This window comes from Nannobrachium achirus (assembly GCF_963921795.1).
Source record: "Nannobrachium achirus genome assembly, chromosome: 23".
Lineage (NCBI taxonomy): Eukaryota > Metazoa > Chordata > Actinopteri > Myctophiformes > Myctophidae > Nannobrachium > Nannobrachium achirus.
The window spans coordinates 39468148-39540236 of NC_137830.1; the positions used below are offsets into that span (position 1 = coordinate 39468148).

A 72089-nucleotide genomic window follows, 5' to 3' on the forward strand; every position below is an offset into this window, starting at 1 on the left:
GGGGGGGGGGGGGTATTGACTCTTTCCCTCGTGCCCGTGTCTGTATTAGAGTTCTCAAATTCTGCCCGAACCAACGCGACGCCGGGCTGGGCCTGCCCAGTTAGGGCCTGTTTTTTATCACCTAAAAAGACACTTTATATGCCACTTCATGGTCTCGACAGAGAACACGATGCAAGAGGTGCAGTATTATTTCAGAAGAGTGGGCTTGCAAGGATCAAAACAACAGACACTGTAAGGTAAGGTTATAGTGTTCCTAGCCACCTGGCTGAGAGAGGTGGATTTATGTTCAGTTGATTTGGGTATCACACAGTATAAACGTAAAGCACAGCCTGCTTACTCCATACATCCTGCTTGCCTTATAATAGAGAGCCGAGAAACATCAATATCACAAAGTTGTAAACACTTGAATTAAGAGAATGCAAAATGCTTTTCTTGCGGGAATAAAAATATTTCTGCATACAGTATACTACAAATGGGTTTTATCCTATATCATGTCACCAGCAATAACTAATAATAGCCTACTCAGTTAATTAACAATGAAATGGCTGAAGAACAGAATATACATAATAATCCTACACGCTTTGCTTGCGATTTATAATGCGGCTATATCCTATTCAGCCTAAGTTATGCTGTAGTTCTTCGTATGACAGATTCACAAGCCAAAAATAACAGATCCACCAGCTCACAACACGCCACAACGCAATCACTAGATCTGCCATTGCGCATGATTCCGCCATATGAACTCCATGACGGGATTCAAATGTACCAAACATCACTGGAAGCAGAGAGTAAAGCCTCATCGCTCAACAAAGTTTAAATTAGGCTTAAAACTGGCACTGGAAGAAAAAAAAAGCACCAGGCTTTAGCGTTTCCTTCAAGGAAATTACTCTAATCTAAAACGGTATTTGAAGATTTAAAAAAAAAGTGTCACATGCGTTGGAAGGTATTTGGTGCTGTGCTGAATTTGGACCGACTACCACATCACAGGCTCCATCGCACAAAAGTCTGACCTTCCAGGCCAAGATGACTGAAAGAGATGTCAGACGTCACTGAGGAGAGATGGAGATGTCATTTCAAAATGACCCGGGTGAGTAATGTGTGTACAATAGTGGACCGATAGCGACTCAAAAGGACAGATGTTGTTTTTCCAACTTAAAAAGACCTTATGTGCTTTGTTGAGGCAAATCATACATTCATTTTACTTTTATTTATTATTTTACTTTTTTTTAAACTAATAAACTTAAAAATGAACACATCTAAATGGCCTATATACTGTACAACACATTTACATTAAATATATATCATCGCAAAGCTCCCCGTTCCCTAGAAAATAACTATAGGCCATTAACAAGTGAAAAAGATCCTCTCCAGAAGATGTGTTTAAGGCTGTGAGGCTCTGACCACCACTACTTTACAGTTTGTCTTTCCACAAAGCAACAGTAAATAGTAAGACAGAATCAAAATAGACAAATATAAACCATGCTCATGGATTCTGCGTTTGTGCAGCGTTTAACCCATTATAAGAAGCATCTTACACATTATTACTTTAACCATTATTTTATGCTTTAACTATAAAAAAAAATAGCAGATATACAAGCTCACAGCGTGGCACAGAGTGCCGTGCTGCAAGCTTGTAGATCTGTTGTTTTTGAAGTATTTGAATATTTGAATATTTTTGACCCGATTCTATAAATGTCTTCTAAATCTCCTTCTTCTAAATCAGTGGTTCTCAAACTTTTTCATATCAAGGACCCCCATAAAATAATGGTTAAAGTGGTTCCAGGTCTTAATGGGTTGAATCAGGGAGAGGTGGAGATGCTTCATTCAGGAAGATACTGGGTTTGTAGGCTCTGGTACTGGGTTCCTGGTCCACAGCGAGAGAGCAGGGCAAGAAGAGAAGCAGGGCTTCTACCTCGTCAGCTGGCCCACCACCTTCAGCAGAGTCTTGTTCTCCTGTTTGAGCTGCTCGTTCTCGTCCTCAATGTCATCGATGTCCTGCGAAATGGGAGGGGGGATGAAAGTAAGAGTAGGAGCAGGTTATTTACTGGGAATTATACTTTTCACCCAGTAGATGACTGCTTACAGACATCCTAAAGTCACAACTGCTGCAACAACTGAACATTTGTTCAAAGATAGTTGGACAACCACTTCAGAGGCTATATACGACTACGTATGACAACAGCATTCTAAGGTTGGCAAGAAATATTACCTCTAACAGTAGCCATGTGTTGCATAGAGAATATAGGTTGCTGCCTTCAGGAAGGAGATACGGTGTTCCAGCATACAATAAGATTAGACTAAAAAGGTCCTTTGTCCATCAGTCGACTTTAAGGCTTAATCAGGAGCTTAGCCATAGGTACAGTAGGCTAAGCGGTGGACATTGCTCTTGTCTGTATTATCCTTATGTATGTAATCCTGTTTTTCTGTGGTTCCCTTGTGTCAAATGTTTGTATATGTTTCGCATACATGGCTGCTGTGTCGCAAGACAAATTTCAGTGTGAACTGACAATAAAGTACTATATCATATCATATCATATCAAGTCTCTCGGATCTTGTGGGAGTCTCCTCCCGGCCACCCGCAAGTGGCACTAAAACTCACAGAATTTTTTTAACCATTTGCAACATAAACAAATTAATAATTTACCGGGAAAAACCCAGATTTTTTTCCTGTGCACAAACTGGTGCACCGCCTGGACCTCCCGGGAATTAAAATCTCCAAGTTGGGATGTCGGCTGCTTATTAGTGCACAGGGACAGCTGCTTGGGGTTTAACTCATTGCCTGCCAAAACCAAGTTTCCATTTTTTATTTATTTTTTTATTCCCATTGCAAACATCTGCTGTAAAAAAAATCGGATCCAAACCGGATAATATTTTTTTTAGGCATTATTAAAAGAAAAACTGATCTCTGTCTGCTCCCATGTTAAATGTGTTAGGAAAACAATTATTTTCCTGTTTCCTGTTTTCGGGAGCTTTATGCTAACTAGTCTCGTAGCCAGACAACTATTCCACAATCTCTGAAAGCTACAGTATATAGAGTCTGGAACTACACCTCCCAAAATCCCAGTAACAGAAGCCGGCATTTCCGTTCTAAAAAATATCATTTCTGCAAAGCAGCAAGCTAAATATACTTAGATTATTTTGATTTAAATTAGGATAAATGTGCACAACTGTAAAAACTAAACGGAAGTGGAGAGGAGGCCTCACATCCGCATTATTAATTCTCATGCCGGATATTCATCATCAGACTTCCGTTGCCCCAGATTGTATGACGGGAGCATTTGCAAAACAGTCTGACCACGCGAGACTATGCTAACAAAAACTATAGTAGCTCACATCTTTGGAACGGTTTGACCATTTAGCACACTTTTTTTTCCTGCGACGGCACATGTTTGAGATCAGACTGGATCTTACTTGAGATAAATATGCTCTGACTACTTTTAAAAGGTAAGAAAAACAAAAAAATGCTGGCAGTTTTGGCAGTAGTTTGGTTAGGATTTGGTTGGGAGTTTGGTTGCTCGACACACTTGTGTGCAAAATGTCAAAGTTGGAATCAAGTTCTGCTCGCTGCCAGGTCTCCCACTTGACCACGCAGCCTTGATTGCAACAAATTAAACATTAAGAGCTTCAATTAGCTGCAAATGAGAGAGCCTCCGGGTGTCTACAGTGCTCTTGAGTTGAATGACACTTGATTTTTGGTTTCTCTGGGCAGATTCACACCCTTAATTCAGTAGTAGGGATGGGACGATACGCAATATTATCCTCGTATCGTGGAGATTTAATTTAGCGTGATATCGTCCTCCGTCATGCACTGGTATCAATTCACCTTTTATTTGCAGACTTATAATATACGTACTTGATACAGTCTTTTTTTCGCTCTCTAACAAATCTCTTTGCCAAAAAATAGCCGATCTACAAGCTCACAACGTGTCGCGCTGGGATGTGTTGTGAGCTTGTAGATCTGCTATTTTTCGGCAAGGATAAAGGATAATGGATTTTGATTATTGTGATAATATCGTAAATCGTAAAATTTATTTTGTCACAATAATCGTGATATGACATTTTCATATCGTCCCATCCCTATTCGGTAGACTCGATTCTATTGGGGTCAACCGTTGACACCTTCCTGTTGTGTAATGCCTCCTCCTTCTCCTCCTTCTACAAATTCTTCAACCCACAATGTAGAGCCATGCATGGGAAGCAGGTACCCGCAGGACCCAACGCAAACTTTGCGGCGCAGTCGGGAACGGGCGGTCAAAATAAAACCAGCAGTACTCGCAAAATCACGAAACACACATTCACGAAAATAGGCTCCAGGATTATTTTTTAATCGCAGCAAATAGGGAAATAAAAGTGCAGCTTATTTCAGATCTGACAAGATTCACTGTGTGGATATTATATGATTTTAACCTGGCAACTGGTAGCTTTAACGTTTTTACAAAATATCACAATACCCATCGTCAGATAAAGTCAAACTTTCCTCTGTGCCCATAGCTTGTATGCACCTGTTATCAGTGCTCTGTGCTCCATAGCCTTACTGTCTTCAAAGTATATCCAGAGGCTGATATTGGTCCAACAGATCAGCTTTATCTATGCTTTCACTCCCAAATAAACTTCTACATTGAGTCAGGATTCAATCTTGCTCTGCCGAGAGCAGGGAGACGCCAGACTGGATCAGCTGTTATCTACAGCCTTCCCATCAGGCCGCAAGGCTCTCGTAGGGACATTTTTGATGGCTATCGCCGCGTCGACTGTTCTTACATAAAGGCTTACTCTTATGACCAACTTCCTGCCCATGTGATGCTATCAGGCCTCTCCTGACCTCACAATGTTATTGCCTCCTTTGTGTGCAGATTGATTGCATGGACGCTGTGTACAGCCAGACCGATATATTGGCCATTATTTGCCTTTTTGTGATGACGTCACTATCTGCAATTATGCAGCAGATGCGTCAGGATTTAAAAAAATGTGTTGCATTGGGAAACAATGTGACATGTTGTGAGCTTGTAGATCAGTTAAGTTCACAACTTTGTCTTGCATGTACATTGTATAATTAAGTCAAAATGTATTTTTCATATATTGGTTTAATATACATTTTTAAGGCAGTGGGTAACGCTAAATATCGGTCAAAACATCATGACAAACAAGTAAAATAATACAAAATATCTTTGACTGCGATTGGTTGACTCCTTTCTTCTTTCTTTTTTTTCCCCATTACTTTTGTGTATCTTTTTCTTTTTAGATATTTTTTATTATTATCAACACTGACACTGTTTATTATCAGTGATGTCAGAATGCAGACAGATGGCGGACATCATTTCCAAATTTGGGCATCGTTTCAGCTTGCGGCTGTTACCATGGTGGATGTCACCATGCTCATCTCCAAATTTGGGCATTGTTTCAGCATGCGGCTGTTACCATGGTGGCGACACTGTGTAGTATCAGCGATGTCAGCATGCAGACAGACGGTCAGATGGTGGACGGACAGACATTCGGTAGATGAATAGTTAGATAATAAAAAGCGGCCCAGTGAAATGGACACTCCACCGGCCTGTGAAGCCTACACAATAACCTGGACCGATGTCTTTGTGGCGCCGGGGGCTGCTCTCTTGTTTGGATTGGAATGTCTCCTCAGTGGGAAGGGCTGTGATCTGACTTCTCAAAATATTTGAGACATGAAAGGCGTTCAGTTCTTTTAGCCCCCTGCTGAGTTCCCCTTCTGAGATGCTGAAAAAATAACTGCATTTTTTTTATACCACCAACCTCTATATGACCAAGAATTCAGGGGGCAGTGGTTGTGAGATGAGGAGGAGCTTGTTGACAGTCTGAGAAATAAGGTACGGGGGTCCTCGGTTCAAGTCCCAGGACCGGCTGCAAAGAATCTGGGTGGGGAAGTGAATGGCTACCACTTACCCCACACTCAACATGAGTGATATAACTAGATTCTTAAGTCCCGGAAAAGACGCGCTGTGATTAGCCAGTAATCACTTTGAGCGGCAGCAGAGGTGTCGCACCAAATTCTGGGCCCTGGGTACAAGGATTCACAGCGGGCCCCTCATGAATGTTCTTCATAGGGGGAGGGGGTTTAACCCATTTAGACTGGGAACGCATTATTACGCATTATTTTGTGCTTCAACTATTGAAAAATAGCAGATATACAAACGCACAGTGCGGCTGCGAGCTTGTAGATCTTCTATTTTTGAAAAATCGTGACATTTTTTCCAAAGGTTTTTTGAAAAAACTATGTTTCTATGTCAGTGGTGCTCAAACATTTTCATGTGAAGGACCCCCAAAATGATATGTATTTGGCCACAGACCCCCATGTCAAAATATTTAGTTCCAGGGACCCCCCAGAAGCAAAACCTGAGTTACAAATGTTCACCTTAAAAATACATATTATATTCAAAGATTTGCACACATTTTCACAACGTTTCAAAAAATGGCAGATCTACAAGCTCGCAACATGGCACTCGGTGGCCTAGTAACTCAGTCCCACTTTAAAGTTGAAAGTTTGTTTTATTTGACAGGGACCGTGCTCATTAATGGACATGTCAGTTTTCACTTCAATGTAAATGAGCCAGAGTTAGCCAGCCGTAGGCTAATTTTCATCTGTGGTCCCTGGACCCCCCTTGGTGGTGATCAACCCCCCAATCCAACCCTTGATGCTGAGTGCCAAGCAGGGAGGCATTGGGTCCCATTTTTATAGTCTTTGGTATGACCCGGCTGGGGAATGACCCGGCTTTACCCCCCCTTGTGACGGTCGGCACAGCGACTCGCTCACCTGAGCTCGTAGCTCAAGTTCAATTGAGACGGCGCGGCTCCGTCGCAGTCAAAAACTATACTTTATTCACAAAAAAAAACATTAAGTTGTTGGAAAGAATGTGGCAGCAGCAGCGGGATTCGATCCCAGGGGGTTGGGGTAGGCAATCTTTTTCTTTTTAAAAAAAAAACCTTTTTCTTTAACCCATTCACCCAGTGCCAATTGTCTGATGCAGGGGCCAGGGACCCCCAAACAAATGGGGAGAGATGGAGCAGGGACCCCCTACCACCAGATAGGATGGGGGGGCGGGGTAAATCATATAATGTATATTTATGTGTAAAATTTTGTTTTATGTATAAATATATTCATGCTTTTATTTTAAACATTAAACATTATTTTAAACACAAGGTACAGTGAGTATAGGGTGGCTGTACCACTACCATTTTTAAACATGCCTTAACTGAGAACCAGTCAATTCTATCAACAATCTGTCAATTGCACAGTAGACTAGCCTGGTTCCAGACCCTGAATCTCTAGCCATGCCCCTTTAAAATTTTGTTTCAGCGTTTCAGGTCTGGTGACGCTCTCATTGAAGAGGTTTTCCTCGGGTGAAATCGATGAAGTCGGGGCTTGTGAGCAGCGTGGGTTGGGTTTTCCCAGAACTCATTTGCGATTCTAAGTAACCCAGCGCCGCCGCCGGACCGTACCGCACACTCCCAAACATAAACATTGCGTCCCCCGCCGCAGTAACATGCGATCGTATCGACTGAAACATCAGTAGCAGACATGTTTTGTTGTGTTTGATTACTAGTTCGTAGCGCTCCTATTCTGCCTGTTTCTTTGGTTAGCAAGTAGCAAGCAACAGGCTAGCCAGACATAACAACACCAATAACAACTATGTCATCTGCTTTGCTACTGTTGTGATTGGTCAGGCGGTGAACCAATCGCAGAAGACTGCCTCTTTGGCAACGCCCATACCAGAAACTGCTGCAGATGGAAGCGATTTCAGACTGAATAATGGAGTGAAACGAAATGTAAATTCAGGCTGAGTGTCAGGCTGACAGTAGACCTAATCATGTATACAAGCTATTCAGAATGGACAGAAGCATGATTTATTTTTAACATTAATGTGGAAAATGTTTTAAAAATATTTAAAGACAAATAGATTTTCTTTTAAATCAAGCAACAATTTCGCAGACTGGCTGTCAGGATGCGATGGGGGGGAAGCGAAGGTCACTTCACTTGGATTTTCCCAACTGGGGGCGAAGATACCGAAGTGACCACTCGCGCCGCGTCGTGCGTCGTCCCGTCTTTGCATTCACTTTGCATGTAATCGCGCCGCTTGAACTATCCAGGTTTGAACGCAACATCAGACTGTGGTTGTACTGTACTAGGCAGCTACTAGCTCTTAAAGGACAACTCCGCCCTAAATCACTTCTAGGCTCATTTTCCTACTTATATTGATCCAAAAAGACTGTCCATGGGGTCTATTAGGCAGAAATGCCCTTGTTGTCCAGTTTCCCCAGCAGAACCCAGCAGCTCAAATTTGTTGTGGTCAAAAGTGTTTTTATTTTTCATGAATGTGTTACTAGATGTCATTACAAACACATCCATGTCATCATTGTCCCACACAAGCCATCACACTCTGCTAAACAGATGTTATGCTTTTATGTGTTTTGCCAAGTCCCGGAAAAGATGCCCTGTGATTGGCCAGTGCAGTCACTTTGATTGGCACTTGTGCCGAATGATCACCCCAAAACATTATTTATGAGATTGTGGTGGCTTGTGTAGGACAACCAAGGCATGGATGTGTTTGTAATGACAACTAGTAACACATTCATGAAAAAGAAAATCACTTTTGAACACAACAAATAGTGTAAAAGCGATAGCTGCTGGGTTCTGCTGGGGAAACTGGACAACAAGGGCATTTCTGCCTAATAGACCCCATGGACAGTCTTTTTGGATCAATATAAGTAGGAAAATTAGCCTAGAAGTGATTTAGGGCGGAGTTGTCCTTTAATGTCTGTGGCGTTCCAGCCAGAGACACATACATGTACTGTAATTCCGGTAGAAAGGAGAAATTATGTCACAAATATCAGCATGACTGACACTAAAACAATTAAATAATATGAGGCACAGGAACAACATAACCAGGGACATGCAGAGAATCTTAGAGGCAGGGGCTGAAATTCCAAAAAAAAGTGTCTTTGGTGAATATATTGAAAACAGCAGACCTCTAAGCTCACAATGCGTCGCGCTGTGACTATCTTCGGTGCTTGATACCACACTGAACTAAGCATAATCAAGTGAATACTGGAGGTGTGGCGTAAGGGCTTGGATTTCTACACAGAGAGGGCAATTCTTTCAACTTAAGATGCTGCATTCAAGTTCAGGAGAGTTTGGACAAGGCGATTATCTTGAATGCTGCCTTCAGGTATGGCATGGAAAGAGAGCATTTGCATTTCTTTCACCATAGTAAAAACTGCATTCATGGTCTGGAGAGGGCACTTTTTACAGACGGATAAAAGGGCAGGGGCTCAAGTCCCCTTTGATGTATATGTGTGCACGTGCCTGAGTGCTAGCATTATAAAACAAGTGAAAGCAGGACTACTCACTCTGTTCAGCAAGTCAATTTCCTCCTTCAGTTTCCCAATGAGGTCATCTTTGTCCTCGTGAGCTTTGAGAAGCCGGGCATTCTCTTGACGCTCTCTGGCCAGCTCCTGAAACACACACACGCACGCACACACGCACACACACACAACGTCAACGTTTTCAGGCCAAGGACCCCTTAGTTGAGAGAGAGATGAAGCAGGGACCCCCACAACCTGTTAACAGAATCCATATACTGTAGTTCTCGCAGCGCGAGGTGTTGAGAGCTTGTAGATCTGCTATTTTTGGCTAAAGTTCTCAGAATATGGACACTCGGGTTCAAGTGCATGCATATAAAAAAGGAGAAAAAAGTTTCTATCACACAAAGATTTGGAGGATCCCCTGTAGTAACTCTGAGGACCCCCTAGGGGTTCCCGGACCCCCCGTTAGGCTATGGTTATAGATGGCACCATCTTTTCCATATAAAGTGACTGACAATGATGGCACGCGCACACAAACACACACACACACACACACACACACACAACACACAACACACACACACACACACACACACACAGTCGCACACACACACACAGATTCAAGGATTAAGGTTTTATTGCTACCATCAGGTCGCAGTTACTAGCAAAACCTCCATCGCCTGTCTGTCTGTCTGTCTGTCTGTCTGTCTGTCCGTCAGTCAGTCAGTCTGTCACTTACAGGCCTCTTTGTGTATACTGTGACCTGACGGTCGCTTATCTCCCGATTAGGGAGTCTTACTGGTTTAAGTGAAGTTGGCTTACTCCTGATTTATGCTCAGTTTCACAAGGGTGTTGTGCCGATCTACAACCTCACAACGTGCCGCAGCAAGTTTTACCATTATGTTAATTGATGAAACATCAACAAACGTTATGTGGAATAAGTATAACTTGGCCTTAAATTAAGGCGGCGGTTCTGTTGATCGGTTCTGTTGATCTTGAAGATCTGTTTTTTTTCTCCCACACTATGCTTCTAATTCTTATTTCATGGACAACAAATCTAACTTACATTTGATTCAAAATGTTGAAATATTTAAGCAGTAGTTCTTTAAATTCTCTGTATTATCACATTATAATCTGTAGCCTATATAATGTGCCGGCTTCTCTTGCTTGCGGTTCATTGTTACGAATGTGCCTAAAATGAAGGTAAAACAAATATTTGACATTGAACACCTTAGCTTTGACACAAACATCAGTTGACTGTGAGTTGATGCAACAGACAGCCAGCTGTTCCATGACACTCCGTCTGTGAATTTGGCTCCTTTTGCCTTGGCTTCAGGCTACATTATTAAAATAAGTTTTGCTTATCTGAAGCATCCGATTCTAAACGTGTTCGTGGCAAGGTAATGAATGCTCTTGCAAAGATGCCAGTTATTACAGTTCTAGTGGTAGCTAATCAATACTCAATCAGCCCACCACCTTTAGCAGAATCGTGTTCTCCTATTCGAGTAGCTCGTTCTCTTCGATGTCATCGATGTCCTGCAAAGTGGGAGGGGGGATTAAACTGACATGGGTCCGTGGTGTCAGCTGTGTCAGATTGTGTGTGCGCCACAATCACGCACGTTAACATCTTCTAATGTTAACGTGCGTCTATATCTTTACAGTGCAAAATGTTAAAGTTGGAATCAAGTGTGGCTTGCTGCCAGGTCTCTAATTTGACTTGATGGCAACAAATTAAACATTAAGAGCCTCAATAATTGAGGCTCAATTAGCTGCAAATGAGAAAGCCTCCGAATGTCTACAGTGCTCGTGTCGAAGTGACACTTGATTTTTATTTTTATTCGACTACCGTGGCTGCTCTGAATGACAGTACATACTGTGTCACAATCTTAAAAAGGAAAGTGATGGCCTGGGCCGCTGGCGCAGCAGTCCAGGCACCTAGGCTCAGTGTAGCCTGACAGTGTGTCACAGGTTCGAGTCCCGATCCCGACGGCCTTTGCTGCATGTCACTCCCCATCTCTCTTCCTGTCAGCCTACTGTCTATACCTATCAATAAAGGCATGTTGTCTGTGTTGCAGGGAAACATAAATGGTCAGACATGATTTATTAGATATTATAAGATGTTAACCTGGCAACTGGTCTCTAGTTTTAATGTTTTACATGTCAAATTATCACAATAACAAATGATATTTCATGAGATAAATACCTGATTGATTGATTGATTGATTGATTGAATACTTTATTAGCAAAAGCATAGGAAAGTACATGGTCTGCAAAGAGGATTTAAACCCAAAAAAGCCTATGGCTTGTTTCCATTGGGGTCCTTTATAGTAAATTCGTCAAAAAACCTGTCATCAGATTAAAGTAAGTAAAGCAAATCAGTGTACTTGGGGTGTGTGCGTGCATGTGTGTGTGTGTGTGTGTGTGTGTGAGAAAGAGAGATACATGGCAACAACTACAACAGCACCACTTAAGGTTCAATATTTGTTTTAGTCGCCGTCCATACAAAAATGATCGCACAGTACTTGAATCCGCATACGTTTTTAATCGTTTAGACCTGTCTGCCACACGGAGCCGGCGTTTTGGGTGTCCGAATACGCACATCTTTGAAACTGGTTCCCAGAGTGAATAAATCTGAAGACACCAGCTTCGCGTCTCCGTCTGTACAACCCAAAACACATCCTAAACGATGACATTACAGCCCAAGATGTCCGTTAATCCGCATGCGCCAAGCTCCTCCAACAACAACAAACATGTCAGCGCCCGCCAGCGTTCCGTTCGTCCTACTGCTGAGCGCCATAGGTCTTTTACAGCAAAGTGTACGGCTCCCCTCCTATGGACATGATACTTTGTGGCAGCTTTACAGCGCCACTCAGAGGCCTGGCATATACTACAGTGGTTTCTGGAGACGTTTTCAGTGGTTTCGTGTGGGCACACACATTTCTTGAGACGATTCCGTCTGTACTGTAAACGTTTTGGATTCAGTGAATCGTCTTCGTGTATATGGGGCCTTAAAGGACCACCTCAACTCTGGGACAACCAGATCTTATTTTATTGTTGTTTTCAATCCTGATTATTTTTTGTGTTCAGTCTGTGTTTTAGATATTTTAGTATTTCAGCCTGCAACAACTGGTCATATGATGCTTTGTTGCATGATGTTGCATCATCTATTGCATCATATGATGCAAAATGCATCATATGACCAGTTGTAGCATGCTGAAATACTAAAATATCTAAAAACACAGATTGAACACAAAAAATAACTCAGAATTGTGTTGATCGTGTAGATCTGGTTGTCCCAGAGGTGAGGTAGTCCTTTAAAGCTCTGACTGACACGATGGATGCTAAGATGTCCACATTCCCAGCTTCACCTTGCTTCCACTCCACTGTACTGTAGATCAGCATGGAGCATGTAGTCCGCCAGGTTGTCTATCCAGGGCCTGCAAATTTTGGTCATGGCCACTTGGAATGGGATCTGAAAAAGTCTAACTTATACATCTTGATCACATGACCCCAAAGATAATGTGTACCGATAGGTCGGTACATATCTGTAAGAGTAGTAGCAAATAGTTTGTTTTTAAACGCCACAATGAGTAGAGGTAAAATCCTTGGCTTAGTGGGAATGTGCATGCACAGGTTGAGAACCACTGCTCTACAACGACAACAGTAGTTCATGTTGGTAAGGCTGAGTAAATGCAGAGGAAACACTGTGCAATACAATACCTTCTCCAGCTCCTCAGTCCTTCTATCCGGACCTCCAGCCTCTCTGCCATGACGACCCTGTCTGTTTCTGCTGTTTGCACCCAGCTCCTCCTCAGACCCAGGCCCTGCAGAACTGTAATGTGTGCCACACACACACACACACACACACACACACACACACACACACACACACACACACACACACACACACACACACACACACACACACACACACACACACACACACACACACACACACACACACACACACACACACACACACACACACACACACACACACACACACACACACACACAGACACGCGTAATGCCCACTCAAGGTTCAGGTAATTTAATAAGAAAATTCTACAAAAAAACACAACAACAATCAAAGTGTGATTCTTGAGAAGCTTTGCTGACATTCAACCTTGCATTCATCCCACGTAATGAGACTTTAATGGCATGGCAAGGTTTTCACTCCTTTCAGTTTAATAAAAAACAAAAAAGCCTTCAAGAGCCTCCCACACGATTAATGGCGAAAGACTGTCAAGGGTTTACAACATTCCTGCAAAAAGGATTTTGATTTAGAAACAATTCAAACTGTGCATGGCCATCGTGCATAAGAATGACACAAGTGGCACAGCTTCTCTACATGCAATTAGCAGCTTCTATTCAGCTGATGATAAAAGCGTGTGAGGCATTTGTATTCAGTTAGCGAGGCATATGATTACCCTCCACTTGCTGTCTGCCGAGAGGATTCTGGGGCGACCAGGAGGGAATATTCATGTGGACTTTATTTAAATAATTATTCATGTGGAAAACTTCAAATGAGTTTGTTTCTTTTTTCATTCTTGACTCAATGGATTGTGCCAAGTTTATATTTTCTCTAGGAATTATTACAGAAGCCTTGCATTTCTGTCAGCATATTTCTGAAAAGGACACGTCCAGGAAAGCTGCTGGCGTGACAATGGACTAACAGAACTGAATTGTTTGCCACCTGTGCTCTGATGCATTTCAGCATTTGACAGATATGCTAATCAAAAGTAGAGGGCAGCTACTTTTAAGAAGGAAATACTACTCAAACGAGGTCCAGTGCTTTTCAGAGCAAAAATATTTAGGGGTAAGGTTTATCTAAGATAGTCAGTGTCCTCCATTTTGTTTGTCTGAAAGGAGCGAGAAACCCCGCTGTTTTATCAGAATTCAGAATATGAAAAGAAATCTAAAATGTAGGAGTGGTTTCTAAAATGTAGGAGTGAATAGATAAGCCACCTCACGCCGAACTAGTGGTACGCTGAGAGCAAATATGTAATGAGTGGCGCCAAATATTTCTGTTCTACCCAGCAGAAAGTTCTGAATCCACAAGCCTATGGGCAAATTGAACCATATCATTGCTCCCTATCACAAGTGACTTGATATAATATATATATTTATAGAAAAAGTGATTTTGAAGAAACACAAGGGATGTATTTGTCACCGACTCATAAATGTACTGTACAAGCAGCGAAACGTTGGTTTAACATGGTCCGCAAGACTGTGCAACAGCAGCAACACGGAATACATAAGTGGTACATTTATATTGCACCTTTATCCAAGGCGCTTTACAGAGATTGTGCATTCCATTCACCCATTCACACACCGATGGTGGAGAAAACCATGCAAGGCACCAACGTGCTCATCGGAAGCAACGAGGGTTCAGAGTCTTGCTCAAGGACACTTCGACACTAACTCTTGGCGAGCCGGGGATCGAACTGGGAACACTTTGTGTTCTAAGGCGGCTACTCTACCCGAGCCATTGCCAGTCATAATGCAACTACATGCAGAACGTTATCGTGGAACTTGAAGTGAGCATATTCTCCCCTCACTCTGTGATGGGGCTAAACATTGCAGTGCCTGCTGCTTTTAGTTGTCTTTGCACTCTATTCATTTTACCTTTTACTCTGGAGTTTGTTGACTAGGATTCATGCTGTTTACTTCAGTCTTGCACTGTAAATCATGTAATGTAAATGTAAATCAGTATGGATGCTCCTGCCTGTTCAAATTGTTTTGAAAATTTAAAAAAAAAAAAGTTTTTGAAATGCTCTCCCGGGCAGTCAGCAATACAAAGATAGAGTGAGTTTTATTCGTTACTCCCACTGGTTCTTCAAGGCTAGGCTTTCATTACAGGCATGACATGGGGGCATGCGCCCACACATATACACACGCACGCAACTTAGGTGGGGGCAGGGCCGTCCGTTCTCTAGATACAGTATAACATTATAGCTCTATATAGCTCTGTGGTGTGGCAAACTGGGAATACATATTGTATATATATGTTTTGCTTTACAGCCACTTTAAACCCAGAACAAATACGTTTCCAATGTCGTCCTGCTCCCCCCCTCTCTCTCTCACATACACACACGCCCACACAAGCTCTCTTAGTAACCTTACTATGAAACTATCCAGTTTTGTTTTTAAACATTACAAAAAAAGTGAAAATAGCAGATCTACAAGCTCACAAATGTTTTGCTAGCTTGTAAACCGTCTATTTTAGCAATTTCTTTTAAAATAGAGCTTATGTGGCTAAAAGCCCAGTGTAAACACCAAGTTCTTCAATGCTAAACAGCACACTGTGGCCCATTAGCACCTGGTAGAGAGGGGAGGCTGAGTCAATGACCCACTCCTGGGAATCTCAGCAGGTGGGAAAGAGCGAGCGGTGACATGGGGAGAGCCTTGTATCCTGGAGCCAGGAATGGGACGATAAGCGATATTATCGTTTATCGTGATAAAAAACACGATAATCGTATTGTGGAGATTTAATTTATCGTGATATCGTCCTCTAGCTGTCATGTACTGGATCAATTCACCTTTTATTTGCTGAGCTGCATATCCAGTACCCCTTAAACCCTCTATAATTGGTAAAAGCTACTTATAATATACGTACTTGATACTTGATAACGTATTATTTTTCTTTTTTTCCCACTCTCTATCAAATGTATTTGCCAAAAAATATCCGATCTAAAAGCTTGTAGATCTGCTATTTTTTGCCAAATGTTCCGCCCCAGGACAATGGATTATGATTATTCCGATAATATCGTAAATCACGATTTCTTTTGTCACAATAATCGTGATATGACATTTTCATATAGTCCCATCCCTACCTGGAGCACAGCAGAGAACTATAGAACTATGGCTGTCTGATCATTAAAACCTTATAATTTGCCACACGCAAGCACCGTTATGTGCTTGCGTGTGGCAGGGGTGTCGCACCAAATTCTGGGCCCTGGGAACAAGGATTCACTGTGGGGCCCCCATGAACGTTCTTCATAGGGGGAAGGGGTTTAACCCATTTAGACTGGGAACGGATTATTACGCTTTTTTTGTGCTTCAACTACTGAAAGATAGCAGGAATACAAGCTCAGCGCGTGCCACGCTGCAAGCTTGTAGATCTGCTATTTTTGAAAAATCGATTCTATAAATGTAAATGTAAATCTAAATCTCTAAGTTTAAAAAAAAAAACTATGTTTCTATGTCAGTGGTGCTCAAACCTTTTCATGTGAAGGACCCCCAAAATGTGTATTTGGCCACGGACCCCCATCTCAAAATATTTCGTTCCAGGGACCCCCCAGTAGCAACATTTGAGTTACAAACGTTCGCTTAAAAAAATACATATATTCAAAGATTTGCACACATTTTCACGACGTTTCAAAAAATAGCAGATCTACAAGCTCGCAGTGCGGCACTCGGTGCCGCGCTGTGAGCTTGTTTGTCTGCTATTTTTCAATAGCTAAAGTATAAAATATTTGAGGCCCCTCTGGGCCCTAGTAACTCAGTCCCACTTTTCCCCCCCTTGTGACGCCCCTGGTGCCCACCTGGCAGCCTATCCGCTCCAGGACTCCAGAGCGTCCAAGTGTGGCGAGACCAGCCAATCAGAGCGGCAGCCATAATTACATGGCCAGATTGAGAGTGTCAGCTGGTGAACTTGGCAGGAGGGATCAGAGTGGCTATTGTCTTATGCAAAATATTTCAAACCAGGACTAAAGCACTAAAGGCGAGGTTCATGCACTGCCAAATCTAAAGGACCGATTCATACTACAATTTTAGAACCGAATTTATGTCGGTTCGATTCGGGGAGTCACAAAATCTCGGTGGCACCGAACGGCCGAATTAATGACGATATATGTGTGCAATGTCAGAGGAAAATCCAGAATTTGATGAATACAAATAAAGAGAGAAAGCCATGACGCCAATGTCGTTACCATGGTAACCAAAGCAGATATGTTGACGCAGAGCCAAAAACAGCTGATTTACAGGCTCACAATGCGTAACAAATTAAGCAAAGCATTGTGAGCTTGAAACGTGTCTGTTGTCTCAGTCCATGAGAGGTAAATAAAAGACTATGTGAAAAGGACATTCATTGTGTGCTGACTATTTCTTTACTTTCATCACATTGTTGAGCCGTGCAGCTTAAAATACTTTTTTTTATTAAACTTTCTGCTTTGCAATCATTTCTCTCAGCTTTTTTGCCCCAGAATAGAAAAGCCAGGGTTTAACTATGGTTCAGTTATAATGATGATAATCTGAGACTGAGTAAGTGGTTGAACGAACAGAAGCGAGATCCTTAATCCAATACAATTTATTTGGGTTTTACATGGGTGTAAGTTTGAGACCACTGCTAACCACTTTGGCTGATAGAGTGAGTTGATCTTAGACTATTAAGACCCTAGAGGCCTCATGTATAAAATGTGAGAAGGAAAAGGTTGCGTAAGAAGGTTCACATACACTCTCGGGACATATAAAAATGAACGTGGTGTGAGAGTGTACGGGCCATGCCACAAACTCATGTCTGGCACTGACAGTTGGCGATGCCAAACTATAAAATACTGAACCAAGTGTTATAAAATAAATAACATTTCCACACAATTTACTGTGCTGTTTCTGAAGTAGTTAATGAAAAAACACAATTATGTCCACTGATACACCATAATAGTTTAATCATTTATGTGAATCATAAAGGCCAAAAACCTACTGGCATAGTCATTTCCAATTTATGGTTCCCCTAACACCGGAGGAAAATATCTAATTATCCAGCCTTTTAATACCTTGTCATGAGGAACTAACAGGAATAAAATTGTGTTTTGTTTATGTTTGGGGTTCTGCACCAGAGTGAATAATAAAACAACCTAACGCATATAGCACCACAGGAGAGCGACAAGAACAACAGGCTTAAAGACTGTCCACACAGAACAAGGATGGATAGCCAGGCTGCTGTTCTAGGCCAGGGGTTTTCAAAGTGGGTGACGGGGCACCCTGGGGTGCCGCGATGGCAGTCCAGGGGTGCCTCGAGTTCATTTGATAATATCTGGAATTTATTTGGACACTTGAAAAAATATTTAGTATCATTTTAAACTTGAAGTACAAAGATATTTTCTGTCAGTTTTATCTCAACGTTTTCCTCGCAACATAATCACTAAAATATCGTCACTGTCAGGCAGAAACCTCTGTCGCACAAAACTAGTGAAAACAGCCGATCTACAAGCACACAACGCCTCGCAACGCGAGGCGTTGTGTGCTTGTAGATCTGCTGTTTTCACTAGTTTAGTACATTTTATAGATGATAAATACAAAACAAACGGTTTTGGACATACAAGGTTTCCACCCGACAACAACGATATGCTATAAATATAATGTGCTGGGAGTGAAAATTATAATGTAGGGGTGCCTCGGATTAAAAAAAATATTTATGGGGTGCCCTGAGACAAAAAAGTTTGGGAACCCCTGTTCTAGGCTACCAGTAGGTGAGTGAGAGAGAAATGATGTTGCAATGGCTCCGTTAAAAACACACCAATATTCATTTCAAATCCTTTTCCCGACGCAAAGTCTATTACTTCAAAGAATTTCTTACATTTTACGGACTTGACATTTACCATAAAAACCTCCAGATCCTGTGCGTGCGTCACAGTGCGTGACACAATGATGTTGCAAATTAATTCCGTCCTTGTCGTCTGACATCATAGACCTATGACGTCTATCACGCCTGACATCATACAATCCCTTTTATGCCCATATATGGATATCCCTGATGTCATTAATAGTCACACTTGCAAATGAATTCTGTCCTTGTCCCTTTTATGGGCGGGGCTTTGGTGCCATATATATATATATATATATATATATATATATATATATATATATATATATATATATATTATTATTATTATTATTATTATTACAGGGAGTTTGATACTTTTATCAGGCTTTACTAGGATGAGAAAATTATGGATAAATGTTTACATTAAGCTGCAAGTAACACGTCTTTTGCTTGAAGATCTGTTCTTTTTGCACAATGCACACGCATCCATCCAAAAGTCCCTCCTCATTTAAACTGCCTACTTGTAAGCAATGGGCATTTTGGACGTGTTGAATTAATGTTGTAGCCTAGATCCTCCTGTCGCCTGTCGATCTTACTGTAGAGAATGATGTGCGCAGGAACGTGCACGCAGCGTTCCTCACACCAGACGTTCACGCACACACCGCGACGCATCTAATCATTACTTCAGAATCAGATACAATATTTTAAGCCCTTTAATTGCTCAAATCGCGGCCGAAGTGGATGTCTCAGTGACACTTGAGTTGACGCAGTTTTCCACTTTGTGACGGCTAGTGATATGACGGCGTGAGAAATACGATGTGTGGCGTGAGAGCGTGAGAAGAGGTTCATTTGCGTGAGTCTCACGCTCATTGCATGAGGGTTGGCAGCTCTGACCACCAAGCTGCTCAAATCTGCATTTGGAACGGGTACACATTATTGTGTATTATTATACAAGCTCGCAGCGCGGCACTCAGTGCCACGCTGTGAGGTTGTATACAGTATCTGCTATTTTTCACTGGTTAAAGCATTCAATAATTCTAGGCCTAAATGTGTTAACCCTGGCTAATGACGGGAGCTAACAGACCAGGGATATTTGGCTATTGTGTGCTCAATTTCAAATTAATAGAGACGTGTGAGGGAGAGGTGTGCACACTGCACACGGTTATGATATAGGTTTCTGTGCATACAGTATGTAGGCTACCGAAGAGTAGTCAAGTCAAACATCAGCATTACTGGCTCAAATCTTTCACATTGTTTCAGCACTGCCTGTCATGCAGAAGAATATTGTTTCAGCACTGCCTGCCATGCAGAAGAATAATAGTGTAGACTTGTTTAGACTCAAAAGGGGTGGGCATTAAGTCAACCACTTGAGGGGAGAGAGAGATTCAAACTCTACAGTGAAGGCTAATTTTAACTTCATCACACAACAGCATCAGATGATTACTTATTATCAAATTCTTCTGTTGAAAATACATATTTAACAACTAACAAAAGTGAAAAAAGGGGGAAAAAACACAGGAAAGGGATATGTGATGAAATTAGAAGCAAACCTACAGTAAGTTATCATAATAAATCATTCTTTCACTTATCACCTCATTCATAATGCTCCTTCAAGTCTCATAATAACGAAAGCTCTCATGCTCACCTCTTATGGCGACCGCTCCCGGATCTTGGAGACTCCTGGAGAGAAAACAAAGGAGAGAATGCATGAGGAGGAGGAAATGTGCCAATATCAACTAACAACCTCCTGCTCAATACCTCCAAAACCACTGAAATAGCCATAGACTTTAGGACTGCTAACATGACACCTAAATTGCCACTGACAATATCTGACCAACCCATAACCCTCTCAGACTCTTTCAAATTCATTGGAACCCACATCAGCAATACAATTAAATGGGACTATAACATCGCCACCATCACCAAGAAAGCCCAACAGCGACTGTACTTCCTCAGGCAACTGAGGAAGTACAGGGTGAATCAACACCTGTTGCTCCGCTTCTACTCTACTCAATAAGGCAGCAAAAATCATTGGTTGTGACCTCCCCACTCTCAATTCTATATATACTGTACCTCCCGTACCATCACCCGTGCCAGTAAAATAATTAAGGACCCTTCCCACCCAGCCCACCTCCTGTTCAAGCTCCTACCCTCAGGAAAACGCTATAGATCAGTCCATGCCTCGACCACCCGCTTCAAAGACAGTTTCTTCCCCACAGCCATACGAACTCTGAACTCCCTCAGTACCCCACTCCCTCTCCCCCCCCTCACTGTAACAAAATGGTTGTCTGTTTTTATTGTTGGAAGTGGTAATGGTGAAAATGTCTTCATGTGTTTTATGTCTTGTTCCATGTCTCTGTCAAGGCTGAAAGAAACATTCTGTACTGAAACTAAATACCACCAACCTGGTTGTGTGGCAATAAAAGTAACTTGAAAAAAAGAAAGATCAGATTGAATCTGTGTGTAAGAAAACAAAGCAAAGAATCTACTTCCTCCGCCGTTTAAGATCATTTGGTGCTAGTAGACAGATTCTTCTTATGTTTTTCACGTCTGTCATTATGAGTGTTCTTCAGTACTGTACTGTAGTACCACCTGGTATGGATGCTTGTCTGCAGCCCTTAAGTCACAACTGCTGCAACAACTGAACATTTGTTCAAAGATAGTCGGAAAACCACTTCAGAGGCTATATACGACTACGTATGATAACAGCATCCTAAGGTTGGCAAGAAATATTACCTCTAATAGTAGCCATGTGTTGCATAGAGAATATAGATTGCTGCCTTCAGGAAGGAGATACGGTGTTCCAGCATACACTAAGGTCAGACTAAAAAGGTCCTTTGTCCATCAGTCCACTTTAAGGCTTAATCAGGAGTTTGGCCATAGGTAGGCTTGGCGGTGGACACTGCTCTTGTCTATATTATCCTTATGTATGTAAACCTGTCTTGTTTTTGTTACCCGTGTCAAATGTTTGTATATATGTTATGTGTCGCATACATGGCTGCTGTGTTGCAAGACAAATTTCAGTGTGAACTGACAATAAAGTACTATATCATATCATATCATATCAACCTACAGTCGCAATTAAAGAACACTTCAGAACGAAGGTGACTATCCTTGAGAATAAAGAAGCCGTTTTATTCTAATCATTAATCAAATGTTGATTGGGAGCACCTTACGCTTCAATGGACTTTCTTTTAATTTTCTTTTAAAGTTAATTATCCCATTGTGGAAACGGCATGAGATGAATGTATTTATAACAAAGTCCATTCACATCCGATTGAGCGTTTGGGTACTTCGTAGTGTCAGGAAACTGAAAAACGGTCGGCTGGTATAGCATGCCTTAGGCGGTGTCTGTTCAGCACAGATGAAACACATGACAAAGAAAAATATTTATCCATCTAACAGGATAACTGAAATTCATCAGCAGTGGCTTTTATAGAAAGCCTTTAGGTTGTGTATAAACATTCTTGAACAGCAGCTGCTAAATTGATATATAGATAAGCATTGCTGCATTTAATAGCTTATACCCAGAGCCCTTTGGCCCCGAGTTGTTTCTGAACAATCTTGTTTTCCTCAACAGGAGGTGCATTGTTTATCATCTTTTCCCATTACTGTATAATATAAAGGTTGCTTAGATCTATACTGTAGCGATGCTCCCCGCAAATTCCCTTTTGCTAAGGTAGCGCTTCCATCTTAAAAATGAGGTCTGTGTCACAGGCACTATCAGATGAATACATATCTCCTCTTTCCTAAGGCCTTGTGCCGTGAAGGGCCACTGCTTTGATTGAGGACTCTCCGCTCGGCTTCACTCTATCAGTCCGACCCGGGCTTTAGTGGGTGTGCATTGCCGCTGTGCCCTGGCTCTTAGCATGCACCAGCCTCTCTGTCTCAGTGACATATCATCCATTACCTGCACTATTCAGTGCTGTATAGAATCCCTCTCCCCATCTCTCTCCAGCGACTCGGGCCTGGACAGATTCACTAAGATGGAGGATAGCGAAGAGGATAGGCATTGGGAATGGCTCTCCGATGCTGCCGCAATGAGCCAAAATACAATAGTGGTCTTTTTTTTTTTTTACACAGTGTATAATAAATGGTTGGGTTTTACAGTACGTCCATCTGAAGTCTGCTTTAGAATGTTTGTGGAAATACCAGTTAATAAAGCAGATTTATTCTTCCATTAAAACTAACTTCAAATCCAGTAGCAGGGTGTTGTGCCAAACTACAGACGACTAGGAAATTAACTTTTGAGGAAAGTTGATTGCATTGGTGGTCACAGATGAGCTCTGCTCACTGCACATAAAGTATGGACTTATTTAAGGATTAAGGCTTTCTGGGATGGCCAATGTCTCACATCACTGTCCTTGAGAGAAGAGTTGAGGAATGCTGTTTAGAGATAGAACGGAGTGAAAGAGCTGAGGCATGATGAGATTTTTTAGTACTCAGAAATAGAGAGAGGAGAGAAATTAAAAGTGAAATCCAAGGGAGGGCTTTTAGATTCGATTTGAGGTGGCTGGTGTGTGCAAACATAAATCTCTACTATGAATGTACAATACATCTAGATCCCCCGCTTATAGTACACAATCATTCATTATTCTGTTAATATACATTATGGTACAGCACTCGAGAAAATGCTGTCTATATGTTAATCCGTGTTTATACTTCGATAGTTGGGAGAACCAAAGGGCTAACATTCCCTGGCCCTGGATAGATTTCTACTGCCCTCAAATGAAAATACGATTTTGTATGAATGTATGTGTCAATGTTTGTACCAGAGATTTCAGGTGTATTCTGTGACATACAGCATATGCCAGAGTCCCATATCCCAAAGCCCACTGTCAAGGGTCAGAACACTGAATTGATTGCTTTCTAAGGTGATGAACTGCAATATGGCCCAAAATAATTGAGGACGGTTGGGTCAAACTGGTCACCAATGGACCCGAAGAAGCACAATAGTGTACAGTAAAGCACTCAGTGGTGATTTAACTCTCAGTGTTCCTACACATCGGATAATGTAAATACTGTGATCTAATCATCTAATCAACTATTTTAATTTAATTATAATGAACATGACTTGTATACTATTATGTTGCCAAATAATTTACAGAAGATTGTAGCTAGGTAGTAGGTAGGTTATATAGCATACAAATAAATTAAGACCAAATCCAGATAAGTTCAATACATGGCATTTTATTCAAACTGCACGTGAACAATACTTTTTTTGTGTATTTTGGTGACTGAATTCCCCTCATGTGATGAAAAAATGTCTCCTCTTATCTCTCAACCCCTACAGTAACACAAGGGATGTTACAAAAGACTCAATAGGAAAGGTAGCATTGGCTTATCAGTTTGGTATTTTATTAGAAAAGGCTGGCACTCTTGTGCAATGGAGAGGAAGATGTTGGCTTTGACCAAAAACATGGGGTCAGAGCATTCCTTTTCAGTATGCTCAAAATCAGGGACGTGCTGGCCATTGGGAAAAGCGGGACAACTCCCGAACGGCCGGTTCATTCCCGGCCGGTCCAGGCCGGCCATTAGGAAAAGAAAAAAAAATGTCGGCCTTTGTTCCATTTTGGGGGCTGTGCGGCCAACAAAGTAAATCGTCACTGTCAGGCAGAAACCTCGTATCTCCAAGTTTCAAATTTGTAAATTTTTTCGTAAAGCAAAGCCCTGCTTCATCATACAAGGCCGTCGCACAAAAGTAGTGAAAACAGCCGATCTACAAGCACACAACGCCTCGCGGTGCGAGGCGTTGTGTGCTTGTAGATCGGCTGTTTTCACTAGTTTAAATCATTTTTAAAATGATAAATACAAAACAAACGGTTTTGGACATACAAGGTTTCCACCCGACAACGAGGAAATATAACTCATGTAATTGGCCCACTGGCTTGTCACTTGTCATGATCTGAAATGGCGAAGTAGCAGCAGCGCTATAGAGAGATATCTCTCTCTATAGCGCGCAATGAGGGCCTATACAACTCTTTTTCCCAGGCTGAATCAGGGGCCCAGCACGTCCCTGCTCAAAATACTTTTTTGATGTGGTATTTTAGAGGCCTTAACATTAGCCACATACGTCTGGACCTGTGGCCATATTGTACTGGCTCTTTCTAGGACTGGGACATTTTCTAACAAACATTTTCTTTGCCCAGAGGAAAGTGCAAATAATACCATAAGTTGTTCATGCATAAATAAGGCCATCGTTGACTTCTTAAGCGAGTATGTCCATCACCACCTTATTATTGTTATTATTAACATTATATATATATATATATATATATATTCTTTATTTAAGGACATCCATAGTTATGTTACATAGTTTTTCAATCAACATTTCTCCAGTTAAAGGTTTTTATATTTTTTTTCCAAACAAAAATAAATACATTATACAGTATGTTATTCATAAAACGACTTCCAATTTTACATGTAGCTCGTTTCCTGTATGGAAAAGTACCCCAAAATACAGTTATTCATTGCTCTATCCGTGTTCGCTTACTGTGAACATTGTGGCAATAATGCTTGCATCTGACAGTGATAAAAAATGCCTCCTTTACAGACATCATCCTAGCTTGCATTTGCCATATTACAGGCCATCATGCCTAATGGTGGTGCTTCAGAGCATAAGAACCATTTGTCTTAGGTGTGAGCCTGCGACAAGGTCAATGAAATTCACATACGACTCCTCCATAGAACTGCACACTGTACAGGCTCGGGTGACTTTATTTATCATGCTTGAACACAACTGACAGCACCCCAAAGCCCCTTTTATAGGACTATACTGAGAAAACACACCCCGGGATATCATACACAAATCAATAATATATCCCAGATTGTTAAGATGTAAACTCATTAAGGCAGTATGTGTCCTTTATATCCTCAAAATGGAAATTGATGATATACATTTTAATAAAATAAATCCATTTTCAAAAATCGAGAAGCTTCACAAGCTTGTAGATTTTCTCACACTATTATACAAAAATGTATAAACTAGGGCTTAAGTGGTTAATAAACACATTTATTTGGTTAAAAATAAGTGTCAAATAGATCTAAGAAATGTTTATTTTGAATAAGGCAATTTTAAAAACAATACAACAAATGACGAAAGCAAATAATTAAGTGTGCCTGTCATGCAATGGCAAAACACATATTGTACTCGCTCATACAGTACTTAAAGTTATACCATGTAACTTTTTTTATAAAACAAATCTTAAAATTGTCCTAACTGTTAAATCGCTAAAGTTTTAGAACACCCACTCCGTTATTTTCAGCTTCTGAAGCCTTCTCTTTATATGTTTTCTATGAGCCGTGAGGGGGGGGAGAATTTCGCGGCAAAATGACGTAATCTGCATCATCTGTATACGTTGTGTATACGTTGGCCAATCACATCGCAGATCATACACACATGATACACTACTGGCCAATTACAGTGCATCTTGCGTCTTTTCAGGAAATAGCTTGCTTCAACAGCTTTGTTTACGCTGGTCTAGAAGTCTAGCATGTAACTCCCCAACCGCTGCTCGTAGAGGGACACGGGAGACCTCATTGAAAGCGTCTCGGCGAGGCGAGGCAGACGCGGTGGTCTGACGGCCCGGTCCGCGGCAAAAAACGGCCGAAAAAAGCAGACGCGACCGCGGTTTGCTATACTGCTACAGACCACTATTGAGCAACTTACACAGTATAGCTTTAAGTCTTTCTTTCTTTCTGACAGACAGTCTGTCCGTACGATTCCCCAAATCTCGGCACGTAACTAGTGCCGCACCATTTACGCCACCCCCGCAATATATACATCAAAACGTGCGGCTCGGTCGGGAATGGTGTGCTATTACTTTTCGTTCCGATCCGCCTTACCATGCCGACGTAATTCTTTTACAACTTGGTGGATTGTCTCACCGTCCAAACCGCTACACAAGGTTGCACATTTAGCGAGCTGCAGGCACACTTGTAAAAATTGACTCTGTCAATTCTAGTTAGCTTATTGCTCCCACCCCTTTTCCATCAATAATTAAATATCTATAACACGCTTCCGCGCTCATCAATCTCAAGCTAAAATAAATTACTTTTTTTGTACATATATTACATAACAATAATATCTGTCTATATTCTGTCTATAATGTCTATATTCTGATCACTGCCATGAAGTGTTTGTTCAGTAACATGTCTGCATTTTCAGATCAGGATACCAATTATATCCAATCAGTATAGATAACTATGATGACTGAACTCTCTGTGTGTGTGTGTGTGTGTGTGTGTGTGTGTGTGTGTGTGTGTGTGTGTGTGTGTGCGTGTGCGTGTGCGTGTGCGCGTGCGCGTGTGTGTGCGTGCGCTCTGTGTGTTCGTGAATGCATCCGTTTACAGATTGTCCAAACTCCCTGATGGAGCAGATTTGCATTTCTTGAAAAGGGAATTTATGGCTTTTTGTGATCTTCACCGCAACTCTGACACCCCATTAAATTGTGAAAATCTCCAAAGGCATGCCTTCTTCAAGTCCAACAATAGAACGTCTTCAGCATTCAAGCCAGCTGCAACAAACCTGCACGTCGGGGGCGCTCAGTCTATTTTGCCCTGCAAAGCCGATAAAAATCACCATCTTTCTGGAGGCATTCAGTCAGGTCATGCGAGATGTGCTTTTCAAAAAGTAAGCATGATTGGCATTTTGAACGAAACCTAAAGAATGAAGAGGTGGGGTCTAAGAATTCAACTGGCAAAACCATGTGCTATTTTGGTTTCATTGTTCCTTTAAGACGACAAATACTGGTCTGGTCAGCGGCATCGATATGAATCCTTTAATGAACACATCTAGGAAGCATATCAAATTCAAATCATCACATTTCCTAAGACAACATAATTAAACAGTTTGCAGGCAGCACATAAGGTGTTATTTTCTGCAGCTGAGGTGGATAGTGAACATTTGCTTGCCGTGCTGACAAGATGCTCTGCAAAAAGAAAAGATAATATCGTCATTTTGGACTGGAAGGTGAGAAATAAAAAAGCAAATGAGGCTTGTTAATGAGCGTTGAATGCTGATTGGCATCGTTTCTGAAGGGGAAGTGAGAAAATGAAAAAAGAAGACAAGGAGAGAGAGAGCGAGTGCAAAGAGAGAGGGACATAGAAAGAGTGAGAGAGTGCGAGTGAGAAGGAGTGAGACTGAGACCAGAACCAATCTTGTTCCATATTGGACTCCACAGCAGCACATTAAAAGCAGATGATCCCTTGGAATGTTCCATACGGTTCTGTTTGCCTGACACGGCTGCAGGATTATGGAAATTGTTTTCCTTGTAGGGCTCACATACCACAGGAAGGTAAGGCTTGATAACCAGGACCACATGAAGGACCCAGGAGAGGGCCTCTCCATGACCTGCCATCAGGGTCCATGCTCATTGGATACAAAAATATTCTGCCACAAGGGTGTGTGTGTGTGTGTGTGTGTGTGTGTGTGTGTGTGTGTGTGTGTGTGTGTGTGTGTGTGTGTGTGTGTGTGTGTGTGTGTGTGTGTGTGTGTGTGGTCTAAGAGGTGGGCATGGGCAACCTAAAACCCACTTAGGGCTAGGATTATTTAATGCTTTAACAATTGAAAAATAGCAGATATACAAGCTCAAGCAGCGAGCTTGTAGATCTGCTAAGTTTTTGAATATTTTCTTCTAAATTGTCTTCTAAATCCTTCTAAAGGTTTTTTGAAAAAAACTATGTTTCTATGTCAGAGGTGCTCAAACTTTTTCATGTCAAGGACCCTCAAAATGATATGTATTTGGCCACGGACCCCCATCTCAACTTATGTTGTTCCAGGGAACCCCCAGAAGCAAATATTTGAGTTACAAATGTTCGCTTTAAAAATACATACTGTATATTCAAAGATTTGCACACATGTATATCTATTTTTTTTTGTATAGCTATTTTTTTAATAGTTAAAGCATTAAATAATTGTAGGCCTAAATGGGTCAATATTATAAAAACTGTACACATGCATGCACACACGGCATTTGGCACAGTCGAGTCCATATTTTTGTATTCTCCACTAATGTCCCTTCTTTTGCCAAAATATGTGATGAAGTTTCCATTAGAGCTGCAGCATTATTTAACCACACAAGAGTTACAGCTTGTTTTGGTTGGAAGAAGCGTCTGGTGTTCTGGGGAGTTAATTAACAAAAGCGTATCCGAACAGGAGGAGAACTGTACCTCAGATATAGACCCAGATATCTTGATACCGGCTTAAGAGGTCCGACTCCTTTGCTCTCAGTGTGGCTCTATATCATAATGGCCTGACATGGCAATTGCATGTCTCCTGGTGATAAATGGGGCCCCTGCTTGAAACGGCACATTTTTGGGATGCTCCGTCTTTACCGATGTCTGCGACAGCCCCGCAGTAAATCCACTGTCGAAACCGTCTACCGCTCCATGTCTGTCTATTATGTTTCGTTCTCTCCATCCCTCCCTCCTGCTCTCACTCACTCCCCTCTTCAAGCTGTGTGGCTGTCTGCGGGTTATGAGCTATAGTTAGTCTGTGGGCGATGCAGAACTTTTACACAACGTCAATCATATTCATAACCGCGCAACGCTGAGGCCTAATTCACACTTTGTATTACAGCGGCGTCAAATCACAAAAAAAAATGGATTCTGTTGTTATTTTGTGGCAAATGTCACCATCGTATGACAAAGTGGACATTAGGCTTCGGGCAAAACAAGGGAACATCCAGCGGTTGGGTCATGTGTTGGCTTGCATCTGTTCTAGGGATGGGACAACATGAAAATGTCATATCACAATTAGTGACAAAAGAAATCGCGATTTACAATATTATCACGATAATCAAAATCCATTATCCCGGGGCGGAACATTTGCCAAAAAAATAGCATATCTACAAGCACGCTGTGAGCTTGTAGATCGGCTATATTTTGTAGATCGGCTATATTTTGTAGATCGGCTATATTTTGGCAAAGACATTTGATAGAGAGCGAAAAAAGACTGTATCAAGTACGTATATTGTAAGTACCTTTGACCAATTGCCGAAGGCAGGGGGAGAGTATGTTTTCGCCCCTGTCCGTCCGTCCTCCAAGTTTGTTACCAGCTAATCTCCGGCACCGTTGGCCCGTTCGCTGCCAAAATGAGCACACACACTCCCTGGATGCCAATTCAGAACCTCTGCCCCACATTTTTCAAATGGCCCTATTCTAGCGCCACCATGAGGCCGATGTTTGCAAAACACCTTTCTGTACACTACTCCTACAGATTTTGTCCAAAAATCACGCAAATCGGTAGACAGTATCTCTACAGTCATGTGATCGACACGGATCTGTCTGATTGTCCATATTCCATCCTGATTGGCTGATATTGGCTTTCAAAGTTTGTAAGATTGGTCCATTTTGGACAAAATGCCTCAAATCACAAACGCAGAGTGCAATTAACATGAAACACGTTCCCACTAGGCCGAGGAAGAAATGCCACTTCAATTTTTTTAAATCAGCCTCATGGTGGCGCTATTCGTAACAGGCCGATTCGTGGTTTTACCTATAACTCCACCGATCAGTTTCAAACTTTGTAAGCGCACTCCCTATAGGCCAAGGAAAAACCCTTTCCTTGCATTTTTCACATCAGCCTTTTATAGCGCCACCAGGAGGCCGACTTATGTAAGACACATTTTTGGATATCCTTCAGATTTTACCCACAATTAACACAAATCAGTACACAGTATCTCTACAGTCATATGATCAAGACAGATCTGTCCCATATTACGGTAAATATTCCATCCTGATTGGCTAAGATTGGAAATTACACTACAAAATGTTCAAATCAGCCTCATGGTGGTGCCATGAAAGGTCTAAGATTGGTGAAGAACACATGCCACCCTTTTTACATTTGCCTATTATAGCACCACCAGGACGCGTGGCCTGGTGGAGACCTGTGCTCGGAAAAGCACTTCTTCTAGTTGTGAGTGTTTTTTATCACGATGAACGATAATATCGCGTATCGTCCCATCCCTAATCTGTTCTCCGTTAAGGCTGGGGATTTTGTGGCGAGGATTGGCTCAGCGGGCACAAAAGGACATATCCCATTTGATGTGATGGATGGGTCATTTTAAATCCCTCTCTGAATGGATGGATGGATGACAAGGGAGCAGACATCTCACTCTGCTGCACTCTGTGTCAGTGGTGTAAAGTGACTAAGTACTTTTACTTAAGTATTGTACTTAAGTAGTACACTTTTGAGTTATCTGGACTTGACTTGAGTATTTATAATTTCCATTGCTTTTACTTCTACTCCACTACATCTTGGATCCAAATGTTGTACTTTTACTTATTTGAAAACTTTAGTTACTAGTTACTTTGCAGATATAAATGATGTTATAAAACATACATAAACCACTTTAGCCCTATTTTACAAACTCGCATTTGAGCTTGTAGATCTGCTATTTTCAAACATTTTGTACTTTAAGTACATTTGATGCCAACACTTTCATACTTTTACTCAAGTACATTTTGGATTCCGGACCTTTATGTGTAACAGTATTTCTATATTGCAGTATTGATACTTGTGAGTACTTTTTCCACCACTAGTCTGTGAGGAGAGTGTAGGAGAGTGTTTCTTATGGTCGGTAAGCATCTTTTTGCTTGATATTTTTCTCAGGCAGTGTCGTTGAGACACTGCCTGGTGCTGTCACTCTCTTCTTGTTAGCAGTGTGTTTGTGTACATATGTCATTCAATTTATGTAAATAGACCTTTCCAGCATTCCGCACAGAACGCCAGTGGGGACACATTACAGATGACACATCTGGAAAGCAAATCTTATAAGCGAGATCCAGATAAACAACCAGTCAGCTGAGCAAGCCTAATGGACGTGTGTATTTTTGGATATGTCGGTTTGATGCAATCTCTTTACAGAAACACAAAATATTGAACATTCACTATCGGTGTCACATAGTGGAATGCCACTCTCTTAACAACTTCTCACTGAAGTTCTTCTCCATATACTTAAAGTGAATCTGACAGCACAGGGATCTAGTTCAATATTAATTACTATTCTGCACGAAAAGGAGATACTCCATCAAGTCATGGCTAGATATTGATGAGACTCTAATTTCACCCAGATTAAATGAAGGCAGCACTCACGGCATTAAACAGATGGCAGATCCTGAGGTTTAATTGTACTTAAAGAGTGTGAAAACCCTAAAGGGTCCATTTGGGTCCAGTTTCACAGTCTCAAGAGTAAAAATAGATTTTACAGTGCAGTGATTCACCTTGTAGTGTCTTTGTTCTCAGCTGAGCTGCAACGATAAGCTAATATGAAAGAAAAACTTAGCTTCAGAGCATTTCCTGTAAATAGATCACACACAGAATAATGAAACACCAAGGCACCCTAGTGTTTGGATGGCTGCAGCACAGGCTAAGAGCTGGTATCTCACTGGGCAACAGTGCCTCTGTTCGACAGCACTGGGTTATCAATGTCTAAAACATTGTGCTCGAGTAGTCAGTAGCCTCAGGGTACAATTAAACATGTTTACAAAGACGACTGCATTAATTAATAACAGACGGTTGATGTACATTAAGCTTCACTCCATACGATCTGCCATAGAATTATTTGAACTAAATGGTAAACGGTGCATTTATATAGCGCTTTATTCCAAAGCGCTTTACTTAGATTAGGTATTACATTCACCCTTTCACACATATGCAGCACATTTATACACCAACCAGCACATTGGGAGCAATTAGGGGTTCAGTGTCTTGCTCAAGGACACTTTGATACCAACTCTGGGGGAGCCCGGGATCGAACAGGGAACCTTGCGGTTCTCCATCTGGCCACTCTACCCCTGAGCCACTGCCGCCTAACTACTTAAATTGGCATTTGAAGCATTGCAACAGTCTACAGCAGTGGTTCTCAAAGTGGATTCCAGGGACTCTGTGGGTTCCTTTAGGGGCGTCTAAAATGACCCTTACAAGTCTGTAACTCTGACAGTGTACAAATGGAACCACTGGTCTACAGTACAAGCTCACAACGCGTCAGAACGCGTTGTACGCTTGTAGATCTGCTATTTTCGACCATGTTCGCCTATAATGACAACTTTAACAAAAACATGGACGCCAGGTTGAGAGCACTCAAAGAGTCACAGAGGTCACGTGGCCTGCTCCTTACCTGCCCTAGGTGTCCGGGGTCAGAGGCTATGGCCTCATTCTGGCAGGTGTTAGCCTGAACAAGCTGCTCCTCCCTCTTCCTCTCCTTCTCCCCGGTGTCGTCGTCATCCAGTTCGTCCAGGCTCTGTGAGGCAAAGAGAAAGATGTCATCGGGTCAAGCTTGCAATAGAGTGAGGACTCGCAGGCTGATGCAGGGTGACAGGCGAGGTCATTCCCGCCACAACAGTGACGGTAACTCCTGACTCCTGCGCAGCCACGGTCCCCTAATAATCCTCTTAAGGCACGCTGACATTCATTTCCAGGAATCCCCAGGGAGCCTCGGCACAACCCAGCCCAGCCCAGCCCAGCGCTGCATTGGAATCCTGGCAGGCAACAGGCAAGACTGACTGTCTGGAGGCCTTTCACCTCCTGAGGATACCATATCTGACCAGTGGAATGCATCCAGAAAACAAGCACGCACGCACGCGCGCGCACACGCACACGCACACGCACACACACACACACACACAAGAGTGGGGGAGGCAGCAGGGGTGTCATACCAAATTATGGGCCCTGGGTATAAGGATTCACTCACATTTTGTGCTTTAACTATTGAATACAAGCTCACAGCAAGCTTGTAGCTCTGCTATTTTTGAAAAACCATGAACATTTTTGCAAGTCTTTGAATATTTCAAATCCTTCTAAGGTTTTTTGAAAAACCTATGTTTCTATGTCAGTGGTGCTCAAACCTTTTCATGTTAAGGACACCCCAAAATGATACATATTTGGCTACGGACCCTCGTCTCAAAATATTTAGTTCCAGGGACCCCCCAAAAGCAAAATTTGAGTTACAAATGTTCCCTTAAAAAAATACATATATTCAAAGATTTGCACACATTTTCATGACTTCTCAAAAATAGCAGATCTACAAGCTCGCATCGTGGCACTCGGAGCTTGTATATCTGCTATTTTTCAATAGTTAAAGTATAAAATAAGGCCCCTCCACCTTGGGCCCTAGTAACTCAGTCCCATTTCCCCCCCCCTTGTGACGCCCCTGGGAGGCAGCCTTTACTGTTTAGTGGGAGATTTTGCACATTTTGCCTGGGAAAGCTTCCAAACTTTAGTGCGAAGGCTCCATTCTTTTATATGATGAAATATGCACGTCGTCTAAACTTCCTACACGCCTTAATGCTACCCGAAATGATGCAACAACGCGTCTGTGTTCGTTTATCAAAAGAGGACGTACAGACGCATTGGGCAAACAGAGCTCGTTGGTAGAATGGATGGATGATTAAGAGAGAAGGCGAAACGGGCCGAATTCCCAATGGAACAGCACAGAAACCAGCGTTTCCTGTTTCATGCATGTCGGACGAACAAAAGGTGCCTGCATAACAGGCCCTCTAATGGTAAAAATAGCCTTACATGGCAAACGAGGAATGCGGTCATTTGCAAAGCCTTTCCTGCCAAACCTTTTATCAGCGCGCTCCTCTGAGAAAAAAATACAAGCTGAGCTCCTTTCTTCTCCAGTCCTGTCGAGTCTGGAACTAATACCAGCATTTCACTGCCACCTCCTGTCATTAATGGGCCCTCTTTACAAATTCCTGTTCAAATTGCGTCAACCAACCTGCATGTACAGTAGTACGTGCATTTATACTTGTGCAAAGGGGTTTGCCTCTTGAAATCGTTACTGTCCCTGCAGTCACTGCCTAGCTGTAAATGCAAAAGCAACAAATATAATTAAATGGTAAATGGTGCATTTATATAGCGCTTTTATCCAAGGCGCTTCACATAGATTGTGCATTACATTCACCCATTCACACACACGTTCATACAACGATGGCCGGAGGAAACCATGCAAGGCACAAACCTGCTCACCGGGAGCAACTAGGGGTTCAGAGTCTTGCTCAAGGACTCTTCGACATTAACTCAGGGGGAGCCTGGATTCGAACTGGGAACCCTTTGTGCTCTAATGTCGGTTTCTCTACCCCTGAGCTATGCCGCCCCCTCATTAATTAAATAATGGTGTACAGTTTAATGCAAAACCAAACAGAAGTCAGACTATGTGCAATGACTCAACACTTTGCTATGCGCTAGCCGCTGGAATTCTGGATTTGGGGGATCTCAAAAGTTTATCTTGGCCTGTTTTGCCCTGTTGAAATTGCTCGAAATTGCTTTGCATTTCTCTTATTCCAAATAAAGCCATGGGTGCGATGTGTGCATGTGCAACCATATAAGGGATGTTTTTGTTTCTGATGTCATCAAAAAACTGAGACTCTTGGTGTGTATCTTTCGGGCCAATTCCTCACCTTGGACTCTGGAAACAAACAGACGGAGAGGAATGATGAATGAGCAAGGATTCCACTCTGCGCTCACAGTTAATCATTCAGAAGCATGAGAGATTAAGAGTTTAGGACCAGAAGGTTAAGAACGCTATAAAAACAATATTAGCCACAGTTGCAGTTAAGACTATAATAAAACAGTCATATTGCCAAGACTTATAAAAAAAAAGAGAACCACAGGATTTCCCAGGAAACACACATTACTGCATTTATCTGCTGGTTTGGGGGTCTCTGAGGAAGTGATGATGATGAGACAAATAAGGAACGAGAGCCAGACTCCCAGAATCCTTTCTGCTTCCTGTTTACAATATGACAGCATGTCAGGCCCTCAGAATGTTTACTTTTCAGTAAAACAAGCATCCTAAAGCTTTGGCCGGCCGTGCCTGTCCCAGTGTAGGATGTGGCTTTAAGAAGCTACATCTGGAGTGCTCCGTCCTGGTCTATTTGGTGTTGTGGTTGGAAACGGTCTCCCCTTTCTGGGAGCAAAATGAGCCAGTCATCTATCATTCTAAAGCGCCATCCTTGGCAGCAGGAATTTGCAACACATCTAAAGGTTTATCTGAATAATAAAGGATGCCTAAACTTTCCTGCGTGGGCTTTACTCTCTCTTAAGTGACATCCCTTATGCAAGGGTTTGACTAGTAGGCATCGGCAGTGAAGGATAAGTATGATACAGCAGGGGTCTTCAACAGGGGGTCCGGGACCCCTAGGGGGTCCTCAGAGTTACTACAGGGGGTCCTCCAAATCTTTGTGTGATGGAAACTTTGTTTCCTCCTTTTTTATATTAACCACTTGAACCCTAGTGTCCATAGTCAGATAACTTTAGCCAAAAATACATCTACAATCTCAAAACGCCTCGCACTGCGAGGCTTTGTGAGCTTGTAGATCGGCTATTTTTGGCAAATAGCTTTGGTGTAGAGGGGGAAAAGAGCACACTAAGGACAGAGCTAAAGGTCAAGTTTATTATGTATTGACGGTTCAAGTGGTTAAATATCAGAAAACACATGAATGACATGAATCCAAAATACACCAATGATTGTGCTGTAAAACGATGAAACTATAAGTAATCTATGAAAAAGGTTGTGGGGGTCCCTGTTTCGTCTCTCTCTCAACTAAGGGGTCCTTAGTCTGAAAAGGTTGAAGACCCCTGACATACAGTATGTACTGCAGCTTTCCATACAAACTGCATTGCCTTGCTTCTGTCCAATGGATTTGAGGTGTTGCTTGTGCCAGCAGAGTAACAATGATAGGTTGGCAGTTGATGGCTGTTGGCTGTTGACTAAAATGTGGAATGCCCTACCAAAGGCCTTAAAGGAGAGTAAATCCCTAACTTCCTTTAAAACCGGCTGCCACTCACAACTAGTAACAATAAACCTAGCCTTACCGGACCCTCCCCCTGACCCTTCTTTGTAAATACCTTCTCATTTTGCATTGTTGTTTTTATTTATAGCTTTTCTTTTTCTGATGATATCTACTGCATAGCACTGTGTTCTATCTGTCTGACATTCAATGTTATGAGTTAAAGAAAAGGACCTCAATGGAAATAAGCCGCAGGGCTTCCCTGAGTTTCCTTTTAGTTGACCTTGTACCAGTGAACTGTACTGTCATGAAACTGTACCTTTCCTTATGCAAACTTCTAAAAGTAGAGTAAAGAATATATGAATAACTACCATTCTTAAAGCTGCACCACGTAACTGGCATCTAAAAGGCAGGTACAACAGGTACTGACAAAGCCCCTGACAGTATGACTCATACATACTGTATTATTGGTCGGATCAGCAGTGTCATGTCACATAGGCAGCCCGAACTTTAGATGTGAGGACCACGGCACAAAAACATCATCAGTTATAATTGAACTCTAAAATTGACCCATGGCTGCCTCCAAAACTCAAACACTGTGCAATCCTGAGATTTGATTTAACTCAGAGTGTACATGGACCAATATGGGTTTAAAAGCAGGCTTAATGACTTCTGTGCATTAATCACCATTAATGCACAGAATGCATCATTAACATGAGCCTTGGCACAAATGGTGGTTCATACTGAAGCTCAGGCGCAATTTGATCAGGCATGCCAGTCGGTTCCAATGACAACGCCAACCGCTATACAGTAGTGCGACATTGACTGGACTCAGGTATGGGAGTCAGGGATCAAACTAAGTGAGAATCAATTATGGAGCTGGGGATTGGGACTGATTCATGCCACACTGCACACTGCCAAGGTCAGCATTGTGTTGATGAGAGTGAGACCAGAGCTATGCCAGCTTTGAGTAGCCATACCATCACCTACTGCCTGACAGCCCCACAAGGTGTGAACTAGGATCCACTGGTGTGTGGCAATCGCATTAACTAATTATGTAAATACCGGTAATATGGAAATGTTGGTCTATACTAGGCCCAACACTATCTCGATCTATTTTTTACCAAATGTTCGTGCCAAATAGGGACGCTATTGGTTCATGTGGTTGTTGTACACACGCACAGCAAGTCTACATGCACGGATGAGGACATGTGTACACATGGTTCTCAGACAAACCATAACGGACTGCTCCGGTGCCAAACCTTCTGCAATCTACAAACCTAAGAGATTTAGATTTATCACTCATCAATCCCAGCAAAATTCCTCAGAAACCTATTTCTCTGCAAGGGTGGTTTGGGGACGGAGAGTCAAATTGTGCACAAGGCATTCTCATGAAAAGCAGATGGGTTTGGCCACGAGGCAAAAAAAGAAAGAAAGAAAAAAAAAACAGTACACAAATCTATTTTCATCAACATCAATGTTTATCAAGTGAAAGAAGCCTCAGTCTGGCTTTGACTTTGAAGAACACGCTACTTTGCTTGACCCTCCATTTTCACTTGAGGGTGAGAACATAATATTAGCGTGCTCCGACTCGGAACGAAAAGACTTCCATAAAAACCAAGCCATCAGCAAACAATCAACTGGAGTCCACTGTGATTGTTGACCCAGTGCAAGCAGCATCAGCATTCCTTTCAGTGTGTCAGACAGGGCTGGTGCCTGTGTGTTTGTGTGTGTGTGTGTGTGTGTGTGTGTATGGGGGGGGGGGGGGGGGGGAGCCCAGTCAGCACGACCCGGCAGAGGTCTGGTACTGTCTGGACCAGCTTTAATACATCTGTGGGAAAACAGAACAGCCCCTCAATGCAACTCTGGCCTGCCAAGCTTGTTATTCGCTCTATAACCTCCACAGTAGGTTTTGGAGGTAGCGATAGTCTCAGTCGGGCTTGTAACAGGCCTCGTTTTGTGTGTGTGTGTGTGTGTGTGTGTGTGTGTGTGTGTGTGTGTGTGTGTGTGTGTGTGTGTGTGTGTGTGTGTGTGTGTGTGTGTGTGTGTGTGTGTGTGTGTGTGTGTGTGTGTGTGTGTGTGTGTGGACAAGCCAGGGGAGGCATTCACAGTTTGTGGGGGTTCACTTCATAAATAGTATTTTACACTGCGACACCGCAGACCTCCCCAGAAAACCACACAGCCCCCCAGTCAAGCCCCCCCCCTCCCCTTCTCTCACAATAAGCCTCTCATGTTTTCAGAACATTGGGATCTTACAGTACTTGGAATATAGGAGGGATGTGATACAAAAACAAATCAATAACAGCCAACCATTCTATTTGGCTCATGCACCCTTTGAAACAGCTTAGTTTATGACTCCGAAGGACTGAGATGAATGTGTGCTATGTGCTTGATCTTGAGCTCTTCATGGTGAATTTATGGGACAGTGAATCGTAAAGGAGGCTAATAGTGGACCTCACCCAGCCCTCCTCCATATTTCTTAACACCCTTAGCACAGCTTCATGCTGGCACTCTGACCTCCAGGAGGCCTCAGCGGATATGCGGCCGTGACCTCTCTGCATGTTTTGGCAACTGACGGGCAGCGGTGTAAAGGTACTTAAGTACAATTTTGAGTTATCTGTAATTTACTTGAGTATTTACAATTTTCAACACTTTTTACTTCTACTCCACTACATCTCAGAGGCAAATGTTGTACTTTTACTCTACTACGTTTATTTGACAACCATAGTCACTAGTTACTTTGTAGAGTTTGATTATTATTAGAAAACATACATGCTCACAATGCTCAAGTACATTATGAATTCCAGACTTTTACTTGTAACAGATGTCATATTGCAGTATTGATATTTTTTACTTAGGCTAAGTGAAAAATGTGAGTACTTTTTACACCACTGCTGACGGGTTATAAGGATAATGGTGGTTTACTGAGCTGCTCAGCGCTATCAACACCAAAGGCACCACAAAATAGGAGTCTGAATAATGGTGGTAATTTCCCTGTCAAATTGGGTGTAAAACAGTCATTATCAATTCAAAACGGCATGCTTTGCAATTACTTTTTGTTTTGTATTATTGATTGGAATCATTTAAATTTTAACAAGGCGAGACAGGCAATGCAATAGATACAGGGAAATGAATCAAACAGAAATGAATAAATCTGTGGGATAATTTGACAGATGACATGAAACATGAAATATTAATGCCACTGCAGATTATTAATGAAGTGAACTGATGCATAATATGCGATTCGTATTTTCAGGATTGCGTAAAAAAGTGCGTCATTACATGGCTTTGCCTCCATCTTCAAATATATACTTATCTTTTTTTTTTGTACATTTCTGCACAAAATACTGGCTCTGCATATCCATGGAAAAAAGGAAGAGAGCCAAACCTGTCATGTCCCTGAAGGGCTGTGCGTCCTGAGAGACAACAGATCCTGCCTGCAGCTATCAGGCCACGCCACCCCACAGACACCAGCCCTCGGCACAACACAGTGATTTTACACGTGTAAAGAGACAGTTGGAAGTGGCGGCGCGTGCGGGGCACTAACTTAATCCACATGATTATGCATCCATCCTGTTTGGCAAAAAGCCTGGGCTTTGTTTACACGGAATTCATGTAACAACGCAACGACTTATGTCAAATTTTATACTTATACTATAGGTGATTGTGAAGCATTATCGCAATCGGCAACTTGTGAAGCTGCTATTTTTGCCATTTCGAAAAACGGTCTATGAAAAAAGGTTGAAAGTACTGTAGTTACGGTCAAGAAACACCAAGAGACAACACTGGATTTAATTACGCTCACAAAGAAGCCAAACAGATATTTCCTTTGCACCTCAAAACACATCCCACATTAAAGTCCCCTGCTTTGCTGTTCTGTATTCTCCCTGGTTCTCCAGGTCCAAACACTGTCATCCCAGGAAACAGAGAGCAGACCACGCTATCCTGTTTGGTGGAAGGGCCATTATCTTTCTGCTTGTTTGCTCTAGCTCACTCCATAAACACTGCTGATCTACTTCTTCTGACTGCAGCTTGTAAAAACGGCCCCATTAGCAAATTAGCTGTTTGTTTTCTCAAGTGTTTGACCACGCATGCGTCTGTACCAGGGGGAGAGTTCCGCCGATTTAAAATGAGCCCAATACGGAACTAAAACTTCCTATGGTTGGCCGCTAGTTGCGCTGTTTCCCCCCCGGCCGATCGCAAAAAGAATTGTTCTCCATTGGACCCCATTCATTTTCCCCTTTCGTTTTCTAACCTTAATTAACACTTTCATTCATACTTTATGGTTCCTATCGCTAGTTAAAAATTGCCTTTCAATCGATGATATGCGTTTTGTGAAAATAAGGTCCCATTTATGTTAAAATTGATGATAAAGTTGGCGACACCCATGCCAAGGACCCATATTGTTTCATTTGCGCTGCATAGAAACCAATGGCGTCGCTTTGTCCATATCTTTTATACAGTCTATGGTCTGTACACACACCAACCACAAACGGGCCTAATGATCAATGATATCTGTTAGCAGAGAGCTGCCTGCTGCCTCGGGACGACCGACTGTGTTCAGTGAGTCACGTCATTACAAATCATATGTATGGTGGTCAGTGTTGCTGTTGGGTATCGTTACTTTTGATAGTAACTCGTTACGTTACTACGTTACCCACTGAGAAAAGTAACTTGATAGTTTACTTTTTCCATTACCGACCATTAAAACCCACCTGCGAGGAAGTTTGGTAAACATAAAATAGAGTGCAGCCTACCAGAGTGTTGTGGAGCTGTCAGCTGTGCGTGGCTGCGTGCAGCTTCAATGTGGATAATGTAATGACGTTGATCTATCCGTTCACCAGTAAATCCAAAAATAGTGTGAATCCTTCCACAGCCTGACTAAAGGGCTTCTCTCAAGCCCTGCCATGTCGTGAGCGACTGTAAATTAATGTAAACAAGACACGTGCACAAATAAGTTCTCCTTATGTCACTAATAGATGACCGCGGGTAACCCCGTGTTACACTAAATTTCGTAACCCGTCGTAAACTGTAGAATGACTACGCAACCACCACAGACTGCAACACATTTCTGGTCAGTCACCTTTTTTCGTGTAAAAAGTGGGGCCATGCTGCATGCATGCATGCCTCCTCAGGCTCCTCTGACAGAGAGAGCTCATTCATTCAGAAACAGCACAAATGTGTCAGATGGATGATTTTTCCTTTGTGGCAACAGAAAGAACAGGGAATTATAGGTCTTAAATGTAACTAACTAATACCGTTATTTTTGGAAAATGTAACTGGTAACAATCCTACAAAATTGTACAAGTAACTTGTTAAGTTACTCCGTTACCACCAAACCTAATGGCGTTACGTAATAATGCCATTAGTTATAACGGCATTACACCCAACAATGATGGTGGTCGATGGAGATGTTACTGATCAATGTTTTTAAATTTGGATAGGCTTTATCAATAGAGGGCATGCGTGTGACATCATCGTCATACCTGGAAGTTATAGGTAATCTTAATTACTTGTCTTACTTGGTTTACTTGGTTAAACCAGTAAGCCTCCCTAATCGGGAGATAAGCGACCTGACAGAAGCTTATCTCTGTCTGCAACAAGCAACCTCATGGTGGCGCTAGAAGAGGGGCATGTGAGAAATAAGGGGTGGAGGTTGTGGTTTGCCAACCAAGGAGTGTGGTGCAAAGTTTGGCATGGATAGGGGCAACATTGCCGGAGATAAGAGTAGGGCCAGACTGACTGCCGGGGGAGGTTTTCATAGTAACTTGCGACCTGACGGTCACAACAAATAAAAATAACAACTGTAGCTCTCGCTCTCTCCCAATTGTCCTGCACTATTTTGTTATTTTTGGCCTCCCTCTCGTATTTAATCTATGGCTGATATCATTCAGATGATCTTGCAGAATATCTTGCTGGGAACTGACAGAAGCGTAACGCCCCTCCAGTTGTTGCAGTCTGATAGTGTGCCTTTCTTTGGTACTTAAACAATCACTCCTTATATCCAGTCTGATGCTTTTGTCCAGGCTAATGGTATCTTCGCCTGCACCAAGATAAACATTAAACTAGAAAAGATGCAATTGGAAATTACAAGTGTGGTTGCTGACGGTTGCTGACGTGACTATATTCTACAGTAAGCTAACTGTCATGTGAAGCTCGACCAATTGATTCCCTATTGATTCCCACTCCCACTGATTCCTTATTGATTTCCACTTCCATTGATTCCCTATTGATTCCCTATCCCGGACAGAAGTCTGTCTGTCTGTCAATTTCCAATGGCAGCGGAAAAGTTACCCTAGTAATAAATAAAGTTTCCCCAGGACTACAAAACGTTGACAGCCAAAAAAAAAAAAAAAAAAATCCTACATTTTTATCCCACGATTTTGTGGACTTTTACATGCTGTAGGTGATGTCACCTGTGATGTCACAGTGACAATGGAACCAACCCATTGACTGTAAAAATGTGTACTGACTGACTGACTGACTGACTGACTGACTGACTGACACAGTATGGATATCCAGGGTTTGATCTTTGATGAGGTGATGTCATGTGACATCACTTCCTGTACTGATGGAAGGACAAGCTGCGACATTTCTCATGGTATACACTGTGACCTTCTGTCGCAATTATACATTTGTATTGCTGCTACAAATGAATGTACAAGATGTAACAATAAATACACTTTGACTGTCCCTTGTCTTTCTTATCTTATACAGTAACTAACTGTGGACTGGTAGCAGGAGAGGTGCCAGTTCACCTCCTTGCCCCAGCGGAGGTGCCCTTGAGTAACCTTAACTGCTCCCAGGTGCATAACAACCTATGAGGGACAAAATAACAATCTACAATCTTCTTCTTTTTCTTTTCATTGTCCTAGTCTTCCAGGTAATGGATTACATACTCATACAACATGAAAGGTTGTGTACAAACCTTTCTCCCTCAGTTAGCGTGAGGGCATTGGATTTAAGCTGTGTGGAACAAATTCAGAAAACGCTAACGTCTACCTCTCCCAACTGCAGGGCCAGAATGGCTGTAATTCAACCTCGAGTGAGTTGGCGGACACAGGCTGCTAGAGCGCTTACCAGTAGCCTCTCCAGAGCCCTGCCCCGCCATAATGAATCCTATCCTTCCAAGCCAGCAGTAATAACGGGGTGCCTGCAGAGAATGGTGTGGAGGCAGTGGGGGTTGGGGGCTGGCCTCATGTTTTGTCTAACCTCTAATCTTGTTTTCACCTCAGCGTTGGCATGCTCACTCCCGCTTCCTTCCCTTCTTAATGCTGCGCTGCACCCCCCCCCCCCCCCCCCCATTCCAAACAGCCCCCAATGTACCCACTGAGCAAACCACTACTGACCCACAGCAATTCTGTAGCCTAGCCAATACTCACAACCCCCCTGGTCGTGACTTCTCTTGTGCTGGCATTCATCGGCAGAACAGAGGCACTGAGTTTACCCCGTTGTTCTCACTCAGGCAACACACACTGTCCAAATATGTGTGGTACTCAGATAGTCACACTAGCGCCCGAACAGCACGAAGGGGGAAAAGAACAACATGAAGAGCAAGGAGTCACAAAAGGGCTCGGGGGCTACTAGCCTCCGACAGCCCACTTCACACTCACTTCCTGTTTAATTGTCTTTATTTTGTGTGTGTGTGTATACAGGGAAGTGAAAGGAGAAACTACTGCGGTTCTTCACTCATGATTTGAAGGCTGCTTATTTCCTGGCCAGGCACCTGGTGTGTTTATCACTGGACAACGATGTGCCCCCTGACCCTGAGCTGTGACAGACAGCCCCTCCTTCTTCTACAAAATGTTCCTGTGCTCAGAATGCACAGTATCAGATCGCGTAACACCAGGGCTCCACTAGAAAGACTGTCTTGTGGGGCGCCCGCTGGCCTACTGGTCCAGGCACATACCACATACTGTAGGCTTTGTGTAGCCTGCGGCGGGTCGCTGGTTCGATTCCCGAGCCCGACCAGATTTGCTGCGTGTCGCCCCCAATCTCTCTCCCTGTCAGTCTACTGTCCTGTCAATAAAGGCATAAAAGCCCCAAAAAACATCTTTCGAAAGATGGCGTTGTGCCGGGCTGAATTTGGTGTCCAATGCCTGCATAGATATGTTCCAACCCGCCCACTCAGGTCCTCTAGTGCAGACCTACTTGAGGCACCAATAATGACAAAGCAGCTTTCTGCTTCTACGGACCGACAGCTTGGAATAAACTCCCACTACACCTAAGACAGGCAGCCTCTGAGGATAGAAAGCACAGCTCAAGACCTATTTCTTTACTCTCGCTTTTAGCTGAATGTTTAAATCCCTGTGCTGCTAATTGACGTCCGCACTGTTCTGAAATTGTTCGTCAATGTTTTATGTTTTTATTTCTCTGCTTTATTGTAATCATTTTAATTATTTCTTTTTATTCTGTATTTTTTATTTTATTTTTACTTTTTCTCTGTTAAGCACTTGTGCTTAATTTTCTGCTCTGTAAAACGCTTTGAGCTGCATTTCATGTCATGAAAGGTGCTATACAAATAAAGTTTTATTATTATTATTATTATTATTATCATCACCGAACGCAGCGCAACGTCAGCAATGGAGCACCCTTCATTAATTAAAAGGGGAACGTTCCCTGCATTGACGTTGATGCGACGCCCGATGGCTGCAGTGGAACCCTGGCGTTAGTCAGCCAATAACACAGCAACTTTCTCTGCCAACGGTGTGCTTTTTAACAGCTGGTATAGTTCCAGTGCTAGTTTCCTTTTTTTTCTACCTCTCTCGCTCAAACCCGGTGAGTGCCTTGGCCATGGGACCACCTAGCAACCTGGCACGGCATGATGAGTTCATCCAATTGGCAGAGGAGGGGAGGGAAACACGCCACACAGACAGTGGGTTATTGTGTCAGCGGTTCCTCCTCACAATGCACTCACCAACAAAGGGAAGAGATGTCTTGGCCGACATGACGCCCTGGCGTGTAAAGGAAGAGGAATCCATCTGTTCCATGTCCCCTTTGATTGGGTTTATCTAACGAGAGCGAGCCACTGGAAATCGGAGCCAAGCGCCATTCAATCCTTGCCGCCTTTGTGCTTGGCCATCGCGTTTTGCTGGCTGCTGACACTGGGTTTTCTTGGCTGTGTGGGCTCACTCTCATTCAGAGCCCCCCTCAACTGTGGGACTATTCAGGTTTCATAGAGCTATCAAAAGAACCACAGACAGGCTTGGCAGGAGTTAAGCCCGGTCTACACAGCATCCAGGAAGCTACAAAAGCGGCGACAGCAACCGCAGTGCAAATGGCTTTCTCGCATTGTCAAGCTGACAGTTATTGCCCACCCGCTCCCACAAAAGTAAAATGTGTGACCATGTCATGAATTGTACATTGCTCAAAGCTTAATATCCATACATCCAACTGTACAATAAACTATGTCTACAGTTGTCTAAAACCTCATGTACACTACAGTAAGAGCTTGTGAGCCTGCACCTCTGGTAAGTTCAGATGGCTGGCGAGTGTTACTACTTAGTAACACTTAGTGTGCTACAGGCACATGCCTATTACCCCTGCTGAACATTACACAGGTTCAATCTAAAAGACAAATGCGTGAAATAGTCGAGACTTTCCTGCAAAACACCGAATTATAGAAGGCAAAGAATAAAGAAGGCAAAGACAAAACCTTGTGTTGTGAATCAGAGTGACTGGGAACACAGCAGAGATCAGAACAAGCAGTACGAGGTCAATCAGACTCTGTTTGTGAGCGAGTGACTGATGGCTTGGTCTGATAGCAGTAGCAGCATGGGGGCACCTGATGGCAGTGCTTTACCATCCTGAAGAGTACAGCTCCATTATACCTCGTCACACAACCCTTTCAGACAAAAAAGGTTCCAACGGTGCTGGAATACCAGGTCAAGATGGTAACACGGGCAGATCCGTCACTCAAGGCACTCTGCCATACAAAATCAATCAGGCCAATCAGACCACAAGCCGAGACTAAGTGAACATTAAAGGGCCGTTCACACGGAGCACAGTAACTATAAAGATAACTATTCACCATTGGATTTTCTTATTTCTTTTTTTTACAGTTGCTGTGAACCCTGCCATCCACACAATTGACTTAGAATGATGTTTGAAACCATATTTTTACAGTTACAGTGCTCATTTGTTCTTGTGTCCAGTGGCCTGTTGATTTTTTACCAGCTTGATCCCAGCCTGATTTCTTTTAAAACTCCCAAATGTTTGTGATGCAGGAAACATTTACGACCACAGGTCATTTTGAGGCAATTTGAAGGTACTGTAAAACAAGAGCTAAAGTATGGTAACGCAAGTCAGTGAGTGGGAAACAAATATGCAGTCTCTTTGTATTACTTGCGTCATCCTTCATGTTTCTAAAGTAGAGTTCAGGCAAATCCATCCTTCAATCAAATACCACACAAAACACTGCCCAATGTGGTTTGCGCTTGACATGCCAAAGTGCTTGTGTATTATAGTTTGTTCCGAGTCTGGACTCCACATTTACGTCTGGTCACTATTACTGAAGTATGGCTTGAGGAGGAATCATTTCCTAATTAGATTGTTCCCTCACTTGTTTTTGTTTTAAGGTGAAGGGCAAGTTTAGGAGTGTTTTCTAGTACACGCTAATTAAGTGGATAATATCTTGTAGAAACAAAACAAATACCTCTGGAAACCAGTGAACCTGCAGTCCAAGAGTAGATCAGAATTATTCAGTTATATTAAACAGAGCTTATTCTCTCTTGCTATAACAGAAAGAAATGGGGGACAAAAGGGTGTCCCCTAAAATCTGATTTAATAATGGGGATTACTCTGCCTTAGGACATAAATTGTCTCCTTGCTGCCATTAGCTTTGGTTTCATTGTACATTTTCCTGCTCTATTTTTTGAATTTTCTATTTGGAAAGTTGAAGAGTGTAACATTTCGGAGCTCCTCCACATTTGACAGTGAAATACCACACATACTGTATTGCTTTCTCAATTTTGACCGGGGATCTCAAATGTATGTACACATGAGATGTGTTGCTAAACTGGTTGGTGATTTGCAAACCTCAATATAATTTATGCCATCTGCTCTGCAAAGCATTCACAGTGAGGCTGCAAACACCAAACAAACTGTAATTCAAGTCAAATTTATTTATGGAACATTTTGCATATGAACAAAGTGCAGCTACTATAAAAGGCTGCCACTCGCAAAATAAGCAATTTTCTTGGAAGCCGTCAGTGGAATTTGTCCACAGTGCTATAAATAAAGGCTCAGTTCAATTTACTCACTTCGAGGAATAATAGCCATTTTAGTCAGGAACACTCTGGTCAAGATGTTCCCTGAATTTTGTGCATGCTTTTTGAGCATGCTAAGCGAATGAGGAATGGGAAAAGAGCTGACTGACAGCTGACTACAGCTGGGCGGGGCAAGACTCTTGTGTCCTACATAAACTAATGCTGAAGCTTCATAACGAGATTAAAGGAGTAGTTCACCGCCAAATTGACTTTTTTTTCCTATTGATTACTCACGCCACGGAGACTTGAGTTCAATAATATTTTTTGTCTTTTGTCGCATTCCTAAGACAATAATTTTATTACAATAAATGTACCCCCATTGATTCCGCATGGGGACCTAAAATGCATTTGGGTCCCCATCTGGAATCAATGTCTTAGGAATGCGACAAATACAAAAAGATATTATTGAACTCAAATATCCATGTTGAGAGTAATCAATAGATTGAACTACTCCTTTAAGGTTTGCATTTGCCACACAGAAAGACTAAAACCAGAGAAAAACATTTCCATAGCCCATTCCCCCAATGCAACAGTGTTCCCGCTTTCATTTCCTTTCAGGATTATTGGGAGAGACGAGGCCATGTCAGAGGAAACTAGAAGCAGTGCTCTTCCGAGCACAGGTCTCCACCAGGCCGTGTGTCCTGGTGGTGTTACTGTATAATAGGCCAATGTAAAAAGGGTGGCATATGTTCTTCACCATAGATCTTTCATGGAAATCGGACGCTGCATGCATGATTTGAAGCATTGTGTTCCAAAAATGTGTTTTGCTAAAGTCTACCTGCTGGTGGCGCTATAACAGGCCAATGTGAAAAAGGTAGCATTTGTTCCTTGACCTAGTGGGAATATGTGTGGCAAATGTCACGGTAATCGCAAGCTGCGTTGATGATTTGAAGCATTTTTTTCAAAAACTGAGCAATCCTGCAAACTTTGGAAGCTAATATTAGCCAATCAGGATGGAATATGAAATATCAGACGGATCGGACTTGATCACATGACTATAGAGATACTGTGTACCGATTTGCGTGATTTTTGGATAAAATCTCAAGGAGTAATATCCAAAAATGTGTTTTACATAAGTCGGCCCAAAGGTGGCGCTATAAAAGGCTGATGTGAAAAATGCAGGGCAAAGGTTTATCCTTAGACTCTAGGGAGTGCGCTTACAAAGTTCGAAACTGATCGGTGGAGTTATAGGTAAAACCACAAATCGGCCTGTTATAGCGCCACCATGAGGCTGATTTAAAAAAAAATAAGTGGCATTTCTTCCTCGGCCTAGTGGGAACGTGTGTGCGCGATTTCATGATAAGTGCACTTTGCGTTTGGGATTTGAGGCATTTCGTTCAAAACGGCTCAATCCTACAAACTTTGGAAGCCAATCTTAGCCAATCAGGATGGAATATGCAAAATCGGACAGATCTGTGTTGATCACATGACTGTCGAGATACTGCCTACCGATTTGTAGGATTTTTGGACAAAATCTGTAAGAGTAGTGCACAGAAATGTGTTTTGCTTTTGAAAAGAGTTTAGGCTATATCCGATGTTCGCTTGTATACCGAACTGACTGTGTGTTATAAATAAGCTGTCAGATTCAACTGATCCAGGATGCCATGGCACTTCTGGGCCTTTGCGGTCAGGGCCCCCACGCTCTGGAACAGCCTTCCAGTGGCCCTCAGATTTTCTAGCTCCATAACTGTTTTTAAATCTCAACTTAAGACCTATTTTTATAGAAAGGCCTTTTTAACCCCCTAACTGCAAAATGCATCTTTTCTCACTGTTACCATTGCTGTATGTTGTTATATTAATTGTATTGTTACGGAAATTGTTGATTATGATTATGATTCACTGTTGATGTTACATTGTTACAATGTAACATTGTTTTAAAAGGTGCTATATAAATAAAGTTTTATTATTATTATTGTTTGTTCTTATAATTGGTCCTCGCTCACTAATGTCTGTCTCTTAGGAGAGCTGTGGGCAGTTCAAAAACCTGTCTGCCAGTGACATCATCGTTAGGCAGATTCTTTTATTTTTTTATATATTTTGATTTTTATTATCAAAGAACAATGGTTCCCATTATAACATTGCAACTTTTCAGGAATATAAAGCCTGCAGTTTCTATTAGCTTGGATTCCCCATCGATGATGTCACTTTCAGACGGGTTTTTGAACTGCCCACAGCTCTCCTACACAGACCAAGTAGAATCTTTTTTTATCATGAACATTAGTGAGGACCAATTATCAGGGATGGTCCGATCAGGTTTATTGGAACCGATCACAGAGCACCGATCACAAATGTTTGATCACTCGATCCCAATCAATCACCGATCTGATCAAGTTATTATTTATATTTTCTAAATGTTAATGTTTTAACTTTAATTCATTCATTCACTCATGAATTTATTTATATATTTGCCTTATAGTTATTTACCAGCATTACTATGTATTTATTATCATAGCAGTAACTAATTATTCCTTCAGCACTGTGGAAATCAATACCCCAAAATGGCCTCAAGTGGGCATACTGAACGGATGGTTGATCAGATGCACCTATCCGATCGGATCGGTGAATTTACCTTTTGATCTAAACCACCGATTATCGCCGATCACGCTTTGATCGGCCCGATCCGATCCATTGCCGATTGATCGGTAACATCTCTACCAATTATATGAAGATAGGTTGAAAAGTGGTGAAATCGTCCTTTAAGTAATGTACATAAGTACAATTTTGAAGTATTTGTACTTTACTTGAGTATGTCCAATTTCCAATACTTTTACTTCTACTCCACTACATCTTGGATCCAAATATTGTACTTCTATTCTCCTGCATTTATTTGAAAACTATACTACTGCAGATATAAATTATAATATTATAAAACATACATAAACCACTTTAGCCCTATGGAGACGCGTTGTGAGCTTGTAGATCGGCTATTTTCAAACATTTTGTACATTTTAATGCCAACACTTTCATACTTTTACTCAAGTACATTTTGAATTCCAGACTTGTACTTGTAACAGAGTACTTCTATATTGCAGTATTGATACTTTTACTTAAGGAATGAGAGTACCTTTTCTGCCACTGACTGCGGCCCCCAACATGATTGTCAGAAAACTAAAATGATACTTCCTCTAACGTCGCCGCCGTTGCCACCCCCCTCACCACGTCTATGCCGGCGAGAGAACAATAGCCTCTCATGTACAACTATCCACTTAGACTCCTGCAGTATTCTTGCTTTGATGTACCCCACATCTTTAAAGAGGCTGGACAAAGGGTCATTCTGCTACAAAGCTCCATCTGATTGGATCTGAATCCTCTATCTATACTGTACATCCATTTCATCCTTCTGTTGCTTCAGGACTTCCCTAATGTATATTCACATATTGATTCAACCGGTTTATGCTTCTAAATTGACTGTGCCTGTAGAGACATACGGTATACACTGATCTATTTGCACTGTGCTCTTCTTTCTTTTCTGTTCTATCTATATACTTGTATTGTATGTACTGTATCTATGTCTTTTGTATATTTTTATGGAAACGAAAATGAGATGCTGCATCTCAAGGGGCTACCAGACAGAGGGTAGGTTTGATGTTTACCCAATATCCTACTGTAGTTATTTTGTAGCACTAAATTGTTTAATTTGCGCTCTACATACTGTAGTTGACCAACCCTGTCGTTCTGGCCGTTTACTTTATTTACCGTATCTTGCATTCGAAAGCCGCTCTGGATAAAATCATCTGCTAAATGTAAACTGGCTTCATGTAGATTTAATTTACATGAAGCCAAGCCAACATTCAAAGCAAGCCATTTGATTCAACTAGTTAGACTATGAAAAAATATCACTCAAGCTTTAAAGCATTAAATTGCTGTCCATCTCAAAGCAAGTGAAAGATGAAAAGGAGATCACAGTGAGAATATTTAATAACGCCTAGAAAATTCATATTCTTAAACAAAGTTCTTGTTAAATTAAAATGGCTAATGGGAGGGTGGGCGGGTGGACCTCTGACGTCATTCTGAACGCAGCCATAAACAAACCACAGCCACAATCCACGACCACGTCAAACAAAAGTGGAGTCAGCTCCATATGGGCACAAAAGGGGGCATCGTGCTTGCCTACAGTATGGTCATATACTGATAACATCAGGAAGCTCCATACATCACCATAAAAGGGACAAAGACAGACAGATACAGAGATCTCCTTATACGGGCACAGACATACGGGTACAATAGGTACTCTGACAAAGTCATAGTTACACTATGACTCAGACATATTGGTTGGGTCGGCAGTGCAAACTCTAGTATTCTGAATTCAGACATTATCGCCTCCATAACATAACACCTACGCTGCACCTCTCCCACATTCTTTTTTGTATTTTTGAATGAATGTCACTAATGCCGCCAGGCAGCCTCGAGAGTTTGTTTTGCAATGCACAATGCATGCATAATCCACATTTGTAAGTGGCTGCCTCTTCATTAACGGCATTTCAAAAATGAATGTGAGGAAATCCAATGAACTACATCATTATCACAACTTGCAATCACCAAACCCTGCAGCGGGTGCAAACTCATAATCTTCACGCAATTTGCATATGCAATTAGTGTAAGCTTCAAGGAAAGGCAGTGATTGACAGGAGCTAAACGTTTTGCCTAGTTGGTTTCTTGGTTTGCCATGTGGAGTCACTGTGGCAAAATGATTGAATCCAAATTAGTGTGGATCCATACGATGGACCACTTCGACACAGGATTTATGAAGTCGATTCGAGTCGCGGGGGTTAATCCGACGCGTCGACGAATCGTTTTATAGTCTACTTTGTGTAAAAAAAAAAGAGAAAAAAAAGTGTTGCTTTAAACCACGTCAACATAATAGAATAATACATTAAGAGATGAATTGAATACACAGTGTTTTCGGTGATATCGGTGCGCGAGCACAAATGTTATCTGCATAGCAGTGTACAACCATAGAGTTATAACACACCGTTAAAACAAATCTCCGCTGTTTCAACTCTGCCCCGTCTCTCGGCAGCGTGCAGTAGATGAGACATTCGCGAACGATTCCGCTCTCTTGAACGGCTCTTTTAAATGAACGATGGGATCCAGTCCGCAGTCGCGGGACACAGAGCACTGACAGAGTAATGAGTCAGTGTCGAGAACGGATTCATTTCAGAAACGGATCATAAAAAGGGGGAGGCACAGCTCCCGTTAGAGCTAAAAGTCTGGGTTTCCGAGGCTACGTTAGAGCCAGTAGTGTGGACATGTCATGGACGCAAACACAGCGAAACACAATCATTCATCATGGATTACAACATTGGAACAATTCAGAAGCACTTTAATTAGAAAATGTAACTTGTAGCCTACACTTGTGTATGTTAATTTGACTTTAGAAGATTGTTTACTACTTCGTGGACGCGCGTTTGTGCTGTGGCAGGTTATTTAGTATGGGATTTTGACAGCGTGCTTCCCTCCTCTTAACGGAACACTGTCCCGGCTCTGAATGTTTTAACGAAGCGGCGGTCTGAACCGTTCTGGCCGTTCCGTCTCACTTTCAACCCGACGCTGGTGCGAGACAATAAATAACTGTTCGTGTTCGCCAATTGCTACTTCTCATTGGAAGTACATGACACCACACCAGTCCAGCAGTGCACCGCAGTACTGGCAGTAGTAGGCTAACTGGTGATATAAAAAAATATATATTTTCGCTTCGACTCAAACAATTGGCGTCGATTCCCGGGGCTTAAAACGACGCGTCGATTCGTCGATTTTTAGAAGACACCCCTAGACTCCACACAGCCCCAGCTACAGTATATAAATGTAAGACCTCAGGCCATGACTACGTAACACCCATGTAGAGCCCGCCCGAAGCCAGTTTATTTTCTCGGATTATTTTCATGTGTTGTGAGCTTGTAGATCTGCTGAATAAGAGATTGAAAACTTCATGCCAAAAAATCGAGGTTGAGATTGGTTAAAATCATGACACTTTGGCTGCACAATTGCCAATTCCAATGTCATCAAAAATGACAAATATCTCATCCACCCTGATATATCTCCAAGGTAAATTTGTACACTTATCTTTTTTCCAGGAGGTGTTTGCTACATTGATTCACTTCTGTAAAACAGGTGGGATTGTAGACTAATGTTGTTCCATGTGGATCTCTGACTTTATGTAGCCAGTCTGTGACGCCAAGCATCTACAACAGGGGTCTTCAACGTTTTCAGGCCAAGGACCCCTTAGTTGAGAAAGAGATGAAGCAGGGACCCCCACTACCTTTTCAGAGATTCCATATTGTTTCATCGTCTGACAGCAAAATCATCAGTGTATTTTGGATTCATGTCAATGTGTGTTTTCAGATATTTAACCACTTGAACCGTCAATACTTAAAAAACTTGACTTTTCACTCGGTATTTAGTCTGCTCTTTTTCCCACGTCGTAAAAAAATAAACACACATTTTGACATACCTTCATTTCACAGGGGACAGGCAGACATAAGGGTTCTATTCTTTTTTTTTTAAGATTTGTTTTTGGGCTTTTTATGCCTTTATTGATAGGACAGTAGACTGACAGGAAATGGGGAGAGAGATGGGGAATGACATGTGGCAAAGGTCGTCAGGATCGGGAATCGAACCGGCGACGCCAGCAGGCATCATAGCCTAGTATGTGGTATGCGCCTTGACCACCAGGCCAGCGGGCGCCCCAAGGGTTCTATTTTTGCCCTAGTTCTCATGTACAAACCCCCCCCCCCCCCCCACCCCACCCCACCCCACCCAAGGTTAGTAATCAATCTACGTGCTATGGGTGAAGTCAAAATCAATGGTGAGAACAGGGCTGAGAGTCCACGTCCAGGCTGAATCTATCACGGTGTATATGGGAAGTGAGGGGACAGCCATGTTTCATTATGAATTCAAGGCCAATCTGTCCCTTGCAAAGGAAGGGAGGATGTCAAGGTAATGAGCTAATTTAAGAGATAAGGAACAGCAAATGTAATCTCTGAAATTTCACCATGAGCAGAATGGCTCCTAAAGCCACTACTATCAAAGAGAGAGAAAGAGAAAAGCCACTTATTAGTCTTACTTATGAGTTCTCTGTGAGCGGTAAATAAGAAAATCCACACAGGTTTGATCCGTTTCACCCCGTGGCTTTCACTCTGAAGTTCCAATTACACTTTATAGTTTTAAGGAAGAAACAGGGGTGTTTAAAATGTTAAGAGCTCAAGTAGCAAAGTGCAAAGGCCATACAGCTTACAGAAGCCCAATCATTTCTCCTATACTATTGCAGACCTCAGACTAGCCAAAGTGCCAGGATTCTATCACATCAAGGCTGCATTTAGGTAGATGCCTAGTCATTATCCCTCTGTGGGCTGGATTGGCCTTTTGTGGTAATGAGTGTTTTTTCTTCTGACTGGGTGGACATGTTTTGTAAGGAAGCACCCCCCCCCCTCCCCTTGCCAAGAAGTGTGACTCTGCAGATGCCCCTTACCGGCGTGTAGTGATGTTTCGATGTGCCTTTGTTTTTCGAGCGGCCAGTAGTCCGAATCGCGGGTGAACACTAACCTGCTGTCGCGGATGAACGCTGACCTGCCGAACGTGGCCAGTAGGCCGAATCGCGGGTGAACGCTAACCTGCCGTCACGGGTATACGCTAACCTACCAACGCAAGTGAATGCTAACCTGGAGAATAAGTCTAAACCTTAACCCTAATCCTAACCCTTACCGGGGTACTGGGGATTCGAAACAGCGGAGATTTTGCCTACAAGCACACATTTTTTAACGAAGAGATCATAATATGATCTCTTCGCTAAAAAATAGCAGCTCTAAAAAACTAACAATGTGTGAGCTTGTACGTAGTTCTGATTCTGCATTTGTTCTCTCCAGAATAGGGATGCTATAGGGTTCAAGTGGTTAAAGACTGGAGAATGGAAATTGTGGCCACTGCCACTTACTGTAATTTTTCTGCCTTTCTTTTGTTGGCAGAAGGAGAGCGTGAGTGCTAAGTTGACTGTTCCGTTATTCCAACAATTAGCTCAGTCGTCTCAGTTCCATCAAATGAAAACACTATCTAATACAGCAGTTGAGGTGTGACAACAATAAGCCAGTGGTTCCCAAACTTTTCCAGTCAAGATCCAAAAGAGAGATCAGACATTTGCCCGGGACCCAAACTAGTGAAAACAGCAGATCTACAAGCTCACAGCGCATCTCTTCATACCACGTTGTGGGCTTGTTTTCACTATGGACATTTATTGACTAATGTATGGAATTTCTTATATATTTATTCTATTTATTAATGAAATGAGTTTTCATTAATACATTTTTTTACTTTTTTTTTATTCATGAAAATCTTTCTTTTGTTTTTTGAAAACTTATATCAATGCATCTGGTTCATCCAATGTGATTGTGATGTCCATGTCAAATAAATAAAACATAACATAACATAACAGGGGTCTTCAATGTTTTCAGGCCTTGTATATTCATGTATGAAATTGTGTTTCATGTGTATACACATACCATGCTATTGTCCATTCAATACTAAGCTATTAAAATAATAATATATTCATGCTTTTATTTTAAACATGCATGTGGCCATACCATTGCCATTTATAAACATACCTTATTAACTGAGAACCAATGTCAATACTATCAATCTTTCACAAACAATCTGCCAATTGCACAACAATCATGTATACAAGCTATTCAAAAGAGACAGAATCAAATTTATTTTTTTTATATTTAAAGACAATTTAAACATTTTCTTTGTTTTGTTTTTTCTTTTTCTTTTTTTCTCCAACAATTTCAGGGACCCCCTGCAGACCCCCTAGGGGTCACGGACCCCCTGTTGAAGACCTCTGGCTGAGACATGGCACAGACATGAAGCCGCGGCACGCAGAGTGTTGCACAGGGCGTTGCACATGCATGCTCGTCTCCACTGGCTCACATGGGAGGTGGGGGGGGGGGGGGGGGGGGGGACTGGGGGGAGTGTCATGACAACCCATGGTAGGCGGGAGACTTGGTTGCCATGGTGACCAACAAGGATGTTTGCATCAGAGACAAATCTCAGCGGTCGGCCGCGCCAGGGCAAGCGTGCACAGTTCAGCCGGAATTAATGGAGGACTGTCGGAGCTGGGTATGAGAAGACGATCATTTTGTGAAGTAAACTGGGAAAGAATCAATCAAATTGTGTAGCTGAAGACAAGAACGCATACCGTTTCGGCATTGAAATGCAATAATGTCAAGACAGCCCAAGCAAGATGACATTTAGTCTGGTAGGAGGCTATAGGGCCCACGCACCCGAAAGATATATTTTTCTAACCTACCTTTTTAGAATCCTTAAGGTGTCTAGTTAATGAATTTTGATGTTCCCAGAGCCAATTCGTGTCCGATATATGTTTTTTTTAACCATATGTTGTGTCCGTCCTGGATTTTCGCTGTGAAAAATACAAACTTTAAATCAACATAGCTTGTGAACTATACATCCGACAGAAACCATTCACCCCATTTTATGTACGTTTTTGCGAGATGAATTGATTGATATGAAGATTTGCCAGTGTTCCATCATGTTTAGTGCATTAAAACCCACATAAACAGAAAAAAAGTTAAAATTCGCCTAAAATGGATCACAACAACTCCTCCCCCATGCACCCTATTGATATATTTTTTCAAACATTTGCATTTTTACAATCTTCAAGATGTGTAGTAAACAAATGTTGATGTTCCCCACTTGAAATATTGACACATGTATGTTTATTCTGGCATAGTGTTTGCTATAGTGAATTTTCGAAAATGCAAAAAAGAGAATGTAAAATCTACATAAGGTCTTAACTATACATTATTCTGAGACAAATGTCCAATTTGTCTGTTTCATTTTGGCATGAGGCATTGAGGGAGATGGCTGGTGACATAATATATATATTTATGGATCATCAATACTCAAATAAATGCTAAAATGCAGGCAATTCAATAGGCAGAATGGGGCCAGAGGACATTTACCAATACAAATGAAGTTTATTTTATTTATTTATTTTCAAATTGTTAATATGAATGCTTTAGGTGCTTTAGAGCCAGGGTTTAATTTTGCCTACAGTAACCCTAACCCTAACCGAAATATACATGACGTCTTAATTAAATGATATGCATAGACAAATTACCCTATTTGGTTATATTTTGGCATGACATGTCATGCCAAAATACCATTTCATGCCAAGATTTGATTCTAGACATTCCAATGGAACCAACCTTGTCATGCCACCTTGTCGGGCAGGGGGGTAAATGCCTAATGATTCAAAGATGGACAACATTTTGGCAAGGGATTAGATTAGATTAGATATCTTTATTATCCACAAGGGAAATTTGTTTTTCTCGGGTCAGTGCATATCAAGACAATACATAAATATACAATACAATAAAACACCCAGCAAAGTACTTCAGTTCTATAAAAAGTATAAAACAATTCTAAATATTAAAAGGTATTTAAAAGAAACCAAAGTCCTCCATCCACACTGTGGAACACTTGCGTGTGTGTGTGTGTGTGTGTGTGTGTGTGTGTGTGTGTGTGTGTGTGTGTGTGTGCGTGTGCGTGTGCGTGTGCGTGTGCGTGTGTGTGTGTGTGTGTGCGCGCGCGAGTGCGTGCGTCCATGTCTAGTTCATCCGGGCACCTGTGTGTGTGTATTCTGGTCCAGTTGAGGTGAATCAGGTGTTGGGGGGGTTGTGTTTATTGAGGAGCCTAATGGCAGAGGGGATGAAACTGGCACTGGCCTTTGACCCTCTCCACCAGCTCTCCACCCAGTGTCAGCTGAGGAACAGGGTCGAGGTCATCATCCTTCCTCCGGGGGCTTATGAGAAGCTCTTTAGTCTTCTTCACATTCAGCTGGAGGTAGTGCTCCTCACACCACTGGTGGAGCTTCTCTGCTTCCTCTTCAAAGTGAGCAGGGCAGTTTGAGGTGTCCACCAGAGCAGTATCGTCCTCAAACTTCACAGCCATGCTCACACTGTCTGAGCCCCTCAGGTTGTTGGTATAGAGGGAGAACAGGACTGGGGAAATCACTGTCCCCTGGGGGGCACCAGTAGATGTAATCAGGACAGAAGACGAGGAGTTGTTGACCTTAACAAACTGCTCCCTTTTAAGGAGGAAGTCCATTATCCAGAGGATCATGTGAGGATCCACCTGGAGATAAATGGCCATCACCAATTTTCAAATGGACCCTTGAGCTTTCACCTTGATTTATGTGAATGTAAATGCGTGAAAGCCTCCCCCTGTACAGACATGCCAAATTTAGGACAATCTCATGCAGTGTTGGGTAAGAACCATGTAGCTTTTTTTACTGTCTGTATAGGGGCAGCATAGCTGAATGGTTAGGGAGCCCGCCTGGGGAACCAGAGCCCCTGGTTGACCCAGGTTAGATTCCAGGCAAGGGTTCCAATGTCCATGTGTGTGGAGGAAAATAGGTATCTATCTATCTGCATCTCAACTCAACACAATTAAAAGCACATTTCTAAAGCACGTTAACATGACCAGGTCATCCAAAGTGCTGTACTGTACAGATGCATTACAGTGTTCTATATATGTAGTACAGTGGTCTGAAGATGCCTTAGAGTGGTCAACATTACACAACAGTGGCCCACATATATGCACTAGAATGGTCTACAGATCACAACAGTGGTCTACAGATGTACTACAGTGGTCTATATATGTCGTACAGTGGCCTACATATACACTATAGTGTCTGCAGATGCAATACAGTGCTCTACAGATGTACTAGAATGGTCTACAGGTGGACAACAGTGGTCTACAGATGTTGTACAGTGGTCAACAGATGCACTACTGTGGTCTATGCAGGACAGCCCAGGCTCTGCAACAGCTTGCCCCTACACATCAAGAGCTGCCCAGTCGACTGATATTTCATGACTTTATTAAAGACTTGCCTGGTCTTTAGCTGAGACTGGCAGTCCATGATTTTCCTTTACTGATGCTAATGTTTAGCTTTTGTTTATTTTGGTATTCATTGGTATTTTATTGTAAATGTCTTTATTATTGTCTTTATATATTGCATTGTTATGTCGTTTTCTATTTTAACTGTACAACACTTTGGGTGACCTGGTCATGTTAAATGTGCTTTAGAAATGTGCTTTTACCGGTAATTGTGTTGAGTCGAGATGCAGTGGTCTAGACAGACAGACAGACAGACAGACAGACAGAGGAACCCTTGCCTGGAATCAAACCTGGGTCAACCAGGGGCTTTGGTTCTCCAGGCGGGCTCCCTAACCATTCAGCTATGCCGCCCCTATAAAGACAGTAATAAAAACTAAATGGTTCTTGAGATTGTCCTAAATTTGGCATGTCTGTACAGGGGAGGCTTTGAATCATTAGGCGTTTACCCCCCTGCCCGACAAGGTAGCATGACAAGGTTGGTTCCATTGGAAACTTGAGGTTGTCTAGAATCAAATCTTGGCATGAAATGGTAAAATAAAACAAAATAGGATCATTTGTCTATGCATATAATTTAATGAAGACGTCATGTATATTTGAAATTGTTTGCAGATATCTAAAACTGTAGGCAAAATTAAAACCTGGGACTATGTTTTGAATTTGGATGGGATGTGTGTATCAAGCACCCAAAGCAATCCTATTAACAATTTGAATAAAATAAAATAAAAAATAAACTTCATTTGTATTGGTAAATGTCCTCTGGCCCCATTCTGCCTATTGAATTGCCTGCATTTTAGCATTTATTTGAGTATTGATGATCCATAAATATACATATTATGTCACCAGCCATCTCCCTCAATGCCTCATGCCAAAATGAAACAGACAAATTGGACATTTGTCTCAGAATAATGTATAGTTAAGACCTTATGTAGATTTTACATTCTCTTTTTTGCATTTTCGAAAATTCACTATAGCAAACACTATGCCAGAATAAACATACATGTGTCAATATTTCAAGTGGGGAACATCAACATTTGTTTACTACACATCTTGAAGATTGTAAAAATGCAAATGTTTGAAAAAATATATCAATAGGGTGCATGGGGGAAGAGTTGTTGTGATCCATTTTAGGCGAATTTTAACTTTTTTTCTGTTTATTTGGGTTTTAATGCACTAAACATGATGGAACCATGGCAAATCTTCATATCAATCAATTCATCTCGCAAAAACGAACATAAAATGGGGTGAATGGTTTCTGTCGGATGTATAGTTCACGAGCTATGTTGATTTAAAGTTTGTATTTTTCACAGCCGAAAATCCAGGACGGACACAACATATGGTTAAAAAAAACATATATCGGACACAAATTGGCTCTGGGAACATCAAAATTCATCAACTACACACCTTAAGGATTCTAAAAAGGTAGGTTAGAAAAATATATCTTTCGGGTGCGTGGGCCCTATAGCCTCCTACCAGACTAATTGATTTTAATTGTAAATTGTCATTTGCTTTTTACAGTATATATCATTGTGTCACTGTATCTTGCACGCAGCAGGGCATCCTATGGAGTAATGATTCCCATCGTCACTGTCGGGTAAAAACCTTGTACTGTATCTCCAAGTTTCAAATGTGTAAGCAATTCATCATACTGCACTAAAGTAGTGAAAATAGCCGATCTACAAGCACACAATGCCTTGCACAAATTTTACATTTTTTTAATGCTAAATACAAAACCAACGGTTTTGGAAATACAAGGTTTCCACCTGACAACGACTATGTTCCAAGGGCACCAGAAGCAGTGACAAAGCTATGAAAGGTTTCTTGGAAAGGCGTTTGTCTTACCCCTAGACATCATGTTGGCATTTCCTGGGACATCAACAGAGTACAAACAATACTGTACATCAAGGTCAATGAGCCTCTCCAGCCTTAGAAAAGATTCATAAATCCGCTCAGGACCAAGAGGATACAGATTCTGAAATATCAAGTCCACCTTTCATGCTACTTCTATTATTGCGACCGTAGGGAGCATTTACTATCAAACCCGGCAGATCCTGACCGTCAGTGAGTGAGTCAGTAACGCCTCAATGTCTAGCTGACCTGTTGTGATATGAGATTGTTGACACATATTTGGCAATGCCCATATATGGACGCTCCATATATGGCCAAGACAGAATTCATTTACAAATGTCTCAAAGTCTATAGCTGACCTGCCCATACAGTATATGGAGATCCCTGATGTCATCAATATTAAGCCCATAGCATGGAATGCCCATATATGGACATATTGTGTGAGTCTCATGTGGTCTATAACATAAGACATCTATGATGTCAGACGTCAGTCATATCCATATTTGGGAAAATATTTTGTCCACATTTTGTCCAACTTAAACAACCAACCGCAACTCGAATCATACTTGCAAATGAATTCTGTCCTGCGCGACTTAAGGCGTCTTACTGGTTTATTCAGGTATACGTTTATTTGGACGGGACAACACATATTAATAAACATTACAAACAAAATGTAGTGTAAATACACTCGCTGTTCATCCGTAGTCCGCATACATCCACTGGATTTACACATGATATGATAGGGCATCTATTTCCCTGGCATACACTAGAAATCAGGGTTTTTCATTGTGGGATGTACTGTGAAGAATAGGCACTATCAATTTGGAGTCTACCCTCGTCTCCGGGCTGCCACTTACACGCTCGACACTAAGTGGTTAAATCGACAGGGGACCATGGCGGAGAACCGCTAATCTAATTGTCTGAGCAAAAAAGAAAAATGTGTCTGCAGAACCCAAGCCAAAAAGACAATTACAGAAAACACAGCAGTTGGTGAGGTCATTACCATATTGCCTCTCAGGGTGAGGAGGCGCAGTTTCTCTCTATTCTATCCGTTTGTCTATAACAGGGGTGGGCAACTTTGATGATGGAAAGCGCCACTATATTTTCACATTCACTCCAAAGGGCCACAATGCATATACTGTCAAAAATAGCAAAAATAACAGATCTACAAGCTCAAAACGCGTCACACTGCGACGCATTTTGAGCTTGTAGATCTGCTATTTTTGCTATTTTTGAATTGGAATCCTGAAAAGTAACACATTTATTTAATTTCAAATCCATTTATATGTTCTTCCTATAGTATGTTAACTTTGTGAACTTAAATACAAATATATTGGACATAATACTTGTACTAGTCAATAAGCTACTAATATAGACTTAAGTAATTAAAGCGAGTCATGTTTGCATGTTTGAAAATGGAATTGTAACAGCGAAGTGAAGGTGGGGGCCGCATGTGGCCTCCGGGCCGCCAGTTGCCCATGTATGGTCTATAACATGGGTATTCAACTGGCCAAATGCGGCCCGCGGGGACATTCCTTGTGGCCCCTGGAGCAATTTAAAAAAAAAAAGAAAAAAAAAAGATAAAAAAAAAAAAAAAAAAGAATGTACAATAGCTGGGATGGGGGGGGGGGTACGTTAGTGCGGCCCCCGGCCCCTTGAGTTTCTGTCAATGTGGCCCCCTGGACAATTTAGTTGAATACCCCTGGTCTATAATGTACCCGCTTGATACTAGCATGTTGACCATGAGTCCCCACAGAGTCAGGTGGCCACAATGTGCGTTTTAGTTAAGCTAGCAATAAATAGACGGCATCACTTTTTAAACGCAACCTTAATTGCTCATAAGTTACATTCCTGAAACATAGAGAATGTCCTCCTGGCTCTCCTTTGTCGCACTGCATGCCCTTCAGTAATTATTAATCTTCAATGAAAAAAGGGGAAGTTTCTCCTATACCAGGCAGCAGCTGGCTCAAGGTATAGGCATGAATTACAAGGTCCAAGGCCAGTGTCCCTTGGTAGTCCCACACATCCAGATGGTATTAATCTCTAATAACTTCCCCACCAGACACCTATGGGCAGCAGCCGGAGAAATTGTATGGCTAGATGATGGCACTAAGAATGAATCAGGATATTAAGAAATTGTAGAGGGGGGGACAAAAGCAATTTCCTCCTAAGGGGGATTTTCAAATTATAGCTCTTGGTGAAAAAGGATGTTTCGCTGGATGACATGAAATCATGATCTTTCTCACCGAGCACAACACTTTATATATCTAGGTCTATATTTATCAAAGTGACTAACTCTGGCAGAGAGGAATGACCGGGCCATGAAATGATAGTTGCTTATGGAAATCTTTATGGGTTTATGACAAAATGAATAACCCATTAGATAATCGTCCGAATCTGATTTTAAATAACACTGGAAGCAGTTTTCAAGCTTTCCTTTATCAGTGATCACAGGCAATATAGGTTTAGATTAGTCAGGTAAATAAGAATAGAAATATACAGTATAGGCAACCGTTTAAGGGTATATAAAATGGCTCTGTGTGGAAAGAAAATTATGTTTTGACTCAAAGCAATAATTAATTGAAGAAGCCTTGAATCCTTGTTAGAAAGGGAGACATTTAGATGTTCCATCATCTTTAGGTCATTTAAATGAACAGTCAAGTTAGCTGTAAGATGGGTTTTGCTAAGAGTTAACTTGATGGGATTTCACCATTCTCTACATTTGTTAGCATGGGATATGGAATGAAGGTACTCAAATGGTAAATAATATGTATTAAGATTAATTAAGAGTCGAGTTAAATTAATTTGCCTCAAAACCTTTAACATAATTATGCCTTTTAGGGGGAAAATGTGGGGAGGGGTGTGAGTGAATGCGTCCGTGCGTGTTACTGTGTAGAGGGTAAATTGAACATGTAATCTGGGCCTTATCTACAGAAATCAAGCATTCTGGAGTTCCGCAGGCACAGACCCTGTTAAACACTAAGTCTTGGATCAGGACTTAGAAACAGGCTAATTAGGCTAGCTGTAAGGTCTTTAAGACAGTGCTGATACCCACAGAGTTGGCCAATAAGGACACAGAAAGTCCTTAAGAGTTAATGTATCCATTTTAAAGTGATTGTGAAATATTTTTGGGCAGGATCTCCTCGTTTGTGAACAACAAGAGTGCATTGAGGACACCAGCGGAGCCCTCATACAGTGTCATTTTGATTATGCTTGCACCTGCATGTTTTACTAAAAACAAAATTAACTCCAGACCTCTCAAAACAAACCAATAAGACTACTACTAAACCTTAAAACCAAGACTCACAGTACACAGATTTGACAAATCCTGATGATCACTTAGGATTTTGCAGCATAGCTCAGGGGTAGAGAAACCGTTATTGGAGCACGAAGGGTTCCCGAAGGGTTCCCAGTTCGAATCCGGGCTCCCCCGAGTTAATGTCGAAGGGTCCTTGAGCAAGACTCTGAACCCCTAATTGCTCCCAGTGAGTAGGTTGGTGCCTTGCATGGTTTCCTCCGCCACCGGTGTATGAATGTGCGTGTGAATGGGTGAATGTAATGCACAATCTATGTAAAGTGCCTTGGATAAAAGCGCTATATGAATGCACCATTTACCGTATCTGTGACGAAACCAGAGGGGGAATGTTATTGAGTGATGAAAGAGTGCACAAATTATATTTAAAATTTTATGTAAAGAAAGCACAAGTGTTAATGTAGCTCCCTTCCCTTACATTTGACCTTGAAACACAACATTATATTTGGCATAAAAACTGTGGCTCTCCTGGCAATGAAGTTTCCACAAATCCTGGGAAAATATTGAAGGGAACATTTTGTAATTATCTGTTAATCCCCCCACAATGAAAACAGGATGGTGTGGCCTCCCTCCTGGTCCAATCTTTAGCTCGATCGATAGCTAGTGTTATGTAAGTAACTACAGTAGGTGTGCAGTTTGTGAATGAGGCTGTCCTGCACAGTGGTGGTAAAAGTAGGCTACTTAAATTTTTTACTTGAGAATAAAAGTATCAGTACTCCAATATAGAAATGTGTGTATGTGTGTGTGTGTGTGTGTGTGTGTGTGTGTGTGTGTGTGTGTGTGTGTGTGTGTGTGTGTGTGTGTGTGTGTGTGTGTGTGTGTGCGTGCGTGTGTGCGTGCGTGACAGACTAAGCATGGTTAGTCTGCAAATACACTTTGAAAATCAATGATGCGCTGTGTGTTTTACTCCAGACTCCACATACACACAAACAAACTAAGGAAAAAAAGCAACACAGAAACATTAGGACCCAATGCATTAAGTCAGCTCATCTAGCATCTAAATGATGCTATTTTTGACTTGTCTATTCTATACAGATAAGAGGCGCCCTTAAGCTTCCATGTGAGATGAATAATACATGTGAAAACAGTATAATTTTGCCGTTCAGTTCGTGTCTACTGCATACAGAACAGCTCCTGCCAGAACTGCCTCTGAACTTTGTGTGTATTTATTGGTATGACTTAATTCAATGAAAGACGCACATACAGAAATTCGGGTAGAAATGCATGTCAATCTTCAAAACATGACTGAGTTATACAATTGCTTGGGGGGAGGGGCGAAATCATAATAATACTGTAATAATAATAGTACAACCAATTAATATAGAGCTTTTCTCTGCACTCAAAGTCACTTTAAAAAGGATTGTCCTTTTTCACTAGTGAAAATAGCCGATCCACAAGCACACAACGCCTCGCACCGCTAGACGTTGTGTGCTTGTAGATCTGCTATTTTTACTAGTTTTGTGCGACAGTCTTGTACGATGAAGCAGGGCTTTACTTTACGAAAAAACGTACAAATTTGAAACAAGGTTTCTGCCTGACAGTAGGACAAGCTCCCTCGCTGCATAAGAAACTCAGCATGTCATATGTGGATGAAGCACGGCACACATGAGCCATCCGATTTCTGCGGAGATAATAAAGTCCAATAAAAACGTCCATACACGGCCACTAAACACAGTTGCTGCAGATGACGGCCACAAAGGAACCCAAATAGAAAAGCTAGGGGCGCCTCCTGGCCTAGCAGTCCAGGCGCATACCACATACAGTAGGCTCTGATGTCGCAGGGTCGAGTCCCGTTCCAGACGACCTTTGCTGCGTGTCACTCATTCCCCATTAGAGGTGGGACGTTCGTGAACGAATCGAGTCTTTTGAATGGCTCTTTGAAATGAACATACTTTTAGTTGACCTTGTATCAGTTAACTGTACTGTCATGAAACTGTACCTTTTCCTATGTAATACTTCTAATACCTCAATCAATCAATCAATAAATCAACTCATTATGCAGAATGTCCCATTCCACACTTTTTCCAATGAATAAAATGTAGAAAAATCATTTGAAAAGCTCACAATGCGTTGCGATCGGCTATTTTCCAATGTATAAGGTTGAAGTGATTTGTAATTATAATACAAATCTACAAAGTAACTAGTAATTAAAATGAGCCAGTCTTTTGAATGGCTCTTTGAAAGGAACGGATCCCAGAGATCCAACTCACTTCAAAGAGCCATAAATCCCATCTCTATTTCCCATCTCTCTCCCCATTTCCTGTAAGTCTGCATATGTCCCCTTTAGCGCCACCATCGGGCCGATTTTTTCAAACACATTTTTGGACACTGCTCCTACAGATTTTGCCCTAAAATCACGCAAAGCGGTTGTCACGTACAGGCCAATTTGTGTATACATTCGACCTGGCGGTCGCTTATCTCCCGATTAGGGAGTCTTACTGGTATAAAAGCTAAAAATATTGACTCTCGATGACTGGCAGAAAGGTTGTGGAGAGGCAATGCTGGCAGCTAAAGCAACTCCCTCCCCATATTGGCAGGGAATCCCGGCAGGATTATCATTAAATTCCTTTCTGACAGTAAGGAAGGATAACCTGACTTGCGTCAGATGGTGGCAGTAGTGCGTAGGCTACCGCCCTACTTTACCATCTGAGATCTCTCGGTGGGAGTTCATAACGCCTGTAAAGCCCCGGGCCGGACCAATCAGCGGCAGCTACGGGCGGGCTCTGAGCGGCTCTGAGCCAATAGAGTCTGTTTGCAGACCACGTGGCAGACAGGCCAATATGAGTGGTTGGAGTTGGCACTCCCAGACTGTGATAGAGAGACGGCCACATCCAATCACCTGCTAAAGAATTTCAAAAAATGGCCCGCCCCTTACATCGAGTCTGCCCGAGAGGTCCCAGATGTAAGGCAGGGCGTTACGCACTGCTGCAACTATCTGGCGCAGTCAGGTTAAAGGAAGGACACATCCAATTAAACTGATCATGTGCTTTTTTCTCATTGTCTTTGTGAATGAAATGAATCATTGCATTAGTCCACCCATTCTCACAACAGGGTGGTCTATAACATGACTCCTTCCTACACAGATTCCTATACCAATTTTAGCCTTTATGGTTGGTTAACAAAAAAGTATCAACACGATGTGTTGTGATCTTGTACATAGGCTATTTTTGCTATTGACATGCAACAAAGTATAGGATTTAAAATGGTTAAAGGGCTCTAAATTGCTGTACTGTCTTTCTCCCTGTGTCATTCTTCATATCCACTGGGTGGAGATAGGTAGGATTATAGCACTGATATATTCAGGAACTGGTAATCTTGAAGAGTCTGAATCTGTATCAATGAGGTCCTATCCTGAATAGCTTTGAAATACTGGGGCAAAAGTTGTCTGGATAGATATTGGATCTGATCCGTTATCTATCTATCTCCTTCGGTCTGTCCTCTCAGTGTCTCATTATTCTGAATTCCTATCAGATAGAGATTAAACGTTTTGAACTAGTGGGGGGTGAGAATCTGTATTATGTATAGCAGTGGTTCCCAAACTTTCAAATCATTGAATTTTGTTTTTAATTCATGAAAAAGAAAAAGAAAACATGAAATAATAATAATTAAGAACAAAATGTAGGAAACAAATAATAAAGGGACACACACATTCACACACATTCACACACACACACACACACACACACACACACACACACACACACACACACACACACACACACACACACACACACACACACACACACACACACACACACACACACACACACACACACACACACACACACACACACACACACACACACACACACACACACACACACCCAGGGGTTCAGAGTCTTTCTCAAGGACTCTTCGACACCAACTCTGACTCTCTACCCCTGAGCCACTGTACGTTCTGGTATTGGAGGCATTCAGCATTAGTGGCCTGATAGACAGTTTCCCTGGTGACCACGTCAATCTGTGCACCTCCCCTTTTCTCAAGTGGACTCAATCAAATGACCACACAAGGTCATAATAAGACAACAAAGCTATTTATATCCTCCATCTTCTATATTGCCCTCCTTATGCTTCCATTACCTCCATCATCCTTCTCCGTCTTCAGCACAGAATGTTAGAGAGGCAGGGGCTGACATTTCTAAAAGGGCCTTTTGGTGGAAATATAGAAAATAGCAGACCTCCAAGTGAGCGTGGAGGTCGGCTATTTTCGTTGCTTGAAACCACAATGAACTAAGCATAATCAAGTCAATACTGGAGATGTGGCATGGATTTCTACACAGAGAGGCAGGCAATTCTTTCAACATAAGATGTTATGCATTCAAGTTCAGGAGAGGTTGGAGGCAATTCTCTTGAACGCCGCCTTCAGGTATGACATGGAAAGGGGGAATTTGCGTTTCTTTCACCAGAGTAAAAACTCCATTCATGGTCTGGAGGAGAGGGCACTTTTTACAGACGAATAAAAGGGCAGGGGCTCAATTCCCCTTTGATGTATATGTGTGCAGTCTGTGCACGTGCCTGGTCTTCAGCTACAATAAAGTGACAACAAAAGCGAAGCTTTGACCAAATGCAAAGTCATCCTGTCGGATGCCCTTTTCTATCTCTGAGGCGTGTGGCTCTTTTTGAAAAGTTGCCAGGCAATAAGCTAGCTCCGAAAAAAAGGTTTCTATCGGTTTAGACATCAGGCCTGGGGCTCTGGGCCTGTGCTTCTCCTCATTAATAGCTTTAACAGGCAAGCAAAAAACACGACACCACCCCTGGCGACCGTCGAGTGGACACTTGATTAGTTTGGTAGTCAACATCAGCCCCCCTAGTCTGACAAAAACAGGTTCAGAGGCTGTTGCCTTTCCCCTAGCAAAAAAGATGCCCCCCAGGCTATTGTTGCACTTTTTTAAGACCATGCTGGAATAGCTAATGTAAGAAGAGTTTTGGAGAGCAGAAAATAATCAGATCACATCCACAGATGGCATATTAGCGACCAAGTCTCCACTCGTCATAATGCAAATTGTTAAGGCGTGTCAAATGATGTGAGCGTCTTAACCAGTGGTGGAAAAAGTATACTCACATATTTTACTTCAGTAAAAGTATCAATACTGCAATATAGAAATACTCTGTTACAAGTAAAAGTCCAGAATTCAAAATGTACTTGAGTGAAAGTTGAAAGTGTTGGCATCAAAATGTACTTAAAGTACCAACAGTAAAAGTGCAATTTTTTGAAAATGGCAGATCTACAAGCTCACAATGTGTCGCGATGCAACGCGTTGTGAGCTTGTAGATCGGCTATTTTCAAATAGCCAAGGTGGTGGAATAGTGGAATAGAATGAATGAATGAATGAATGAATGAATGAATGAATGAAGGACATTTTTATTTCCGTGTCATGCCACAATTTGGCCTATCCCATATGGGATTACATGACACATTAAACAGCAAAGAAAACAACTGACATCAACAGTCCTTCAATCTTATAAAATAACAAATCCATAAACATGCGTACAATACACTCATGAACAAAATGAGCACAAATAAGACAATGTTATTTTACAGATGGCCCTCCTTCTCATTGACCAAGCTTTCTCCAGAAATGAAGCAAAAGAAAAAATATCATGTTGAAAGAGTCGTTTCAGCTTCTCCGAGTCATCCAACCACACAAATTCGTAATGTGGATCTACCTTATTAAAATGTCTCTGCCTAATAGGATTGTAGAATGGACAATAGAAAACAAAATGCATTTCATTTTCAATTTCATTAAGCTCACACAAACCTATCCTCCTCAGCAGTGCCTACGTATCTACCCGTCTCAATATGAAGACCAAGTATGCCAGCCCTGATTAGAGCACATAAGAATCGTTTCTTTTTTGAAAGGTTATACAGTAACAGTACATCATTTTCTGGACCATAGATATGTTTTATCTCACAATACGTGCGGAGCTTTGGTTTACACCATATATCCAGTGCCCATCTGTCCAGGGCCCATGAGTAGAAGTAGAAGTATTGGAAATTGGAAATATTCAAGTAAAGTACAAATACCTCAAAATTGTACTTAAGTACATTCCTTAAGTAAATGTATTTGTTACTTTACACCACTGCAAAACTGGACCCGAGTTGGCTCTGTATTTGGACAGATTTTTTACGGCCACACCAAAATCTCCTTCGCCCAAAAAATTAAATAAATATCCAATCTACAGACTCGCAACGCGTTGCGTTACCGCACTTTGTGAGCTTGAAGATAATCTAGATGCTGTGGTTCAGGTGATTAAAGGATGTATCAAAAAGTCCTTACTGCACCTGCACCAGAACCATCTACACAGTGACACACCCCAATGTGTCCATGGTTCAACCTAACGTATCAGTTTGTGCTTATGAAATGGAGCATTTGTACAGTAGAACCCCCCCCCCCCCCCCCCCCCCACAGAGTATGTAAACACAAAGCTTTGTCTTGGGAAATGAGCTGAGAGGTAATTTGGATTTTGGCAGGGTAAAGGTAAAGGAGAGCTGCCTCCCTCCATCACCTGGCAACAGTTTGACACACAAGCACTTCCTGGCAGACGTATTCCGAGCACTTGCCTAAACGGCTCAACAACTGCCTTCGCCGAGAACCACACCTGAGCAACCTCTGGCTGCATCTGCTCGCCTTGCTCTCTCTATTGCAGACCGTCGTCTTACACTGCCTCCAGAGATATGAGATAATCAAGGGCCAGCATAAGGGTAATAGGCAACCTGTGCCTTGACGATGCCTTATTTGTCAGTGGAACCACTCTACAAAGACCAGGGTCTATGGTTGACATGTTTGCAGAGGGCTCAGGGGCCATGTGTGCTACACAGTGTCCAATAGAGGCCGTTTCATTTAACCTGAGGGCTAGCCTTCTACTACAGGGGAGTTCCCACCAATCACAACACTAGAGATAGTATGGGCTGTATTTTGATTGTTTTAAGTAGAGCAGTGATGGCTGAGTGGTTAGTGTCCATACCTAGGACTCCGGAGACCCCAGAGGTCGCAGGTACGATTCCCCGCTCCAGCTATCACTGCTCCCCCCCTCGCGCTCCTTGTGGGCTGCACTGGGTTCAGCTGGGTTAAGCTGAAATAAAGCAGCTGGGTTGGGCTGCGATACCCGAATTTCCCTCGCGGGAGGAGTAGGTAACTATCTA

General features: G+C 42.0%; 1 protein-coding gene across 1 annotated transcript; it reads right to left on the reverse strand.

Moving 5' to 3' along the window:
- Positions 1–1648: 1648 nt before the first annotated feature.
- LOC308308913 (PRKC apoptosis WT1 regulator protein-like) lies at positions 1649–45600 on the reverse strand (the record flags this gene model as incomplete). The annotated part of the gene is made up of 7 exons (XM_080754369.1): positions 1649–1995; positions 9373–9477; positions 13048–13159; positions 20520–20554; positions 32995–33117; positions 35279–35286; positions 45528–45600. The coding sequence occupies 7 exons, from the start codon at positions 45598–45600 to the stop codon at positions 1909–1911; spliced, it is 543 nt and encodes a 180-aa protein (XP_080610495.1). The 3' UTR covers positions 1649–1908.
- Between the last annotated feature and the right edge of the window lie 26489 nt (positions 45601–72089).